The sequence below is a fragment of the Leucopleurus acutus genome (assembly GCF_964270905.1).
Source record: "Leucopleurus acutus genome assembly, chromosome: 2".
Classification (NCBI taxonomy): domain Eukaryota; kingdom Metazoa; phylum Chordata; class Mammalia; order Artiodactyla; family Delphinidae; genus Leucopleurus; species Leucopleurus acutus.
The window spans coordinates 134,445,248-134,517,336 of NC_139143.1; the positions used below are offsets into that span (position 1 = coordinate 134,445,248).

A 72,089-nucleotide genomic window follows, 5' to 3' on the forward strand; every position below is an offset into this window, starting at 1 on the left:
GATCAGAAACAAGACAAGGATGCCCACTCTCACCACTTTTATTCAATATATATTGGAAGTCCTAGCCACAGCCATCAGAGAAGAAAAAGAAATAAAAGGAACACAAATGGGAAAGGAAGAAGTAAACTATCACTGTTTGAAGATGACATGATACAATTCCTAGAAAATCCTAAAGACACCACCAGAAATCTACTACAGCTCCTCAATGAACTCAGTAAAGTTTCAGGATATAAAATTAATACACAGAAATCTGTTGCATATCTATATACTAACAATGAAGAAAGAGAAATTAAGGAAACAATCCCATTTACCATTGCATCAAAAAGAATAAAATACCTAGGAATAAACCTACCTAAGGAGGCAAAAGACCTGTACTCCAAAAACTATAAGATGCTGATGAAAGAAACTGAGGATGACATAAACAGATGGAAAGACCTACTGTGTTGTTGGATTGGAAGAATCAATACTGTTAAAATATCTACACTACCTAAGGCAATCTACAGATTCAATGCAATCCCTATCAAAATAACAATGGCATTTTTTGCAGAACTAGAACAAATAATTTAAAATTTTACATGGAAACACAAAAGACCCCAATAGTCAAAACAATCTTGAGAAAGAAGAACAGAGCTGGAGGAGTCATGTGCCCTGACTTCGAACTATACTACAGAGCTACAGTAATCAAAACAGCATGGTACTGGCACAAAAACAGACACATAGATCACTGGAACAGAATAGAGAGACCAGAAGTGAACCCACACATTATAGGTAATTAATCTACGACAAAGGAGGCAAGAATATACAATGGGGAAAAGACAGTCTCTTCAACAGGTGGTGTTGGGAAAATCGAACAGCTACATGTAAAAGAATGAAATCAGAACATTCTCTAACACAATATACAAAAATAAACTCAAAATAGGTTAAAGACCTAAATGTAAGACTGGATACTATAAAACTCCTAGAGTAAAACATAGGCAGAATACTCTTTCATGTAAATTGTACCAATATTTTTTTGGATCTTTCTCCTAAAGCAAAGGAAATAAAAGGAAAAATAAATAAATGGGACCTAATTAAACTTAAAAGCTTTTGCACAGCAAAATGAAAAGACAACCTACTGAATGGGAGAAAATATTTGCAAATAATATGACTAATAGGGGATTAATATCCAACATATATAAATAACTCACACAACTCAACATCAAAAAAACAAACAACCCAATTAAAAAATGTACAGCAGAACTAGACATTTATCCAAAGAAGAAATGTAGATGGCCAACGGACACATGAAAAGATGCTCAGTATCACTGATCATCAGGGAAATGCAAATCAAAACCACAATGAGATATCATCTCACACCTGTCACAATGGCTATCATCAAAAAGAACACAAATAACAAATGTTGTCAAGGATGTGGACAGTTGGGAACCCTAGCACACTGTCGGTGGGATTATAAATTGGTGTGACCACTGTGGAAAATAGTATGGAGGTTACTCAAAAAACTAAAAATAGAACTACCATATGACCCAGCAATTCCACTCCTGAGTATATATCCAAAAAAAAACAAAAACACTAATTTGAAAAGATACATGCACCCCAGTGTTCATAGCAGCATTATTTACAATTGCCAAGATACGGAAACAACCTAAGTGTCCATCAACAGATACATAGATTAAGAAGCTGTGGTATTTATACACAATGAAATACTACTCAGCCATAAAAAGAAAAAAAATTCTCCATTTGCAGCAACATGGCTGTACTTGGAGGGCAATATGCTAAGTGAGATAAGTCAGACAGACAAAGACAAATATTGTGTGATATCACTTATATGTAGAATAGAAAAATACAACAAATTAATGAATATAACAAAAAAGAAGCAGACTCACAGATATAGGGAACAAACTTGTGGTCACCAGTGGAGGGGGGGAGGTGCTTCATATGGTGGAGGAGTGGGAGGGACAAACTACTGGGTGTAAGACAGGCTCAAGGATGTACTGTACAAAATGGGGAATAGAGCCAATATTTTGTAATAACTGTAAATGGAAAGTAACCTTTAAAATTGTATAATTTTTTTAAAAAAATAAAATAAATTGCTTCCATTTCAAACAGAAATAAAATAAATAAAGTACAGGGTCTTTCTCCCAGCCTTGAAGAGAAACTCCACCCACAACTACTTAAGGTGAGAACTTCAGAATATCAAGTCACCTTGGCATCAAAACCAATTCCTGAAGATGCTTTACTCATTCAACAAATATCTGCTGAGCACACGTACTTCAGCGGAGGATATAGGCTTTATGAGGCCTTAATCTTTCACAGTTTAGGAGAAAAGGGCCTCTTTTAAAAAAGTAATATAAAATTATAAATACAAAAGCATCTAGGAAGGTATTTATTTGAAATGTTAAAATAAATCAAAAAATTACAAATTTTATTAAGTTGTAATACCAAAAACATAAAATGAGAAAAATGGCATATTTCTATCAATTAACTTCCTTTACTAAATTAACTTTCAGGTTCACAAATTGTCATTGGTAACAAGATGTAAAATTTTAGGATTGTTGTCATATTTGGGAAAACCTCTATCAAGAAGAAGACTATTTTGACTAAGTTTAATGAGTACCCATTTCTCTGCTTATACTTTACTCATCCAATGTATGGAAGAATTTTCCACAAATTAGCTTCCGGTTCTGAACATTTCTAACTTTGTCTCTCCCCACATACTTTAGGTGCTGAAGCTGTAGGACACATTCATATGATAAACAACTGCCTATGATGCAGTTTTATGTCTCAACCCTAACTGAGTGAACACAACAGGCTATAGTAATATTCCTAAAAATCATCTCTGCATCAACATGGCTAGCAGTGATTTAACTATATGAGGGAGCAACTGCAAACCACATAAATAAATCTCATTATTCAAGTGTATTACCAAATCAATTTCCTCTAAGCCAGATCCCAAAATTGCCCACGGCTACTTGAATGCCAACTCAGTACAAGTGAAAGTAAGATAAAGGTGAAGATGAAGTGGACAGACTGACTATAGATATTTTAAAATATTACTTTAAAAAAGTATTGCAAAATCTTACACAAATATATGAACATTGTTAGGGCCTCTCCCTAGACTTTGGAATGAGCCCAGGCAAAGTAAGGGATCCTGAAACTATGCTTCCTTTAATTCATGCTAAACCTGCCTCTGCATCCTCTCACAAGCAAGACTAGGACTTTATCTTAGAAAAATGGGTGATGTGAAGGGTAAATGCTCTGGAATCAAGAAGGCTGGGTACAACTTGCAGGCCCCTATTTAACTGCTGTTGGCAATGGGCCGTGTACTTGACTTTAGTTTCCTCACCTCTAATATGAGGCTGATGACAATAATGTCTCCCAAAAGATATAATTTAAGTATATGCAGTTCTTAAACTATAGAGTGCTCTATAACTGTTCATAATTATTCTTATTATCAGTACTAGTATTAGTAGTACTGTTAGTATGAATAATCAACTTAAGGTTATAAAAATTGCTTTTGCCCTTCTGAATTCTTAGCATCTAGACTTTAATGTTTGCTCTTCAGTTGCTAACCTAGATGAAATGGAAGCACAGCAAGATTACAGCCTTGTTATACATGGACTCCTAGTACACAACTATCCTTTACCAGTGGGGAAAAAATTTCCTTCATAAGTTGTCTTACAAAGCCCATTCCTCATAGATACCTGAAATAGCCAAGCAATAGGTTGAGTATGCAAGTTATTTCTTTAGCAATCTCTATAAATTCCTAGCAATTTTTTGAACAGGACTTCTTAAAAAGATTATATCTTCTTCCCTTTTCTAAACATTGTTGAAATGCATTGGAATGGCACCTTATGATTATTTTTGTGTTTTTAACAAAGATATGTGTTGATCTGCTCATATCAAGTGATCAAGCAAATGTTACTCATGACGGTTCATGGTTGATCTCCCAGGTAAATCTACTTGGAAACGCAGTAATACTCCCAAAATTTGTAAGAAATTATAAAACATGTCATTTAATACTTTATATCAAATTTCATTCATATTTCTCTAACGGACTAAATTTAGATTTAAATTTTCTCTTGAATACTTTGCTTGGAAATCAAGTTTTCAAAAAAGAAATTTTAAAAGCTAGGAAAATAATCTGGCATTTTAAAGTGAGTATAAAAGTCTTACAAAATCACTTAAGTGCCAAGGGGACTATTTTAATGTGATTTGGAAAAGAATGAACAAAAATAAGAATATTTCTTGGACAGTGCCTTTTAATAATCCTAAGTAAATCTGAGATCATTTCATAGTCATTATATTACAGCAGAACTCTCTGTAGAAATACAGTAAAGTTTTAAATTTATTCCCATTCTCATAAAGTAATTATTTAACTAATAAAGTGAAACCAAAGCATAAAAGTATAGAAATCTATACAATAAATACAACGGTATCAAAGGGACCAATTTAAGAACTTAGGTGTTTTAATCTATAAAGATGACATTAGCAATTTCTCTGGGTGCCTATTTCCAGGACTGTGTCTTCTCTAGCTGTTGTGTGTTACAGAGTTTAGGATCAGGTTTTCTGGGTATTATGTTTGTCTTTTAATTTATTCAACAAATATTTATTAAACCCTATTATTTTGCATATAGACCCTGGAGATACAAAATCAGAACAGGAGAATAATGATCCCAGATCTCTGGTATTAATTTTTAGTCGAGTGTAACCAAGGACCATATGAGATTTTGTCCTGTTTTCTAGGAATTGCTGCAAAGACTCAAAATTAAATGCAAAACGTGCAAAATTCTTGCATTCTAAGCTCAGAGATCACTAGGAGTTGGGGCCAGACACATCTTCAAGGTCTAATGAGAGGCAGAATCCAAGCATCTTCTCTTCCATATCTAATGCCCATAACTCTGACAGTCAAAACACATAGAAGACTGGTGGTAAGAAAATGAACTGCCTTTTCAGAAGCAGTGTCCAAGAGGAAAGACTATTTTCTTCCTTTTTCAGCATGAGCCTATAGGAATGCTTATCCTTCCAAAATCCACTGGAAATGGGGAGCTTCATGAGAATCACTTATTCAATAGTAGGATTTCTGCCAGAAAAGGAGAAAAGTATTTTGTCCCCCAGTTGTACACTGTGTAACCAGCAGACTCACTAATCTGCCCCTGGGTCACCATGAGCTGGGAAAAGAAGAAGAAGACAGGGCAAAAATAGAGGGAAAAGTGAAACTTCACATACTGTTAAGGCTGAGGCGAGTGAACATTTCAGAAGACAGCTGGGTTTGAGCTATCTTGAAAGAACTTCTCCCAAGACGAACCTAAGCAGGAAGGTGTTGTGGGAGAAGCCAGGAGCTACGAGTACAGGAGGTGGAAAATACCAAGTCAGAGCTAGATCTCCCATATCAGGGACTCAGCAGGAAATCTGAACGGGGCCCTTCTGGGTCCCATGACAGAAATGACCAATGTGAGCCAGACACCTCTCATCAACGAACAAGTAACTGCTTTCACCTACAGTCCAATAAGGAGAGGTCTGCCTTTTCCCTCTCCTTCCTCTCTACCAGAACCTAACAGAGAAGCTAGCACCTAGAAGGAGGAGGCAGATGGAGAAACTGCTCCAAGCTGCTAAAGACACAGATAGTCCTACCTATGCTTTGAAGAGAAGAGAAAGCTTTGAACTGAGTTTCAGACAGAAGTTTTAAAATATACAAGACTGGATGTTAAATGCTGAAATAGGACAGTCCTAATAACTGAAAAGTGCCTGGAATGTGAAAGAGTCTATTCACAATTACATTAGGCAAAGTGAATGGCTTTGCTCTCCCCAGAGTTTGGCCCAAGTCTTAAGTAAAGCTATCAGCAATAAAAACTCAGTTAAGCAGATGTTTTGTTGAAAGCTAGATGTAGGGCACAGGCAGGCCTGAATCCCAGAAAAGGTATCTGAACTGAAGGCACAGAGTTGGAAGCTCTTAGCACTTAAAAATAATATCACCAATAAATAATATTAACCAAAATATATTAACAAAAATAATAGTATTAACAATAATAATTAACATTTATTGATCTCTTACCACCGGCCAGGCACTATACTGAGAGTTCTATATGAGTTACATAATTTAACCCTTAGGACATCCTAATGTACCTAAGGTACCACTATTGTGCTTATTTTACATGGAAGTAAAATGAAAATTTAGAAAATTTGAGGAACTTGCCCCAGTTTCCCAGCTAGTAAACAACAGAACAAGCATCTAAATAAAAGTAGTTCTGACTCCAATGTCCACTTGCTTAACTGAATTCATTAAACTGCCTTCTGAACATTTTTAACTGTATGAAAGTAGATGTTATCATTTAGAGAGACATAAAGTAAGAAGGAAGGGGAACTCTGAAAAACAAAGTAGAAAAGACAGAAAATGAATAAAAATAAGTAAGGTTAATTTAGATACTTTGTAAGATGAGGGCAGTGAGATGATTACAGAAATATAAAAGTTTTTTTCTTCCCAATCAGTGTTGAGGGCCAATTTAGGATGGAGAACATGAATTTATAATAGCACCAACTTTGCTGGTGGTTGCTGTATCTTCACAGGTAAAATGCTTGTTTTCTTTAAGAAATAACACTTCATCTACCAATTCCATTCTGTATTCCTTGATAGCAGCATAGGATAAGTACATGATTAATAACTTCTATATATGTATACCTATATGGAAAAGCTACAACTAGTGGATGAGTATATATACATTTTTAAAAGTAGAAGTGTAATTTGTGGATCACATTCTTTTAACATAATTCATTTTATGGGTTACAGAACTTATTTCCAGTAAGGTGCAGGAAACTAAACTAAGACTGTTAAGGTCCATTTCATAGCTAAATATCCAAAGCTACTGCATTCACTATCCCTCTTGTTTTATATAGTCATACCTCATTTAATTGACACTGCTCAGGAATATGGTATGCAACATAGATCAATTTTCCAGATAGCTAAAGCTTGCCCACTATAGTATCAAACTGACTCAATTTTAATGAATCTGATAGAAATCTTCTAAAATATATACTTCCTGTCCTTCTTACAGTAGGTGTATTATATAAAATGTATCCTTTTCTTGATGGTCTAGAATCATGCTTATACACATCAGTGTTTGTGCTGCACTATAATATAGTAATGCCCTGAGGAGCTATACAGGTAGTTTTTCCTTTAGACAAAGACTACTTCAGAGTTGGCATAATTATATTGAATAAAACAAAGCACAACGAATAACACCATGAGCCTTGAATCCAGCCATATATGAATTAAAATCGTGGGTCTCCCATTTAAGAGTTGGGTTACTCTTTAGGTAAGTTATTAACCACTTATGAGTCTTTGATTTCCCATTAGCAAAATGGAGGTAAAATAAGAGCTAATATTGAGTGTGTGCTAAGTGCTGGCCACTGTGCTACAGTCTTAACTCCACACTGAGAAGCATACAGTGCAGGAATCAAAAACACAGACTGTGGAGCTGGACCATTTCCTAGCTTTGTGACCTTAGGCAAATTACTTAACCTCTCCATGACTTAGCTTCCTCATCGGTAAAAATGAGACCATAAAAATACCTTCTTTATGGAGTTACTGTGAAAGTCAGTATACTCAAAACACTAAAAGGAGTGCCTGAATCCTAGTAAGCGTTGAGTAAGTGATGATGATGGTGATGATCTCATTTAATCCTCAGAGTGATCTTGAGAGTAACTTAATAACTCCTTATTTTGGAGATGAGGAAGCTAAGATTTAGAGACCTTAATTAACTTGACAAAGTAACAGCACTAGTAAGGAAGTGCTGACTTCAGACACAAAGATGTGACTACTAAACATGGCCACTAGATGCACACTCCAACACATGCTGCTCACATTGTTGGTAATGACCTGGGACTTATGCAGGACACAACCCAAACAGCAGCTCTACCCCCTAGGCTAACTCTCTATTTCATGCAACATTTTTTTGAAGATTAAATGAAAGTATGAAGGCACGCAACACAATTTTTCGCACATAGCCTTTCAATAAATGATAAATCCTTGTTACCTCAACATGCTTCAGTTTTTTTAGCCGTTTAAGCCGCATCCAATCTAGTACACTGTGAATCTAAAGAGAAGTGAGATAACTTGTCAATTCAATAATTAATTCGAAGCCACTTTCTGGCCTGAAAAATATACTCTTATCTCCTACAAGGAAAAGTTCGTGGACTTTTTGACAGATATTTTATTCTGGGTGTTGTAGGTAGTTTCTAAAATGGTCCCCAGTGATCCCCACCTCCTGCCTTTGGGTAATCTCTTTCCCTTGAGTATGGGGTCAACCTAGTGACTTGCTTCTAACAAACAGAACAGGGCAAAAGTGATGAATGTCACTTCCAAGATTAAATTATGAAAACTATGACTCCTATCTTGCTTGCACTCCCTCTCTTGTCCTCTCACTTGCTTACTCTGATGAAGTTAGCTGGTGTACTATGGGCTGCCTTACAGAGAGGCACTCCTGGTGAGAAAGTAAAGGTGGCCTCCTGGTAACAGCAGCAAAGAACTGAGGCCCTCAGTCCAACAACTCACCAGAAACTGAATCCTACCAACAACCACGAGTGTGCCTGGAAACAGACCCACTCCTGACAAACCTTATGATGACTACAGCCCAACTTTATTCCAGCCTTGTTAGGGATCCTGAGTCAGAGGACCCATTAAGCCAGCTCCTGACCCACATAAATTTCCAGATAGTTGCTTTAAGCCATTAAGTTATGGGATAATTTGCTACATAGCAATAGAAAAGTAATATAAATCTCTGACAAAACTTGCCACATGGTATTGTCATTATCTGACTCCTTTTCTGCCTATCCTACTAGACTGTGAGCTCCTTGAGAGCTAAAATTGTATCTTTTGCCTTTATTTTCCAAAATCAGGAGCCCTGTTATCTAACAATTAAAATATCTAGAGCAAGGTTGAAAGACATAGATGAAGTACAAGCCCAGGAGAAGCAACCATACCGGAAGGTAGGGGAAGGGGGAAGAGGAGGCTGTGATCAAGGAGAGATTTCAGAGTTTGAAATCCTACAAACAAAACAATCAGAATGATGATAATGTGTGAAATGTGACAGTACTCTGCTGGGCGGCTGGGCACACAAGCCATTCTTAATTAGCTCTTGAGTAGTAGCTTGTTAAAGGCAATGACCACACGAGGAAGAATTAGTGGTGAGCCAAGCTCCCTCCATTTTGAGAAAGCAGTCTAGAGCTAATGCTGACAGCCCAATGCCTCTCTAACATTTCCTGGCCTCAGTAATGAGATCCAGGATGAGAACATCACACCCAGTTCCATTTCCAGGCCCAGCAACACAAAAGGAGTAGGGGCCCAAACCTTGACACATCACTTAGACTGCTAATCAAAGGAAAAAAGTGTCTGTATGAAGTTTCATGAGCAGAGCTTTGAAAGGTTACTATTAACATTAGTGTATTTTATCTGCCCAAGTTGACCTGATCTTTGATGATAACTTTTTAAGACTAATTCAGAAATGTCATAATCAGTTTTTGTTTAATAACCACTCTACTTTTAACAGCTTAACAAATAGGAAAGAGACTATATCCTGTGGAAACAACACAGATCAGAACACAGGAAGTTTGAGTGCAAGTCTCAGATATTCAGTAAACAAAATGTGTCCTTAGGTAATACTTGACTCCTTTATGGCTTAGTTTCTTTATTAGTCCAATTGGTATGATAACTGCTACAGAATTTTTGTCTAGATAATATAGAATGATGTGAAAACCCTTTGATAAGGTTAAATGAGCTGTTCAGTGCAAATTAAAACACAAACACCAATCTGCTTCTATGACCTCCTTCAAGAAAGAACTCACTTTCATTAAGAAACGTTCTCTAACTCATCAGCAATCTCCCTCACTGTAGAATTATTCTGTCCTTCTTGTGTGGTTTATTTTATCATGTGCTTATTTATAGTTAAAAAATTTTTCACTCAAGTTAAAGGTACAAAAGTAGAAAAGGTTTTAAGTTATATATCAAAGTGAAGTTTCACCTTCCTGTTAGCACCAAACCAAACTAAATGTGTGCCCCCATGTAATTTGTTAACCTCTCCAATAACCTGATTGAATGTTTTACATCGAGGATATTCCACAATGCCATCTCTCACCACCAGCAACAACTGGCCAATACTTTCAGAATCACATTTTTCAGGATGCACAATAGCATTTCCAGGAAGTTGGTTTTGTTTATAGGGAATCAAAACCTGCTGGTTTCAGGAAAAATCCCTGCAAGAGATAAAGCCTCATGAAAGAAAGAAATGGAAACAAATGTCTCCACTCTTGCCCTAAGAAGCCCACTTCCCTCTATCCAACTTTACCTAACACCTGATTAGAGCTGGGCCATGGTGCAACCTTCCAAACACACAAGTCCACCCTGCCTAGAATTCCAGGCCAACTGTGAGCACACCATGCTGGACACTTTTCAATGCCATCTCCAGACACCCAGTGAGGTAAACTTTGCAGGTTAGAGGATCCAACATCAACAGGTCTTTTTCCTTTGGTGCTGTGGCAGGAGCTCCTCATTTTCTCCAAAACTCTTTTCCCTGTATCTAGGGAGTTCCTCTACATCAGGTACAGGTAAAATGAATTACAAGCGTTTCGCAGCTTAAGCAAAACTTAGTTGATTCATATATCATCTCTAGTCTTTTTTAGGGTTCTACTCCCAGTTCATTGTCCCAGATTTGCTTTCCCCTGTCTTTTGGTGACTGGTGTGGTGGGAGGAAAGGTGAAGAGGAGACAGTGACACATAGTCCACTAACTCCACAAGAGATCCCACCTCAACAGGAACATTACAGAGATGCTAAATCACTAGGTTGTTAGCACTGCAGTCCTTCAATTGTAATCACAGTGCCCCATCTTTGAGTTACTTCTCTGGCATGAAGGCATTTGCCAGTGCTCTCCAAATCACCCAGCCTTCCAGTATAGTCACTCTTATCCCAGAGTACACTAGTCATCTCTTACTATTATTGCAGCTTCTACAGAGTATATAGTCAAGACTCCCCAAAACTGTGCTCTCTTTCAAAAGGCAGGAAGCTATTCCTAGAGAAGACAGCATATTCCAGATAAGTTTAAGTCTCTCTTACGTGCACCTACAGCACACTGTGCATGCCCTTATTAAAGCACCTATCACAGCATTGTATTGAAATTATCCATTTTCACAGTTAAAGTGCAAACTCTTTGAAGACACATACCAGATCTTAGCATTCTTTTTTTAGAGCTATGCATCTGTCTTTTAAACTGAACTAAGTGAGAGCAATGTACTGGGAAGTTGTAAATCTCTGGGTTATCCTTGCTATATTTCATATGATCAAGATAGAAAATGTTCCTAAAACCCTTGTAATGAAAATTTTCAAATATAAAATATGCTCTAGGATATTGAATTTATAAATGTTAAAATCATTTTTTATTCTTTAATTTTTCTGTCATTAAGATTTTCAAAAATGTGTATATTTCTTAATATTGATATATATTAAGATTCTAATTCTTTGGCTTTAACTCAATGTTGCATTATTCAACTACCATAATAAGATACTCTCACCAAAACAGAAAATCTAATACTTCCCATTTATAGAATATGATAGTAGTACAAAATTGGATTATAAAAGATTGTGAGTGCTTGGATAATCAGTGATTAGGAAGTAGAAATGTATCAAATTTTCTATATTAATTATGATTTAAGGAGATAATAAAGTCTTGAAACTAAGCAACTGAGTAATTGCATAACAGATTAGAAATTGCTTTAAGTGAAAAGCTAGTCATCTCATTTTTTGTTTTAGACTATTAATCATAGGGTATTCTTACTTTTTGCTTTATATTAATAGATGGTATCATAGTAATAAAAACAACATAAATTCAGCTCTGTGATTCCTGTAGGCCCCTTGATTTCAGAGTAGACAAATCTCAGTCTCTGTAAAACTGGCCATGCTCATAGGGACCAAGTGCTATCCAAGTGTATTTCTCTCTCCAACACTGCCCCCAAACCACCCACCTAACCACAAATACACATAAAGAACCTCCACAGGTACAACGTTTATTTTATTTCACATAAGAGTAAACGTAGCTCTCTCTTAAGAGACAAAGCTTGGTATTGCAGCATGCCATGTTCCTTGACTCAGTCCACAACATTTACTGAAGAGCCACAATATGTCAGCCAACTCCTTCGTTGAATGTGCAATCCAATAAGCATAATCCAACACTCAAGCTCATCACATCCTTAAGACTGTGGCCATTCAAGCACAACCTAAGCAACTTCAATTATTCTTCTCTACGCACTTCACTTAGTAGAAGCCCATCTACTTGTACATTTTGTAATACCCAGGTTCTCCATCAGAGTATCTAGGTCCCCATGTGCTGTCACTCTCCCAGAGGTCTGGAGTTCACTTGAAAATAACCTGGAAATAAATTATCTTGACCTCTCAAAGCCCTCTTGTCCATAAAGATAGAAATACTCATTGTCACCATTACCTTTAAGTCATACTCTTTCTCTCCTGAAGGCTTTGGATTCTACAGTCTATTCTCCTTTAATTTTATTCAATCATCCATCTTGTCCAGCCAAACAAGATTATTTGTTTTTATCTCACTATGCTGTAGGAAAATATTAAAACACTAACTTGAAGGAATAAACTCAGAAATGAAACTTCCAGTGATAAGAGGAGAAAAAAAAGCAAAAGATATCTGAGAACAAGGTAGCAGAGACATTAAACTAACATATACTATACTTGAAAGCCATGCTGATTTTTCTGGAAAACTGAGGATAAACTAGGTAATGAATCTAACAAAAATGGGATTAACATTTCACAAGGACATTTCTTATCCCTTATCATTAAGGGATAAGAAAGAACGGAAGCCCTCTGGAAACAAAACTGCAAGACAAGCAAATAGATACATGAATCCACTGTCAGGTGAGAAAACAGTAAAGGAAAGCTGCTGACAGATTTCATCAAGCATCATTATAGAATGCTTGGTTTATGATGCTTTACCCATATAGAATTATTTATTAGTAACTGGTAATTATGCATGATAACATTTCTTTATGATCAAACATTGTTTCATTCATTTGTATCTGATCAGGATTATATATTAATTAGGTTCATGGCATCATCTAGAGTACAGAAAAAGTATATAAACTTTTCTACGTACTGATTCTTTAGGAGATACAAAATAATATTGAACTGGAATAATAAAGCATCACTATTTACAGACAGGTGTCAGGAGATCTCCTTGTGCAAAGTTACTCAAAAATCAAAGACAGCTTCAATCATCTCTTCACTTGGCTGATTTGCTCTTGGCCTTGAGTGTTATTCTAGGCCTTCTTTGAGTTAGATGTTCCTCTTATGTACTCCTATAATATCTTATGCTTCTATCACAACACCAGTTAAACTTTATATTATTGGCTTGTATTTCATGCTAGATTTCAAATAAGAGTGACTGAAACTATGTTTCACTGACTAATATAGCATTATCTAGCAAAGTCCCAGAACACAGTAGGCAGTCAATAAATATTTACTGAAGCAATGTATGAAAGCTTACATAGGAATGATTACTTACCAAAGAGTCAAGAATATGTAGTCTAAAAAAAAGTTTATCATTTCCTGATAGGTACTCCTGGAGAATCTTAGAGAGAATTAATGTTAACATTAAGGCTATGATTGAAAGCATCATGGTCCCTAGGAAATGAATGCCTATTAGAAGCGTGGGATTTGAGGAAGTAGGCATCCAACCTAATTATAGTCTCATGATGATGACAAGAGAAGGCAGATAAACTAGACTCATTCCTGCCCTAGCCTGATTCTCAGAGTCCTGTAGTTCATTTTACAGTGTTCATGACACCATGTTTCCTATATTTAGAATTCCTTGTAATGACTAAATTTCAATGAGACTAAAGTCTCTGATATGCAGTTGAGATAGAACAATATTAAATGTTCACGAGCTTTAAAGTACCAACTAATACAATCCCCTTGCAATTGCTTGTAATTCCAACTTACATATGTTTTATAAAGGGACAACCCAGAAATAAATTAGAGTTTTGGTAATTTTGATACAAGTAAACACTTTTTCCTCCTCTTTACGCAGTAGTTAACATGTGTCCTGAGAAGTGGTTTTGTAATTATAAATCCTTTCATTTAATAAAAGATTAAAGAATGATATTTACTCCTATGACCACTTACACAAGAATTTCATTTTAATTTTTTTTTTAAGTTATAATAATGAACCTAATATTTTAATGAAAAGGGAAGCAAGTATAGTAACACAAAATTTCATTTATTGCATCTTAAGTTTTCAAAGAACAAATGCTATTGAAATGGTTGAGACTATTTGATTGATAGGATATTTTGTACTATGGTGGCTGGTTTTATATAGTTTAACATTTTGACTGTTTCTTCAGAAACACTTAGGCCTTTGTTTCATTTTGAATTATTAGAACACATTAAGATCTACAAACACTGTGCACTTTAAAATAGTAATCAGATGAAGAGACACATAAAACATAATTTTTTGAAAATCAGTAACATACTAAACCTGTAGCAAATACTTTGTGGAGTAAACAAGGATGTGAAGAACATTATTTCTTTCAGGATAACAAAAGACATTTAGTTTAACATCTAAAAGAAGACTTTTACAAGAGAGGAATTAAACTTCCCCTAATAAAAGAAAACAGATTACTTCTAAAAAGTATTTCATTGAAAAATTCCTAAATTGAGAAGCTATGATAACCTCTCATCCATAATGAACCAAACAATTATTTATTAATAATTCACTACTGTACCAAATACAGCTATAAAACCTGAACAGAATGCATAGGGCAGTTACTTGAGGATTCTAAGAATTAAATTGTAGCAAGCAGACTGGGAAAGAAAAAACAGAAATCAGACTGCCACTAAACCGACATTGAGTTTTAACTTTTATTTTACTCTGGCATCCCGTGTCTGGACTCAATTCAGCCTGAAATTCAGAAATGGAATTTGGTCAAGAACAGCAAATGCCAAGAGAATTCCTGCAGTTCTGGCTCAAGAACTGAGAAAGGCGTCCCCTAACACTCAGAGAGAGAGCAAGAGCTCTATTTTTCTTCCTTTTTCTACATTCTCTCATGCCCCAGATCCAAGCAAGCCAATGGTGGCTGAGTGACCACGGCAAAGGTGGCAATGAGAGGTATGGGAGCCTAAAACTCTAAGTGAGGAGAACTTTCATCTCCTGTAGATGAGTTGTGGTCCAAAGAGGGTAAGGCAACGCCTCCCCACCCACCCACCTTTGTCTTCTTGCTACTTTGCATCAAATGTCATATTTAGAATTCCTCCCTATGATAGAGTCATAGGAAGTATGAGAGTAGAGTAAATAAAGACATATTTCTGGCCAGAGGACCAAAAAGGGGAGTCCCAGGAAACAAGTAAGTACAGTAAATACTGCAGACTAAGGACTGTGGGAAAGTGACATCACAAATTGTTTATGAACTACAGTGCTCAACCCTAGCTACATATGTGTGTACTTGACCTTAAACAGCACACTAACAACTCTGAGAAGTGAATCAGTATTTAGACCACTGCCCAGATCCCATACTGGCCATTGTGAGTGGTACACATACAAAAAGGATCCTTTGCACTATAAAAACTTTGAAAACAGAACTGACCTTGAAACCACATTCTGCAGAAAGCTGGTTATAATTCGTGGTCTGAACCCAACTTGGCCAATTGCCAGCTTAAACAAAAATATCAATATTTTTCATAGGATTTAAACAAGACCCAGCACCTCATAACATAATATTCAAAATGTCCTAGATATAACCCCAAATTACTTGGGGTTACCAAGAAATCTCTCATAGGGAAAGAAAATCAATAAATGCCAATGCTGTAATGGCAGATTCTGTAATTATCTGACAAAGATTTAAAACCATTATTATAAAAACATTCCAACAAGGTCAAATACCTTGAAATAAATGGAATGGTAGAAAATCTTGAAATAAAACAGCAATTATAAAGAACCACCAAATGGTAATTTTAGAACTACAAATACAATAACTTAAAAATTTACTGAATGGGATCCATGGAGATGACAAAGGAAAAAGATTAGTGAATTTGAAGATAGAGCAATAGAAACTATGTAATCTAAAAAACAGAAAAATGATTAAAAAAATTAAATGGAACCTCAGGAACCTGTGGTACAATAATAAAAGGTCTGATATTTGTGTCATCTGAGTCCCAGACAGAGTGGAGAAAGAGTACATTAATAAAACATATATATATTTGAAGAAATAATGGTTGAAAACTACCCAAATGTGCAGGGAAATGCACAAACCTGAAAGTTCAAGAAACTCAGTAAACCCAAACAGAATAAACACAAAAAAAATCCATGCCCAGACTCCTCATAATTGAACTGCTAAAAACTATAGACAAAGAAAATATCATGATAGCAGCCAGAGAGAAATAATGCATTACGGATAGAGAAATATTTATTCAAATTAACAACTGTCTCATGGAAGCCAGAAGGAAAAGGAACATTTAAAAATTGCTGAAGGGCTTCCCTGGTGGAGCAGTGGTTGAGAATCTGCCTGCCAATGCAGGGGACACGGGTTCGAGCCCTGGTCTGGGAAGATCCCACATGCTGTGGAACAACTGGGCCTGTGAGCCACAACTACTGAGCCTGCATGTCTGGAGCCTGTGCTCCACAACAAGAGAGACCACGACAGTGAGAGGCCCGCGCACAGCAATGAAGAGTGGCCCCCGCTCACCACAACTAGAGAAAGCCCTCGCACAGAAACGAAGACCCAACACAGCCAAAATTTTTTTTAAATAATTAATTAATTTTAAAAAATGCTGAAAGAAAATAATTTTTAACCCAGAATTCCATATCCATAGAAAATATCTTTTAGGAATGAAAGTAAAATAGTCTCAGATCAAGGTAAATAAACTAAGAGAATTTTCTTGCCAGCAGATCTGTTCCAAAAGAATTGTTAAAGGAACTTGTTCAGACAGAAGAGAAATAATACCCAAAAGATGCCTGCAGCATTGAAAATGAAGAAAGAGCAACAGAAATGGTAAATATATGGGTAAACATAATAGACCATTCTTATCCCCTGTAGTTCTTTAAAATATGTTTGATATTTGAAAGCAAGAATTATAACACTGAGTTTTAAAATGTGTGTAGATATAATACATAAGATAGTTACAATACAAGGCAAGATAATAAAAACTATATGGTGGAAAAGTAAGTGGGTGCTTTATAAATGATAACCTATAGGAAGACAAAACTAAATATAAAGATTCCAAATGCAGTGTGACTGTCTACAGGAAAATGACTTCAAAAGTCAGAAGCAAGGTTAATCAGAAATAGATTGGGGAGTGGTATAATATGAAATCCTCACACAGCATATAATTATGCTCATGATCTTGACCCATCATGAGGACTGCTTACCTCTCCAGCTTCATCTCACTCTTCATTTCCTTGTACTATATACCCTAGTCATATAAAAATTATTTGCAATGCCCCAAATATTCCATACTAACAAACCTCCATGACTCTGTATAAGCTACTCCTTCTCACGAGACTTCCTTCATTCCTTTCTTCACCTGGCTAATTCCAATTTATTTGTCAAGATTAGCTCAGGTGTTTCCTTCTCACACAGGACCCAAAATTAGGTTTCATGACTTTCCTATGCAGTCCACATACATATTATTATATGCATATGTATATTATTATATACACATTATATACATATATATACATATTATATACACATATACATATAATACATATTATTATATACATATTAATTATATAATACATATATAATATGCTAATATATACATAAATATTAATTATTTGGTTTAAAATTTCTAACAAATGCTATCAAATTAGTACATAATAAAATTATAAAGCAATAAAACTATTTGGGGAAATAACAAAAGTACTCTTAAATCAATACATCAGTAGAATAATTAAAAATGAACTAATTTAAAATCATTTAGAATCAGTAAAAAATGCATTTAAAATTATCTCTAATACACTCTTATTTAGTTATCATCTTGCTACCATTATTAGAATGATCTTAACTAATGTATTAAACTAAATGCCCTAAGGTAAAATTACGTTTATTAATAATATTTAATGATCCAGAAGAACAATAGTAAACCCACAAAAGTGTTTTTCAAAACCCATTTTTAAAACTCCGTATTAAAATCACTGTTAAATAAACGTGTGTTCTGGCATTTGATAAATTTATTACAAGTTTGCTGGAACTGAATGAATCTAAGAAATCTACGTCAACTTCTCTATTTTACAGACAAGAAAATAAAGAACCAGGGAGGTGACTTGGGGAAGTTACATAGCTAATTAATGGTAGGGCCACATTAGAATCAATATTCTTTGACTCCTTCCTAGAGCAGAGTTCTTTTTTTTTTTTTAATTTGGGGGTATAGTTGCTTTACAATACTGTGTTAGTTTCTGCTGTACAGCAAAGTGAATCAGCTATATATACACATATATCCCATCTTTTTTGGATTTCCTTCCCATTTAGGTCACCACAGAGCACCAAGTAGAGTTCCCTGTGCTATTCAGTAGATTCTCATTAGTTATCTATTTTATACATGTAGTGTATATATGTCAATCCCAATCTCCCAATTCTTTCTAATACGCTATCAAACCTCTCATAGATACAATAAATTCTAAACTTATGAATGGATTGTATTTTAAAAATTCATTTATGATTCACTGTCAGTTAGAACTGGGAATTAACTTTTCCCCTAGAATAATTTTTTATTTGAGTTGAATTCCTAAATTAGTCCCCAAATATAGGTACTCTGAGGAATTAACAGTCCTTTAATTCAACGATCTGAACAGAGAAAAATTAAGTTTAAAGGAAGGGCTATTTTTATGTGTAGATCTTTGACGCTCATAAATTAAACTCCTTGAACATGCCACTAATGATTATTGCTATAGTTGAAAATGCAAGATGACTTTCTAAACAGGTATTACTAGGATTCTAGCACAACTTCCTGACTTTCATGATCCAACTTTGTAAAATTATATTTGGGGATTTTCCCCCCTTCCTTATGGTATCTGCCAGATGTTGTGTAGTTGCTAGCCATCTTCAGCTGTGTACCTACCTGACTTCACAACCCTCCTATAGGAGCTGGAAGGATTTTTGTAGAACATGGCAAATTCAACATACTCATTGGCTTAAATCCAACCAACACTAACTGCATCCAGGAGAACTGAATGTTCTTATTGGTTTAAGGCAATTCAGGGCTACCCCCTGAGCTGGCAGTAGTATATCTCCCTGAACTTATGGGCCATGTACCAAAGGGGTGGATGGCCTAAGAAAAATCTGGGTATTATAAGGAAGGTGGGTAAGGGAAAGAGATGTTATGTAATCAATCAACAAATGTCCACTACACTAGGAGATAATGTTCCTTGTTCTATGAAGTTCCTTCAAGGCAGAGTCATTTATAGTCTTCATGCAGTCTTTAATGACCAAAAAATACACAAACTGCCCCTCCTCTATAAATTCCCTTCTACTAATGTTTTTGTCATACCCTGAGTTTACCAGATTTCCCATGTACATAATATAGTTATGGAGCAGTCCACCAAAGGATTTTTTCTGATTTGGGAATTCATACATACATACATACATTCATATCTTAAACATGTATAGTTGCACAGCTAAAGACCAATTGATTATTAATGAATCACTTTTAATTGAAAAACACAAAAATTCCATTAAACAAAGGGGAACCCAGATATTTGATGGTTGTATATTACATTAGCATTTTCCACATACACTGACTAAAATTCATTATTAATTTTTACTCCCTGCAGGATATTAAAAGCCCCGACTAAGCAGAGTTAAAAGAGAATAAAGAATTAGCACTAAAGTTCAAAGAAAAGTAGAAGTCTATAAAATGACATATGATATGAAGACTAGAGTTCCCTGTAGCCTCCTTCCTTACTGCTACCTCGCCATCAGATGAGACAAAGGATGAAGGGGAAAAAAGTAGATAGAATAAAAGAAGACATAAGGGAAAACTACTTCATGTGAATGGCTGTAAGGAAAAAACTAAACTTCTGCATTAATGGCAGAATATAATTTATAAAACTGTATTGCCTATTGTCATGCACTAAACAAACACATAAACACACACACACACACACACACACACACACACACAAATTAGAATTATTCAAAGAGAAAAAACCCAGGGAGGGGGACTAAACACTGTAACATTCAAGTATAGTAAAACCCTAACCGAAACAAAATTGAAAATTACTTAAAAATTTTTCCATATAATTTTAATATGCTTTTTTTTTTTTTTTCTTTTTGCGGTACAGAGGCCTCTCACTGTTGTGGCCTCTCCCGCTGCGGAGCACAGGCTCTGGACACGCAGGCTCAGTGACAATGGCTCATGGGCCTAGCCTCTCTGCGGCATGTGGGATCTTCCCGGACAGCGACACGAAACCGTGTCCCCTGCAGCGGCAGGTGGACTCTCAACCACTGCGCCACCAGGGAAGCCCTTAATATGCATTTTTAAGCATTAACACGGCATCAAAGGAAAGTGATTTATTTTGGAAAGATGTTCAACAATAATATTGAAACCAACAGTATTCTGATTAAAGAGAAAATTCTGATTAGCTAGTATACCCCACATACATTCAAGATTTTTTATCTGAATTTCAATTTTATATACACACATGCACATTCAACACACGATACTTAAGATACAATTTTCACAGAGATTAGCTTAAATTCTAAAATGCAGAATTTCCCCTTGAAAGCTATTAGATATTGATATTAGTTTTTAAGGAAATGTTCAATTCCTTATCTCTGAAGACGTCTAAAATCTGTTGTGGTTTAGGAGTCATCAAGCCTAAATCAGTACACTTACATGCTGCTAAACAGACAACTCCAAGGACAGTCCACTAAACAGCTAATATGCAAATATGTGAAAATATTCACATAAACCACAGGAAGAAATGTAGAAAAGGATTCACCGTCACCTTTTTACTGTGTTCTCCCATACATGAATGAGGTGTCTCAGAATCATCACTGCTATTTTTATTATTATGGCTATTGTTAACCAGCTCAATTGCAAATTCCTGCTTTTCCTTATAGTTTCCATTAAGTCTTGGCTAAGAAGCCTTCCCTGTCTCCCCTCAACAGGCTTGGGCCCTTCTTCCTTCTATGATCCAAAGCACTTTGAACACATCTCGATTATCAACATTAAATTATTGCATTTTAATTACTTAATTGCATGACCATTTCCGAAGTAGGTTTCTCCTAGAGAAAGATATTCTATCACTTTGCCTAAGTAACTTCTACTTTGTTGGAGTTCAATATATGCCTGTCGAATGAATGGTCAATCAAAATCTGTATCAGAGATTAATTCCTTCAGCTAATTATATAGAGTAGGAGTTGAGATGGCAAGACAGTTTTTCTGACATGTTTTCCCTTCCCACACTCTGTATTACTAAAGAAAAAGCCTAAATTGCCTTCTTAATAGAAGGGAGGAAGTATTTCCTGCTCCCATCAAAGGCCAGCATATCCACTTCTATTCCATTCCCTCTCAGTCTCTCATGGGGTTTGCTCTCACAATTATCCCTTTCCTGCATCATCAATTATTTTCTTGAGCTTAATTATTCCCATCAGCTTACAAACATAGCCTTGTATCCTGTATCTTAAATTTTTTAATTATAAATACATCAAATAGAAACCCCCCGTTGCCTTCATATCCTCTCCCAGCTACCTTCACATTTCTCACCTCTTCTTCACTGCAAAACTTCGTGAACCTGTTAGTGATGTCTGTCTTAACTTCCTCATTCCCATTCTCTTGTCAAGTCACTCCAATTGTCCTTCATTTTTCCCCCACTACACTAAGACTGCTCTCATGAAGGTGCTGCTGATCTCTGTGTCTCCAACTCCCACAGACAACTTCTCTGCTATCATCCTGCTCAGCCTCTCAGGTCATTGGACAGCGTGGATCACTCCCTTCTGGAGAGTTTATTCTCTTGGCTTCCTTAACACACAGGCTTGTTTCTTTTCCTATCTCAGTGACTGTGCCTTTTCTGACTTCTCTGCTAGCTCTTCTTCCTCTCCTCAATGTCAGGAGTGACTCAGTGATGAGCTCTATTCTCTTCTCTATCTACATCTCTTCCTATAATTTTAAATAGAATCTATACACAGATGTCTCTCAAATTTCATTCTGTAACTCTGACCTCTCTCTAAGACTCAAAAATCTCATGTCCAACTGCATATTTGACATCTGCACTTGAATTTCTACTTGGCATCTCATAATTAACAAGTCCAATGCAGAAATGTTGGTTTGTATTTGTTCTTCCCCTAATCTTTTCCATCAGGATAAACTCTATACCATTTATTCAGTTGATTTCTTAAGAACAATGAAGATCTTTATATTAATCATGTATTGATTGCTGTGTAACAATTCTCCCAAAACTTAACTGCTTAAAACAATGAACATTTATTGTTTTGAACAGTTTCTGTAGGTCAGGAATCCAGATATGGCTTAGTAGCTCTGGCTCAGAGACTCTCATAAGACTGCAGTCAAGATGTTGCCTGAGGCTGGTTGTCCAAGCCTCGGCTGGGGCTGAAGGATCCACTCTAGTGGCTCAACAGTGCTGATTGTTAAACAGAGGGTTTCAGCTCCTCTCCACAGGGACCTCTCCAAATGCCTGCCTAAATGGCCTCAGAATATGGCAACTGACTTCCTCCAAAGCCAAAGATCCAAGAGATAGCAAGACTGGAGCAGGAATTTCTTTCTGATCTAGTGTCAAGAGTCACAATGTCATTTCTGCAATATCCTATTGGTTACACAGGTTAGCCATACTTGGTTTGTGATGGGATGACACAAGGACATAAATACCAGGAAGCATGAATCATTAGGGACTCTCTTGGAAGCTGGTTAATACAATTTTGCATAGGGGAAAAAAAAATCACATAATTGAATCCTTCACAGTCTTTTCAACCCCAAATGTTTCTTTCCTGTAAATTACTCCATCACACACAAACACAACACAGAAAAATATGGAATACGGCAGCCTAACTATAGGTCCACATCCTCCTCCTTCTCCTCTCAAACCTCAGTAGACTTGGATAGTGCATTTGAAACCACAAGCTTTACTAGAGGCTTTGGAAAAATAAGTTAGGGACTTCCATCTACTCTGTACTAGGTAGGAGATTGAGGTCTCATGAAGTAAAACTCCCCCCAAAAGACAAAACACTCTAGGTCACAGAAATAGCTTAGTTGTCAAACACCTGAGAAGCTCCTCAGGAAGACCAGCACCTGATTGTAAGCAATCCGGATAATCTCCCCAATGTAGTCATATGGCTTCTGTTACTATATAGAGTTCTGTAACATAGTGGAATGATATAAAACCTTACCAAGGAGTTAAGTGGCATCCTCCCTAAGAAATATCAACATCATTAGTGTTCTTGAAAAATTCTCTTTTACTGGAGATCTTTATGTAAGCAAGCAGGACCCTGTGGGTACTTCCTGGGACAGGAACTCCCCTCCAACCCCATGTCCTCTGCCTGCCTCCTGTTTGTAGAAAAGCCATAGTCTCCCAGGACTCCCCCTGAGTCACAAAAGCGTGGCTCAAGAATTAATGATTGAAAGAATGTGAACATGTAGTGACAAAAATATTAGTTGGGCCAGGAGAACTGGTAACAATTTAAACAGTCAATCTGCCATATATCAGTCACAGAATTTTTAGTTCCTCCCTGAAGAACATAGGTAACAGTGTCTGATGCACATTCCTGAGTCATTTTACAGATACTAAAACTCCCACCAAATGGAAGTTAACTACTTGATGATCATGAGCACAGAGCCCCCAGATCAGCTGGAGCCTGAGGATTGATGATGTTAACCCCTGTGACACCACACTGTTACCTCACCATCAACCAATTAGAGAATTGTGCATGAGCTGGTCACTCACCCTGCGACTCCCCACCCTCACCTGGCCTTTAAAACTGCTTCCCTGAAACCCATCACTGGAGAGTTAGGGGGTTTTGAGTATTAGCTGTCCATACTCCTTCTCTGGCACCTGCAATAAACACTGCACTTTCCTTCACCACAACCCAGTGTCAGTAGACTGGCTTTACTGCACACAGGCGAGTGGACTCAAGTTTGGTTTGGCAACATTTAGATGGTGACAAATATCTAAACAAACTGAAAGAAAAAATTATGAATCATGTAATCAAATCATAGGGATATAACTAGCCTCAGAAAGACTAAAACTAGCTCTCTCTAGCTCTCCTTTCTGTTTCTTCTTTGGCATCAGTGCATTTTACCAGACCAGAAGTCCCCATTCAGTTGTAATTATAGCCACCACTGCCTCCTGGCTCATATCTTCTCAGTTCAGTCACAAGAAAGAGAAGGCCCTTCTGACCTCTTGACCCAGTTTGAAAAAAATCTCATAGGACTCTGCTTGACTCAGCTTGGTCACATGACTACCTCATTGAGTCAGGGGAGCAGAATGCTATGACTCAGTTGGACATATTGTTCTTCCTGAGAGCAAGGAATATGGAAGAGTTCATTCAGGATACATGCTACAGTGGGAGAAGTAGTGTTCCAAATGAGGAAGTATGCTATTCTCAAAAGAAATAAGAGTCAGTTGCCAGACAAAACAATGAATGTCAACCATACTTCCAACCCTAAACTATAGCATCTGTCTGCATACCTGAGGATACAGGAATTGAGAAATTAATGGTTGAAAGTAAAAAGTAGTTATTTTTAAATACTTGCATGGACTTATCCAGTCTTCACAGGGACTCATCTCAGTTACCGATGGTAATTTTTTTTTAAAGTCTCTTATAAGAACACATAAATCAAAGAAAATTAATGTATGCAATGAAAAAAACAGCAGTTCAAAGAAGAGGGTCCTTTTTGAGCATATAGTGAGTTACTATAAAACATAAGAGAGTAAAAGAAATTGGACCAGTGAATTTAAAGTTCAGTTGGAAGAATTCTCTCAGAACTTAAGGGAAAAAAATAATAAAATGAAAATTATGGAAGGAAGGACTTTAGAAAAATAAGATAGGGCTTCCCTGGTGGCCCAGTGGTTGAGAGTCCGCCTGCCGACGCAGGGGACGCGGGTTCGTGCCCCGGTCCAGGAAGATCCCACATGCCGCGGAGCGTCTGGGCCCGCGAGCCATGGCCTCTGAGCCTGCGGGTCCGGAGCCTGTGCTCCGCAACGGGAGAGGCCACAACAGTGAGAGGCCCGCGTACTGCAAAAAAAAAAAAAAAAAAGTTTCCTAGACATCACCTATAGATAAGCTTTCTTTTTAGTGATAAGAAACTCATCCATTCGCCAGATATTTACTAAATTCCTACTACGTACTGTTTAGCAGCTGGAGATAGAGCAGTGAACAAACTACACAGTCTCTGCCATAGAATCTTCATTCTAGTGGGAAAAAAATTAAACTGCAAGGCAAAGTGGAGAAAGCTTACCAAGATAGATAATCTCTGTCAAGGTGGAAAAATTTTGTTTCATCATATTTTATGTCTCACCATATTTAAGAAGTGATGCATACATTTCATTTTACTTTGAGATATTCATTCTGTCAATTAGGATTAGGTTCAGCCACAAGAGTAAATTAACAGAGGCCCTTATTTCTTTCACATATAAGTCCACAGTTAGGCAGTCTGTGGGCATTTTAGCAGATCAGCTCCATGAAATATACAGAGACTCAAGACTCCTCTATTCCTAAGAATGTACCCTGTACCATCCTACCATGCCCACCCACATACATACACTCCCCCAAAACTGTTTGGGGAATCCAAGGAATCTGCATTTTAACAGGTATCCCAGGTAATCGAAATGCAAGTGGTTTATAACCCACCTGAGACATCCTGATATAGAAGACTGAGGAAAAAGATGATAAAATGACTCCTAAAACCTTGGTAATGAGAGGAATAAAATTACTTCTAAGAATCAAACTGTGAAATCAATAAATAGTTCCTAAGAGCAGAGATAAGTAAAGTCACCTTAAAGAAAGCCAAACCACCCACATTTGACAAAACCTCAACTTTTAGGTATTTTCTTACCTAAAGAAATTGTCGGAGTGAAGGTGGATGATGCAGAGTGAGCCCATAAACAATATGGAAGCAACTAAAAGATAGTCTCAGAGGTCTTCTCCAGACATGATGCCTACATCTTATTGCACACATTTTCAGAACTCCTCCAACCATTCTCTTATGAAAAGTTTGGATTTACTTTTATTGTTACCTTTTAAAATGTTTCACATGAAACTTTATAATTTTAAATTAATTTTGTGCCATTAATAGTATCCCCTGTCAGGTTATGTCTTGGAAACATAGGTAATATTAGGCTGTGGCTACTCATACCAAAGGCTGTATATCAGATAATGTTCAACTACGGAGCTGGGCAAAAATGCAAGATAAATTTTGGCTTCCACGTTCTCATCTTCATTTCATTCTAAAGGGAAATAAGAAATAAAAGAAAAGAGAGAAGAAAACCCTAGAACAATGTGTCATAAAGCCAGATTTAAAAAAAAGGGTTAACACTATTTTGTAACATCTATCACTGTACTTCTTTTCCATAACACAAATGCAAAACTGAGTTGATTATTCCTGTCTACCAAGAACTTTTTAAAAATTCCTGAAAGAATTTTAGGTCCTGTTCAGAAAATATATGTATCTCCAACGAAATAATCCTAAATTCAATAGGTAAGGTAAACTGCATGCCATTATACTACTCCACCCTAAAAAATTTTCTCTTACCTTTCCTTTTTACTAAAGCCTATCCTTTCAAATTGCTGTTTAATTTCCAAATTAATTCTTCCACAGCTTCACATCACTCAGGTAACCTCTCAGTCTCTGAATTAAGGGACTCCCACCACCAGTTTCCGGCTGGAGATAGAACTTTTATTAAAAGTACGAAGTATGAGGTCAGCCAACAGGACCTGAGATTTGGGGCAAGTTCTTCAACGCTGGGAAACTTAGCTTTTTCACTTGAAAAATGACGTTTGATGCAGATTTCTAAAATTCCCTCAAATGTATAACGGTGATTTAAACATAACCAGAACTCTTGTTTGATATGGCAGTAGATTTTCTTAAGGGAAGCAATTTGGCAAGTTTTGCATCACCTGTCCCAAGCCCCTTATTGTGTGCACTTACGGAAAACTACTTAAGCTCCATTTCACTACCGAATTAACCGGTGGGGAGGTGGAGCGGGGGGCGGGGATGTTAACCTACATTTTAGCACTGGGGAGAATGGAACTGTTGCCCCTGCAAAGATCTACGAAAGGGACAGCACTGCAACATACACCCAGGAAGCTTTCCAGAAGCAAAACCAAGGGATCTGTCAGGTGAAAAGTACGCCCCAGGTTGGTTTCACATGCTAACCACTGCCTGAGATCCCCTAAGGCCAGGCAGAAAACGCTTGTCTGTTCTTTTTTTCTTTGCAAATTTCAAATTCCTTCAACCCAAAGGCTTGGCTCCAAACCATGCTGTGGGGAGCTAAACCGCCTCACCCGTTCTGAATGTGGAAACATGACTCCGCCTCGCCAACGACCGCAAGAGGGAGAAGCAGCTACAGGGAAGCCAGGTTAGGCCGGGCGCCTGTCTCGTCGGCCCCGCCCGGGAGTAGACCAGCCGGCGCAAGCCCCACGGCCCCGCGCGAAAGCCTTAAGAGTCCACAGCCCACGCCGACGGCGGCGGGGTCAGGGCGGCGCGTCACGTGGCCCAACGGCGCAGCCAATCAGCGCAGCCCTCTGAGGTATTCAAATCGATGGCGGGGCCGACGGTTGTGGGAGGCTGCGCTGCCGCCGGCTTCTCGGGGGCTGAGTGTCGCCTTGCGCCGCCATGCCGGGCACCGGGCGCTGACAGACCTTCGGGCCCAGTGGGCGGAATGGAAAATCAAGGTGTGCCTCCCGGGCCTTATCGGGCCACCAGGCTGGTAAGACCAAGCGTGAACGAGACCGGCCAGCGGGGGTGATGGCTGCTTTTACGTGAGAACGTTTGTAGCTTTCCCTCGGGCGGAGGGATAGGTCCCAGAACCTCTTGGGTGGCTGAAGAGGAGAATGAGGGGAGTTCACGGATATCGCGGACCCTTGCAGGACACGCCTGTCCCCCTCCTTTGCTCCGGGCACCCCGGGTGGGCGCATCGGAGTCAGCTTCTGAAGCTACCCCTGTTCTTGGTGCTGTCGGCGTCCTCTGAAATGTCTTGGAATATTCTGAGTTTAGCCGCTCCGCACGCCTGATTTTCTACCCGCATAAGGATTCGAGAAGAGTTTTGAGTTCCCGTGCTTTGTAGGGTCAGACTGGGGGCAAGCCCGATTGTTTGTGACAGCTTCGTTTAGCCGGTCCTGTAGAATTTAATGCAGGATGTACCGACTGAATGCCACTCAGTAACAGCTATTTCATAACTAAGAATGTTTTAAATACCCATCAGGAACCACTGTTGGTAGTCACTGGATTTGTACTTGCATAGAGTGGCTTGTGTATTTGGATCATCAATCCAAGAGGATACTGTGCCACTGGTTATGTGACATTAGGAGAGTCACTTCTGTGAGCGTCAGTTTCCACCTTGGTAAACTAGAGCTAATGATACATGCCCAGGCTAAAAGATGTCCTAGAGTAGACATACTGTATGTGAAAGTGTGCTGTGATCTGTAGAATAACAAACAACTTATTCTCTGGATAAATTGCAGCTCAATATAAGTTTCTCGAATAATATATGAAATGTGGAAGTGTGGAAAGAAAAGAATACAGTTATTGTGTTTTCAGCCCTTAAATTCTGTGTTGTGATGTTGGGACCACATAGGTTAGATAAGTGGTAGCATAGCGAGTAGTAGCATAGTTCGGGTTACAAATCAGATTTCTTAACCTCTAATGTAAGATTTTTTAATTAAAAAGTTATATGTTTATTCTATACCACTCCTCGTAGACCTGCCACGAACCCAAAAGTTTGGGTAATTTGAAAACAGTTTTGGAAAGTGTGAGTATCTTTTGAAAATGTAGATATATCACAGCGTCATTAAACAAACAGTAGACTTAAAACTTAACTTACCGCATATGTTCTATGTAAATTATTGGGATCTTCACTAGTAAATATACTAAAGGTATATTAATACTTTAATACTAAAGGTATTTTACCAATAAAACTATTGCCTGCCAAGAGTTTTGTTTGGCCTGCATAGTTAGTTATGAGTACAGGTTCTAGAGTCAATCCAATGCCTGGGTTTTAGCTGTGTGACCTTTGTCAAATTATTAAATATCTCTGTGCTTCATATTCCTTATCTGAAAATGGGATAGTAATAGTACCTATTCATAGAATTGTGAGAATTAAAGTGAAATAATGAGTGTAATGCATAGTGTCTGACACAAATGCTACTATCATATTAATATTAGTTGAGGTTAAAGAAACAGGAAGAAACAGGAATAAATGCTTTCTCTGTTGAGGACTAAAGGCAGGTTCATTGTAGTTCTCCTTTATTCCTAGGTTTCCTAAGTAAGCCAACCAGCCAGTGAAGTGCTTGTAGTCCAAAACTATTACATAAAAATATTATTACAACACTAGAATTAATAAAAAGAAATCAGTATGGGATGTAAAATTTTCTTTAGCACAAATAAGACAAGTGATTTCTTCATGAATTTTAATGATTTAACAAGATGCGAATGAGAGAATTTTCTTTGTCTAATTAAAAAAAGTTTTTTTCCTTTCTATTTGCAGTGGAATGAAGTTACCACATCTTTTCGAGCGGGAATGCCTCTAAGGAAACACAGGCAACACTTTAAAAAATATGGCAATTGTTTTACAGCAGGAGAAGCAGTAGACTGGCTTTATGACCTATTAAGAAATAATAGCAATTTTGGTCCTGAGGTTACAAGGCAACAGACTATCCAGCTATTGAGAAAATTTCTTAAGAACCATGTCATTGAAGATATCAAAGGCAAATGGGGATCAGAAAATCTTGATGACAACAGTCAGCTATTCAGGTACTAAACAAAGAAATAACTGCAAAACTGAATTACTTAACAATGAAGTTTCACTCCACTTCTAATACTTTTACTAAAACAGCAGCCTCTTCAGGGGAAGTAATATTTTCTGCAGAGAACTTACTGCTCTTAGTCCAATTAAAACCATTTAAAAGTTAAAGTTAGTTAAAGGTTATTGCTGCACAATTCAAACTTATAATAAAATAAGGAGTTGGGAGGAAAGAATGAGATAGTGTCACTTTTACATATTCTGAAAGCTCTGTAACATGTCAAGGACAGAACATTATCAACCTTTAGTTTCATAGATTTAAGAATTACAAGACAAGTTCTCACAGGTCCTTACCTTCAAGTGATATGTAATCTATATAATCTAAGAACACATGTGATGAAATAAATAATAGCAAACTTTATATAATAACTAACAAAAGAAATATACCACAGGTTGAAGAGATTATTTATTAAGAATTTATCATGTACCAGAAGCCCTACTTTATGAGTTACATGTTTTCTTTATTTAATCCCTAGAATAGCTCAACAAGGAAAATATTAACTCCTTCTTACAGGTGAAGAGCCTGAGACTATGCTTCAACAAATTTTATTCCCTTGGTCTGAAATATGTTCATGTACACATTCATCAGACTAGTAAACACGTTTCTTCTCATGTCAGCTGTATTGTAGCATCTGTGGGGCCTTTCTGACTCCCTCAGGCCAGCATAATTGATTTTTCTCTCTCGTACCCGGAGTTCTTGATTATATATCCCTTAAATTAGGTCTTTGGATTCTAATACCCATGTGTTTTTTTGTGGGGTTTTTTTGTTTTGTTTTGTTTTGTTTTTTGCGGTACGCGGGCTTCTCACTGTTGTGGCCTCTCCCGTTGCGGAGCACAGGCTGCGGACGCGCAGGCTCAGCGGCCATGGCTCACGGGCCCAGCCGCGGATCGGGGCACAAACCCGTGTTCCCTGCATTGGCAGGCGGACTCTCAACCACTGCGCCACCAGAAAAGCCCCCCATGTTTTTTTACTCTGCAAAATTAGTACTTTTCAAATGAAATGTAGAAATTGACTCTTGCCTATGTGTCAAAGATATGTCATACAAGTAAACTGCAATAACAAGCATATGAATATCTTGTATAACACCCTACAAATCTTTCCTCTCTCTACTACTCATCAGTCACCTTTTGAGTTCCTTTGCTGCTGCTCATCCTTTAGCTTTTACTGTCCTCAAGGTCCTAGGCTTGTCTACCCTTCACCTCTCTCCCTGGGCAATCTCATACCATGTCTCCACTTACTTTTCTTATGACTTTCAAACCTCCAACCCAAATACCTCTCCTGAGCTTTAGGCCCACTTTTGCCTATTAAACAGGCACTTCAAATATAGTATATGGAAAATCACTAACATCTCTTAACCTAAATTCTGACCTCTTATATCCATATCTGAATGAATGGCACAGTCTTCCCTGTAGTTACCTTCATTCTTTCCCTTCTCCCCTTTAAATATGATGTAATTATCAAACCATGTCTATCATGCTGCCTCAGTATTCTCTGATCTGTCTACTTCTCTTAATGAATGTTCTTTTTGTGAGACTACTATTCTCTCTTACCTGGAATTCTGCATAACTCTTCAACTAGTCTCTCTACCTCTAGTGCTTTTATAGTGGTAACAAAACTATGACGTAGTTAAAAATAAAGTATAACAAAAATGTGTAAGACGTTACTGGAGAAAATTATCAAATTGTACTTAAAGTAATAAGTGGAGAAGGATATTCTGTTCATGAATGAAAAGACTTAGTGTCATAAAAATAAGTCACTTCTTCCCAAATTGATGTATAAATTCAGTGCATCTTCATTCAAAACCCCTACATAATTTTTTGTAGGATTTAACAAGCAGATTTTAGAGTGCATTTGATAATGTAAAGGTCCAAGTCAATTTTGAGGAAGAGAATTGCCTTACCTGATTATCTGGGCTTAATTAAATTTAAATTAAGACCATTAAGTGCTGAGAATATAAACCCTTACATATAAAGAAACTTGGTGTGAGTTATACATGAATTAAATACCTAAATATGAAAATAAAACTCTTCTGAAAGAATATAAGAAACTATTTTTAGGACAGAGGAATAAGAAAAAAACTTCTGAGGTGACTAAAAACTTATGCATAAACTTGATGTATGTTAAAAGATACCATTGAGATATTGTTTATGTATATTTATTTAAAGTATGAAAACATGAACAAGAAGGAAATACGCTAACTATAGGTTAATGATTTCCCTTAGGAAGAGAGAAATAGAATTAGCAAAGAATTTCTTTCATTAATAAAAAAGATAATGGGGCTTCCCTGGTGGTGCAGTGGTTAAGAATCCACCTGCCAGTGCAGGGGACACAGGTTCAAGCCCTGGTCCAGGAAGATCCCACATGCCGTGGAGCAACTAAGCCTGTGTGCCACAACTACTGAGCCTGCGCTCTAGAGCCCGCAAGCCACAACCACTGAGCCCACACGCTGCAACTACTAAAGCTCACGTGCCTAGAGCCCGTACTCTACAACAAGAGAAGCCACTGCAATGAGAAGTCTGCGCACCCCAATGAAGAGTAGCCCCCACTCGCCACAACTAGAGAAAGCCCACACGCAGCAATGAAGACCCAACGTAGCCATTAATTAATTAATTAAATTTTAAAAATAATAATAAATTAAAAAATTTTTTTAATTTAAAAAAATTTAAAAAGGTAATGAAGTCTTGGTAAAATGTTAATAGTTGCATTGGTTGATGGTTACCTATGTGGATGTTGTTTTATATTATTTTCTGTACTTTTTTGTATCTTTGAAATACATACAGTTTACTAAAGAAAGCAGGAAACTATTAAAATTTTTTAAAAGGTTTAATGGGAAAATTAATTTATGTAGAAAATTCATTCCTTGATAATGTAAATAAATCCAGTTTTTTAAGTTATTTTTAAGATAAATGGCACTAAAAGTTTGTTTATGATCTCACATTATTTAATTGCATATTATTGTTAAACCAGATTTCCTGCAAATTCTCCACTTAAAACTCTTCCACGAAGGCATCCAGAATTGAGAAAAAACAGAATAGAGAACTTTTCCAAAGATAAAGATAGTATTTTTAAATTACGAAACTTATCTCGGAGAACTCCTAAAAAGCAGGGATTACATTTCTCTCAGGTAAAACATCCTTTACTAGTTTAAATATAATTACTGCGTGCTTAATAATAGAATCATTAAAAGTGAATGATTAATATTTGAAGCCAATACTTGGAATCTCTTAACTATATTATATTCTAAAAATGTATGTGTAAATTTGTTTGGAACTCACAGAAACGAAAATAAAAATGGTAGTGAGACATACTTGTAATAGTATTTGTATAATTTAAGCATGTTTTGTTTTAAATTAATTTGAGGGTAGTGGAGGCAGCTGCAAAACCAAAAGCTCTATTACAATATATTGCGTTATTTCTTCAAGTGACACCTTACAGCTCCACAATGGGCTGATACTAATAGAATTACTAAATATTAGAAGTGGTGTCAGTTCATTATCTCCAAAATGTGAGCATACCATATTAAACCAAAGTAATTCTTTTTTCAGGAAAATGCAGAGAAAATGAACTGTGAAATAATCAATGAACATCAAGAAAACTCCATTGATAATAGAGAAATAAGCCAGAAAGATGTTGAAGAAGCTTGGAGATATGTTATTCTGATCTAGTAAGCTATAACTAAGCTATAAGCAAGTTCCTGAGGTGTTTAGAATGTTAATTTGATATTTTCATCAAGATATGCAGTTGAGGAAGAACAAATTAATTCGCAAAGCTTAGAATTTAACCTGTATATGTGTTTCTTAATAAATATTCTTGCGATAGTTCTGGTACAATAGAAGTAGAATGTTTTCAATATAATTTGCTTTTTCTTTGACTCAAAGTTGTAGCTCTAGTTTGGGGTCTATATTGGAATCCTGCAACGGTTATTAAGATATTTTAAAGTAAATACTAATATAAGTCTTAGAGGTTGATTTAAGAAAAATATTCCAAAAGCTTTGTTTGTTTTCCATTCAAACTCTTTCATATTTGTATTCTATTCCACTTATTTTATGGAGGAAAAACAGTTTGTATTCTTTCTCCTATTTAGCCTGCAAACAATTTTAGGTGTGTCATCCCTAGAAGAAGTCATAAATCCCAAGCAAGTAATTCCTCAATGTATAATGTACAACATGACCAATATAAGTAAGCATGGAGTAGTTATACTGCAAGACAAATCAGGTTGGTATCAATAAAAGAAGTTGGAATCATTTTAAACATGCTAACAAAGGTTGCAGCTATTGTGGGGATAAAGAGAGACCAAAATGTAGAAAGTAGAATACTTCACTTGAGAGAACGTCAGGGAGACTACTGATTTATCAGAGGCGCTTTAGTAATCATAGTGGGCTAATTTTTAAATGAATATTATTCACACTTATTTTAGCTCTTAAGGTGGATTCCTGAATGATTATTTTTTTAATGACAGGGTTAAGCATCCAAAAGATATGCAAATATAATTAAAACGATTGATTAATCACATTTTATTGAGGACCTACAATGTGCCAGGCACTATCCTAAAGATTAGTGATGAGCAAGAGAGAAATGGTCCATGCCTTCTTGGAGCTTACATGAGAAGTTATATACAAATTTAAAGGGGTCAAGACATACATACAAAACCAAAGTAACACCCTATAAAATAAGTCAAAACTCTCATGAACAGTATTCTAAAGAAATCTGACTTTGTATTATATATGTGTTTATATAATATATTGATTTCAGATATAAGATAGGAAAATCGGGGAAATAATTTAAGCCAGATGTATTGGAAAGCTTATAGGAAATGTATTAATAAATTTACTGAAAATGTTGGCTCATTTTTTTATAATCAATTGCTGTCTGTAGAATTAATTGACATGCATTACTTTGAGTTTCTTTTTGTGGGCAAGAACTTTGAGGGTTTAATTGTAGGAGCAAAAAAGTAAATGTTAAAACTTAAGAACTATGTTGTGTATGCTTGTAGCTTTGGACCAGTTGTATCTTTCATTACCTAAAATAACTTGATTATATGCTCTCCATCTAAGCTTTCTATTCTTTATAACTATTAACTTTTCAAGTCAAATGTATGTGTGGTTTTTGTGTTTGTGTCAAAAAAATGCTACGCTTATGTGTCATGTTTCACATAGTGGCAATTGAAAGATTTTAAGCAAGCCTCACTGTGAAAGTACCTTAATATTCAAATATAGCTTTTTTCAATCATAGGTCTCACTCAAATCAGTAATATTCAAATAGCATAGCTAACTTTTCAAACTTGTATTGTAAAATACTGTCTTGGCCCTATGTCTTATTAAATATGTAATCATTTTTAATCCTGCTGGTACACATACATGTGTGTGTGTGTGTATGTGTGTGTATATATATATACACACACACATGTATGTATAATTATATAATATAATAAGTGTTAAGTTTTAAATATACTATCATCATAATTGTATGATTGAACACTATTAATTTTTTGTGTAGATGACCTTCCTCACTGGGTATTATCTGCCATGAAGTGCCTAGCAAATTGTAAGTTAAACAAACTGTGTGTGTGTGTGTGTGTGTGTGTGTGTGTGTGCGTGTGTATGTGTGTATTATATTGATAAAATATTTAATAAGAAGCAAGGAATTATTTTTAATAACTTATAAAGTCCTGATAAAATTAAATTTTATTCTTTCTGTTGATGTTTAAATGAATATCTAGTAGAACTGATTACACTTCTTTGCATGTGGAGTGTGTTATAGAGCCCTTAACTTTTTCTATGCAGATAGTGATTTTATAATCCAAGCCCGTCATTTATGACTCAGTTCTCATAAATCATAAAATCATAGGCTAGAGGATCTCAGAGGATTTTTAGGTATAATCTACATCAGTTGCCTTAGTGAATCCAGAGAGTTCAAATAGCAACTTCTAAGTAATGCAGCTGGTAAGTTGAAAGTTTCCATCAGAAATGAAGTCTTATAAAACCCACTTCAGTCCCCTTGCCATTGTACACGGCTTCAACATTTGGTGTTTCATGACATGCTTCTTCTCCATAGGATATATTAATGGGACTTTTATGTTTATGAAAAAAAACGGTCTGTCATTAATCAGATCATTTTTTAGCATTTCATTCTTCAAGTTTTTTCCATAGTGATCAGTGATAAGTGAGTTTTATAATTTAAGACCCTAGATCTAGTACAAAACCCTAATTGCTCTCGAAAATCAGTTTTTAAAATATGCAGAGGTGTATGCTTCTAAATCATCAAAAGTTAAATTATATTTTAATAATTTTGTTACAAAAGTATTTTTCTAGTTTTTATAAAATTAGTATTTTATTAATGTTCAGGATAAGTATATATTCCCTTGTTGTCCACTGGGTGTCAATATGACAAAATAACAGGATAACTAGCAATAAGTAAATAATATTAGTTATAGAAAAAAGTTATCAATTCAAGATAAAGATCTTGATCAGAAGCTAAAGATTTCTGAGATTCTCTTTCTACCTTCTCGCTACGTAACTGTCCTTCTCTCTCATACCTTGGCTCATGATTAGCAACTCAGATAGAATACTTCCAGGGATTTCTCTGATGCCCCATCTTTAGGGATTTGTTTCTTTTTCTTCTCAGTCCACATTATACATAAATGATACCAAGATATAGCTTACTAAATTCCAGTTTAACAACAATATGTCTAGCCAGAGGCAATATTAAGACTTTTACTTAACTTGTTTGTTATTTAATCCCCCACTGTAATCCTGTGACATACAGGAATCAAAGATCAGTATACTATTCATAATTTTTTTTCTAGAAGAGAAAACTAAGGCTTAGAAAGTCTTTTTTTCTGATACATAAGGAGCTATGTGTTCAAACCTAGATTCTCTAACTGTAAATTCTGTGTTTTTAATTCCAGTAAAGTATTTTCTATCTTAGAAAACTTTTAATGATTATCAATTTTTTTATTCTACATATTAAGAATATTTCTTATATCCTCCTCAGAAAAATTGTCTATTTGTTCCACATAAAATCCTTATTAGCCTTTAAGCTATTAAGTGTGTGTATGTGTGTTAACTTGAAAGATAACATAGTAACTCTCAAATCTGAGTGCATATCACAGTCGCTAGAGAAACTCAGCAAATATTCAGATTCAGTCGATTCAGTATGTCAGGATTTTTTTTTTTTTTTTTTTTAAATCATGTCTCAGAAGATTCTTATAGCAAGATGCCCAGCTCCGTGTTAGGAAACTACTTAATTAGTGAACCAGAAGCAAACATTTCTAGATCAGTAATTCCTAGCTCCATAGGAATTCTGATAGATTCTGGACTGTTTAGAGGAGATTATATATACTTTTAATATGTACACTGGATGATTCTGATTATGTAGTCCATGGACCACACTTTAAATGCTATTAAACCTCAAGATCCTGTGACTTGCTCTCGCTTTATACTGCTCTAAATTCTAATTTTAGCTTTGCCACCAAACCTCTTTTACCTTGAGCAAGTTGCTCTGAGCTTCAGTTTCCTCACCTGTAACATAAGATCAGAATTTATTTCTGAGGAAAATACTAATGAGTAGACATGATTATTTCAATAATGTTAAGCTAATGGAACAGCGATGTAAAGACATTATTTAAACTCATTCAGGGTATGCTTCACATCAGGCAAAATTTAATCACAAAAATGTAAATTTACAAAAGACAATTTGAAAGAATTATTTGCATAATCCAAATAATCTTTGCTTTATAAAATGACTTGTGATAAAATCCCATTAAAATAAGCTGTCCTGATGCTTTTAAAATATATTTCAAATTTTGCTTTATATACAATTTTTCAGTCATATAAATATTAAAATTAAACAAAATGCTAATAGTTGCAGTTATTTCTGATGAAAAGATGGTGAGAAGGAATGAGATATGCACAACCCTTTAAATTTTTAAATTGTGACAATTTGTTAAACATAACTCCTTCATGAAATAAGTATATGTTTTATGCTTTTTATAAGTATCTTTAAAAACTATATTTAAAATAAATTATATTTCATCTTTTTTTTTCTTTTGCCTCTACTTAGGGCCAAGAAGTAATGATATGAATAATCCAACTTATGTTGGATTTGAACGAGATGTATTCAGAACAATTGCAGATTATTTTCTAGATCTCCCTGAACCTCTACTTACCTTTGAATATTATGAATTATTTGTGAACATTTTGGGTATGTATAGATTTTTATTTATTATTTAAATGTATTTTATTAGTTTCCAAGTCCCCCATAATTTAAAAGATCTAAAAGTATAGGTAAACATGAAGGTGGCAGGCTATAAATTATTTTAAACTTCAGGAATACTCTGGTTGTTGTTATGTTGTTTTCCAGTAATTCAAATATACCATTCCAACACCAATTCTCTACACCAATAGGGTGTCTTACAATTCAGTTCATTTCTGACACTAACTACCCAGACCCCAAAAAGTTGAGGACAAAGTCTTTCAGCTCTGATACTAACTACCCAGTGCTAGCTCAGACCCCAGAGATCAAGGGCTCAGTTCCACAACGCTGCCCTCACTTCATTCACCAGCTGCAAATGAGGTCCTCAGGTTTACTGACATTTCTGCCTGGCTAACTACCAAGTTAGGGGTTCCCACAACCCCCTGAAGTTTAATAATTCACTGTAACGGCTCACAGAACTCTGGAAAGTGCTTTACTTAATGATTACCAGTTTATTATAAAGGATACAAGTCAGGAACAGCCAAATGGAACAGATATATAGGGCAAGGAATGGGGGTAGGGGTTGTGCAGAGCTTCTATGTTCTCTCCAGGAATGTCATCCCCCCCAGCGTGTCCATGTATTCACCAACTGGTAAGCTCCCATAGCTGTGTTGTTTCAGAGTTTTAATTGAGGTTTCATTACATAGGCATGGTTGATTAAATCATTGCTCATTGTTGACTAAGTCTGACCTCCACCAACCACCACTACCCCACCACCCCCTCCAGGGAGGTCTGAGGTAAGGCTAAAAGTTCCAACCTTCCAAGAAGGGCTAAGCCTAAGTCACCTCATTAGCATAAACTGAGGCTAGCTCTAATAGGCTCATTGTGAATAACAAAAGACTCCTGTCACTCTGGAAATTCCATGGGTTTTAGGAGTTCTGTACCAGGTACCAGAAACAAAAACGATATATATGTTTTATTAAACTACAGTTGTCTTATAATTAAGAATTTTCTAATACTTGTAGACTGAAAGTAGATATTTTTTTCATGTATTTGACTGAATCCATTTAATTAGATTGTTGAAATAAATTTTAAAGTTATTTTCATCACAAGTTGGAAAACCTCGAGTCTTGCACTTTGTAACTGAATGTTGCATGTGTCCTATTTAAGTGGCTTCTGAATTAAGCAACTGCTATTTGTACTATACTAACAATATGTACTATAGTGATGCTTTGTTTTTTTAACGTTACTCTTGTTTTTTTATTTTTGTCCACTGTCATACAGTTGCATCTTAATTTTTGTTTCATTTCCTGGTAGTTGTTTGTGGCTACGTCACAGTTTCAGATAGACCCAGTGGGATACATAAAATCCAAGATGATCCACAGTCTTCAAAAATCCTTCACTTAAACAGTCTGAATTCCTTCAAATCAACTGAGTGTCTTCTTCTCAGTCTGCTTCATAAAGACAAAAACAAAGAAGAATCAGATACTACTGAGAGACTGCAGATAAGTGATCAAGGATTTCAAGAAAACTATGCTAAGAAAATGCAGCTAGTTAATTTAAAAAACAGAAGAGCCAGTGTTAATGACATAATGGGAGGAAGTTGTCATAATTTAATAGGCTTAAGTAGTATGCATGTTCTATCCTCTAGCATCAAACCAAGGTGCTATTCATTAGAAGGAATTGTAGATTTACCAGGGAGTTCAAGTAAAGAGGTCTCCAGTGTCTTCCATCAATCTGTTCTGAACATAAAAGGACAAAATAATAAACAATTTTTAGAGTCTGAGACCAAACAGGAATCCCTAATGCATCTTCATTCAGAGGAAAGTATTCAAAAACCACTCTGTGTTGGTTTTAAAAGAACCTCTACTTTGACCGTTCAAGACCAAGAGGAGTTATGTAATGGAAAGTGCAAGTCAAAACAGCTTTGTAGATCTCAGAGTTTACTTTTAAGAAGTAGTACAAGAAGGAATAGTTATATTAATATGCCAGTGGCTGAAATTATCATGAAACCAAATCTTGGACAAGGCAGCACAAGTGTGCAAACAGCTATGGAAGGTGAACTCGGAGAGTCTAGTACCACAGTCAATAAAAGACTCTGCAAAAGTACAATAGAACTTTCAGAAAACTCTTTACCTCCAGCTTCCTCTATGTTGACTGGCACACAAAGTAAGGTTGATGCTTTCAATGCATGTAATGTTAACTTTTAGTGTTTACTAACCCTGTTTCACTTACCTGGCTTTTCTTCTCTGAAATTGCTTTACTTTTTCCCTCCAGAAGGAAAGTTTCATATTGTAAAAGACTTGTCATGGCATAACCAAGATTTATTCTACTTACCTAAAGCACTCCTTTTCTTTCCCTTAAATTGCACTTATTCTGAGTCACTTTATTTGTAATAAGTGAAGGATTTTCAATCCTTCATAATCCAATGGGTTATGAAGAAAATAATGAGTATCTTACCATGCTTTTGAAGAATGTGGAAATTTCTGGGAATAGTCAAACGAAATATTAAAATATTATTTTGCCTTCTTTATATAACTATATGCTGGTAGTATGAAAGCAGCTAGTGTCATTGATGATTTTTTCCTGGGGGGTAATTTGCCTTCTAGGTTTGCTACAACCTCATTTAGAGAGGGTTGCCATCGATGCACTACAGTTGTGTTGTTTGTTACTTCCCCCACCAAATCGTAGACGGCTTCAACTTTTAATGCGCATGATTTCGCGAATGAGTCAAAATGTTGATATGCCCCAACTTCATGATGCAATGGGTACAAGATCACTGGTAAGTTGATTTCTTAAGGAAAGAATAAGTCCAGTTCATAAACTGCACCGCAACCCCCCCCGAAAAAAAAAAGAAAGAAAGAAGACCAAACCATTTAAGCATACTACTCAAGTGATGTCATGGTCTTAAAATCCTAGATTCTTGAGTTAAAAAAAGGCTCTTGAAAGTTTAACCTTTCCTAGCAGCAGAATACTGGTGCATTAATCCTTTGTGCCCAGTCTTTTATACTTTCACATCTTGATCTTTACCTAAGGACTTTGCCTATTCACTCACGCTATATCACTTCATAGTGGTTAACTGTCAGACCATATTATATTGCCTTGTGCCAATTCTGTTTGGTGGGGAAGGAAGAGGAGATGTAGGCACTGTTGAAAGCCGAAGGGCACTATAACCCTGTGAAATAAAGAATTAATGGGAAATTCATGTGTAGTAAGTCAAAGTGTTTCAGATATTGTAGTAGTGGGAAAATTGTATTTGATGTGTTATGTGAATTAGGATAGCTTGTCATTGTGGGCAGGAAGTTGGGAGAGGTACTGTGAAGCAGTCTTAGGCTCCATATGAAGATGAGGGAATTTATATGCATTTATATGCAGATGTTGACTGGAAATGAACTCTTGAAATAGTATCTCTAATATCTCTTTCCCTCCCTCTCTTTATCTCTCTCTTCCTCTCTCTCTCTCTCTCTCTCTATCTCTATCTTTCTATAAAGAGCTGCCACTTCCTCAGAGCGCAGCTTCAATTTACAGATTGTTCTTGTAGCAAGGAATCTGTAGCTAAGCTCCGTTCTTCCACTTATTAAGGACAGTTTTTTAATAAAATGACATACCTAATATAAAGAGGAAGAATTATTCTTAAGTAATTGTGGCATCATTAAAAAGCATAGGGAAGTTTGTAGGAAAAGATATTTAGAGAGATATGAGTAAGAAGGAGGTAATTTTGATTTTACACTTTTTGAGATTCAGGTTATAGAACATCTAAGTGAAATTTATCCTACAGACAGAAGGTTGGAAATGAACCTAGTGAAGAAATATTAGGGCAGAAAGTATATTTTTTGTAAAAGTGGTAGTTGAGGCTATAGGAGTAAATGAGTTCTACAAAGCTGAGCAAACAAAGAATAAAAGCTGAGGACTGAGCATTGGAAGAAGATAGGAAAACCTGCCAGGCATGTAGGAATAAGACCAAAAATATTTCAATTCAATAAATATGCTCACCATCTATTATGTGCAAAATACTTAAAATACAATTCTGATATTCAAATTATTTTAGAATGAGGTGTGTGAGTGTTTATGTGTGCGTGTGTACGTGTGTGTGTCTTATATTTGGTGGGTTATATGGACATGAATGAGAGTAAATTAGTTTTGAAACACAAAATTTACCCCAGGATTTGAAGATTGTCATGATGGAATTGAAAAATTCAATGTACTAATTGTTTTTAAAGACTAATAGAATAGCATTAAAAACTGTTTTCCAGTTTCAAAAGATAAATGATGCCAACCTTGTAACCACTTGTGTTTATATATTCTCCTAATCTGTGCTTTTATGGGGTTAATTTAATAAGTCACTGTTCTCTAACAGTCTTTAAGCACCATATTTGTATGGTATTAATGGAACCTAGGTGTTTAGTGATAGAATTGAGACAAAACTGAAGAAAAAGCTAAGCCTTCTGTAATCATTTGGAATTTATATTAAGGAAATACTTAACAAGCACTATAAAAAATTGGCATTTTATTCTTTCTAATGTAATAAGTTATTGTCCTCATTTTGTAAGCTGAAGTCTGCTTATCACTTTATCTCAATCCTTTAGCATAACACTACCTAGAAATTACTGGTATTCTAATTTATATAAAACCTTAAGTTTTTAAATTCACATCTTTTAACGTTTCTAGATGATACATACTTTCTCTCGGTGTGTGTTACGCTGTGCTGAAGAAGTAGATCTTGATGAGCTTCTTGCTGCACGATTAGTTTCTTTCTTGATGGATCATCAACAGGAAATTCTCCAAGTACCCTCTTACCTACAGACTGCAGTGGAGAAACATCTTGACTACTTAAGAAAGGGCCATGTATGTATTCTAAGTCTTAAAATTCTCTGCATTAGTCAGTTGTAAGTGGCAAACTCATCTCAAACTAGCCTAATCAGAAAGGGAGACTTTATCAGCTCACATAAATAACCTCCAAAAGTCAAGAATGTAGACAGAATATGGATATTCAAATAGCAATAGGACTGTTTCCATCCCTTCATCACTTATTTCCATTTCGGTCCTATATTTGAAAAATGGCTCCTTCACATGATTGGATATGGCTGATTAAAGCTCTTGAGTCATAGACTTATATTTGCCATCCAAAGGGAAAAAAAAACCATTCCTCACCTCCAATTTGAAAAGTTAATGGTATATACACAGAGTGGCCAAATCTAGATTAAATGCACATTCTTTAGGTGGTTGAGGGTGAGTGGGTTGAAGAGAGGGCCCATTCTCTGAGTGGCTCTACATAGGTTAGAGAAGAATCTGTTCTTCACGAAAGGTAAGGATAGTTGGAGTAGAATGGGAAGAACTTTTATAAGGAGAGAAGGAATCTAAGCAACCAAAAACAACGGATGTCTGCTATATTCAGTCCTTAGCTGCCCAACACACACATTCATATTTCTTCCTATACATACTATTCTAATATTGCCATGACTTACTGTAATTATAACTATCCCCTACAATTCTTTCTCTTGTCTACATATTTTTTTTTTCCTACAGCAGGTCCTAATTGGTCATCAATTTTATACACATCAGTGTATACATATCAATCCCAATTGCCCAATTCATCACACCACCACTCCACCCCCCCACCGCTTTCCCCCCTTAGTGTCCATACATTTGTTCTCTACATCCATGTCTCAATTTCTTCCCTGAAAACCGGTTCATCTGTACCATTTTTCTAGGTTCCACATATATGTGCTAACATACGATATTTGTTTTTCTCTTTCTGACTTACTTCACTCTGTATGACAGTCTCTAGATCCATCCACATCTCTACAAATGGCCCAATTCCATTCCTTTTTATGGCTGAGTAATGTTCCATTGTATATATGTACCACATATTCTTTATCCATTCATCTGTCGATGGGCATTTACATTGCTTCCATGACCTGGCTATTGTAAATAGTGCTGCAATGAACATTGGGGTGCATGTGTCTTTTTGAATTATGCTTTTCTCTGGATATATGCCCAGTATTGGCATTGCTGGATCATATGGTAATTCAATTTTTAACTTTTTAAGGAACCTCCATACTGTTCTTCATAGTGGCTGTATCAATTTACATTCCCACAAACAGTGCAAGAGGGTTCCCTTTTCTCCACACTTTTGCCAGCACTTGTTCTTTGTAGATTTTCTGATGATGCCCATTCTAACTGTTGTGAGGTGATACCTCATTGTAGTTTTGATTTGCATTTCTCTAATAACTAGTGATGTTGAGCAGCTTTACATGTGCTTCTTGGCCATCTGTATCTCTTCTTTGGAGAAATGTCTATTTAGGTCTTCTGCCCATTTTTGGATTCGGTTGTTTGTTCTTTTTAATACAGAGCTGCATGAGCTGTTTATATACTTTGGAGATTAATCCTTTCTCCGTTGATTCGTTTGCAAATATTTTCACCCATTCTAAGGGTTGTCTTTTCGTCCTGTTTATGGTTTCCTTTGCTGTGCAAAAGCATTGAAGTTTCATTAGGTCCCATTTGTTTATTTTTGTTTTTATTTTCATTACTGTAGGAGGTAGATCAAAAAAGATCTTGCTGTGATTTATGTCAAAGAGTGTTCTTCCTATGTTTTCCTCTAAGAGTTTTATAGTATCCAGTCTTACATTTAGGTCTCTAATCCATTTTGACTTTATTTTTGTGTATGGTGTTAGGGAGTATTCTAATTTCATTCTTTTATATGTAGCTGTCCAGTTTTCCCAGCACCATTTATTGAAGAGATTGTCTTTTCTCCATTGCATGTCCTTGCCTCCTTTGTCATAGATTAGTTGACCATAGGTGCGTGGGTTTATCTCTGGGCTTTCTATCTTGTTCCACTGATCTATGTTTCTGTTTTTGTGCCAGTACCATATTGTCTTGATTACTGTAGCTTTGTAGTATAGTCTGAAGTCAGGGAGTCTGATTCCTCCAGCTCTGTTTTTTTCCCTCAAGACTGCTCTGGCTATTTGGGGTCTTTTGTGTCTCCAAACAAATTTTAAGATTTTTTGTTCTAGTTCTGTAAAAAATGCCATTGGTAATTTAATAGGTATTGCACTGAATCTGTAGATTGCTTTGGGTGGTATAGTCATTTTCACAATATTGATTCTTCCAATCCAAGAACATGGTATATCTCTCCATCTGTTGGTATCATCTTTAATTTCTTTCATCAGTGTCTTATACTTTTCTGCATATAGGTCTTTTGTCTCCCTAGGTAGGTTTATTCCTAGGTATTTTATTCTTTTTGTTGCAATGGTAAATGGGAGTGTTTGCTTAATTTCTCTTTTAGATTTTTCATCATTAGTGTATAGGAATGCAAGAGATTTCTGTGCATTAATTTTGTATCCTGCAACTTTACCTAATTCATTGATTAGCTCTAATAGTTTTCTGGTGGCATCTTTAGGATTCTCTATGTATAGTATCATGTCATCTGCAAACAGTGACAGTTTTACTTCTTCTTTTCCAGTCTGTATTCCTTTTATTTCTTTTTCTTCTCTGATTGCCATGGCTAGAACTTCCAAAACTATGTTGAATAATAGTGGCGAGAGTGGACATCCTTGTCTTTTTCCTGATCTTAGAGGAAATGCTTTCAGTTTTTCACCATTGAGAATGATGTTTGCTGTGGGTTTGTCATACATGGCCTTTATTATGTTGAGGTAGGTTCCCTCTAGGCCCACTTTCTGGAGAGTTTTTATCATAAATGGGTTTTGAATTTTGTCAAAAGCTTTTTCTGCATCTATTGAGATTATCATATGGTTTTTATTCTTCAGTTTGTTAATATGGTATATCACATTGATTGATTTGTGTATATTGAAGAATCCTTGCATCCCTGGGATAAATCCCACTTGACCATGGTGTATGATCCTTTTAATGTGTTGCTGGATTCTATTTGCTAGTATTTTGTTGAGGATTTTTGCATCTATATTCATCAGTGATATTGGTCTGTAATTTTCTTTTTTTGTAGTATCTTTGTCTCGTTTGGGTATCCGGGTGATGGTGGCCTCATAGAATGAGTTTGGGAGTGTTCCTTCCTCTGCAATTTTTTGTAAGTGTTTGAGAAGGATGGGTATTAGCTCTTCTCTAAATGTTTGATAGAATTCACCTGTGAAGCCATCTGGTCCTGGACTTTCGTTTGTTGGAAGATTTTTAATCACAATTTCAATTTCATTACTTGTGATTGGTCTGTTCATATTTTCTGTTTCTTCCTGTTTCAGTCTTGGAAGATTATACCTATCTAGAATTTGTCCATTTCTTCCAGGTTGTCCATTTTATTGGCATAGAGTTGCTTGTAGTAGTTTCTTAACGATGCTTTGTATTTCTGTAGTGTCTGTTGTAACTTCTCCTTTTTCATTTCTAATTTTATTGATTTGAGTCCTCTCTCTCTTTTTCTTGATGAGTCTGGCTAATGGTTTATCAATTTTGTTTAGCTTCTCAAAGAACCAGCTTTTAGTTTTATTGATCCTTGCTATTGTTTTCTTTCTTTCTATTTCATTTATTTCTGCTCTGATCTTTATGATTTCTTTCCTTCTGCTAACTTTGGCTTTTGTTTGTTATTCTTTCTCTAGTTCCTTTAGGTGTAAGCTTAGGTTGTTTATTTGAGATTTTTCTTGTTTCTTGAGGTAGGCTTGTATAGCTATAAACTTCCCTCTTAGAACTACTTTTGCTGCATCCCATAGGTTTTGGATCGTCATGTTTTCATTGTCATTTGTCTCTAGGTATTTTTTGACCTCCTCTTTGATTTCTTCAGTGATCTCTTGGTTATTTAGTAATGTAGTGTTTAGCCTCCATGTGTTTGTGTTTTTTACATTTTTTTCCCTGTAATTTATTTGTAATCGCATAGTGTTGTGATCAGAAAAGATGCTTGATATGATTTCAATTTTCTTAAATTTACTGTGCCCTGATTTGTGACCCAAGATGTGATCTATCCCGGAGAATGTTCCGTTTGCACTTGAGAAGAAAGTGTAATCTGCTGTTTCTGGATGGAATGCTTATAAATATCAATTAAATCTATCTGGTCTATTGTGTCATTTAAAGCTTCTGTTTCCTTATTTGTTTTACTTTTGGATGATCTGTCCATTGGTGTAAATGGGGTGTTTAAGTCCCCCACTATTATTGTGTTACTGTCGATTTCCTGTTTTATAGTTGTTAGCAGTTGCCTTATGTATTGAGGTGCTCCTATGTTGGGTGCATATATATTTCTAATTGTTATATCTTCTTCTTGGATTGGTCCCTTGATCATTATGTAATGTCCTTCCTTGTCTCTTGCAACAATCTTTATTTTAAAGTCTCTTTTATCTGATATGAGTATTGCTACTCCAGCTTTCTTTTGATTTCCATTTGCATGGAATATCTTTTCCATCCCCTCACTTTCAGTCTGAATGTGTCCCTGGGTCTGAAGTGGGTCTATTGTATACAGCATATAGATGGGTCTTGTTTTTGTACCCATTCTGCAAGCCTGTGTCATTTGGTTGGAGCATTTAATCCATTCACGTTTAAGGTAGTTATCGACATGTATGTTCCTATGACCATTTTCTTAATTTTGGGAGGTTTGTTTTTGTAGGTCCTTTTCTCTTGTGTTTCCCACTTAGAGAAGTTCCTTTAGCATTTGTTGTAGAGCTGGTTTGGTGGTGCTGAATTCTCTTAGCTTTTGCATGTCTGTAAAGCTTTTGATTTCTCCATCGAATCTGAATGAGATCATTACCAGGTAGAGTAATTTGGTTGTAGGTTCTTCCCTTTCATCACTTTAAGTATATCATGCTACTCCCTTCTGGCTTGTAGAGTTTCTCTTGAGAAATCAGCTGTTAACCTTATGGGAGTTCCCTTGTATGTTATTTGTCAGTTTTCCCTTGCTGCTTTCAATAATTTTTCTTTGTCTTTAATTTTTGCCAGTTTGATTACTATGTGTCTTGACGTGTTTCTCCTTGGGTTTATCCTGTATGGGACTCTCTGTGCTTCCTGGACTTGGGTGGCTATTTCCTTTCCCATGTTAGGGAAGTTTTCAACTATGATCTCTTCAAGTATTTTCTCGGGTCCTTTCTCTCTCTCTTCTCCTTCTGGGACCCCTATAATGCGAATGTTGTTGCATTTAATGTTGTCCCCGAGGTCTCTTAGGCTGTCTTCATTTTTTTTTCATTCTTTTTTCTTTATTCTGTTCTGCATCAGTGAATTCCACCATTTTGTCTTCTGGGTCACTTATCCATTCGTCTGCCTCAGTTATTCTGCTATTGATTCCTTCTAGTGTAGTTTTCATTTCAGTTATTGTATTGTTCATCTCTGTTTGTTTGTCCTTTAATTCTTCTAGGTCTTTGTTAAACATTTCTTGCATCTTCTCCATTTTTTCCTCCATTCTTTTTCCGAGATCTTGGATCATCTTCACAACCATTATTCTGAATTCTTTTCTGGAAGTTTGCCTATCTCCACCTCATTTAGTTGTTTTTCTGGGGTTTATCTTGTTCCTTCATCTGGTACATAGCCCTCTGCCTTTTCATCTTGTCTGTTTTTGTGAATGTGGTTTTTGTTCCACAGGCTGCCGGATTGTAGTTCTTCTTGCTTCAGCTGTCTACCCTCTGGTGGATGAGGCTATCTAAGAGGCTTGTGCAAGCTTCCTAATGGGAAGGACTGGTGGTGGGTAGAGCTGGCTGTTGCTCTGGTGGGCAGAGCTCAGTAAAACTTTAATCCACTTGACTGTTGATGGGTGGGGCTGGGTTCCCTCCCTGTTGGTTGTTTGACCTGAGGAGACCCAACACTGGAGCCTACCTGGGCTCTTTGGTGGGGCTAATTGTGGACTCTGGGAGGGCTCACACCAAGGAGTACTTCCCAGAACTTCTGCTGCCAGTGTCCTTGTCCCCAGGGTGAGCCACAGCCACCGCCCACCTCTGCAGGAGACCCTCCAACACTAGCAGGTAGGTCTGGTTCAGTCTCCCCTGGGGTCACTGCTCCTTCCCCTGGGTCCCAATGTGCACACTACTTTGTGTGTGCCCTCCAAGAGTGGAGTCTCTCTTTCCCCCAGTCCTGTCGAAGTCCTGCAATCAAATCCCACTAGCCTTCAAAGTCTGATTCTCTAGGAATTCCTCCTCCCATTGCCAGACCCCAAGGTTGGGAACCTGACGTGGGGCTCAGAACCTTCACTCCAGTGGGTGGACTTCTGTGGTATAAGTGTTCTCCAGTCTGTGAGTCACCCACCCAGCAGTTATGGGATTTGTTTTTACTGTGATTCCGCCCCTCCTACCATCTCATTGTGGCTTCTCCTTTTTTCTTTGGATGTGGGGTATCTTTTTTGGTGAGTTCCAGTGTCTTCCTGTCAATGATTGTCCAGCAGCTAGTTGTGATTCTCGTGTTCTCTCAAGAGGGAGTTAGAGCACGTCCTTCTACTCTGCCATCTTGGTTCCTAATCACCTTGTCTACAGATGTTATGGGCCCTGCCCATGCTCTTACATCTCAAAAATAGTAGATGAACCCTTTATTACCATTTCAAAACGTTAATGTTTTAAGATGAATTAAAATATCACTTTGTTAGTGTTTTGTAGTTAAAAGAATAAAATCCATGGTTATTGGTTCTAATGGTGTTAGCTACCTTTATTTAATACTTGTGTGCTAAGCATTTTATATACATTATCTCACGTACATTCACATTTTACAGGTGAGGAGACAGACCAAGACCAGTTTAAATAACTTGCTATGGTTATAAAGCTAGTAGGTTGTAGGGCTGGGATTGAGACCCTACTGACTTATTGCTACTCTGCTGCATAATACAGTTTTCTTAAAGTGTTGAATGTTTGGTGGCAAAATAATAGGTATTAAAACCCATCAGAAGAACCCTTTACCAAATAGGAACATGACCAGAATTAATAGATTTGACTGTATGTATCATTTTGTTCATTACAGATTAAAAATCCTGGAGATGGAGTGATTGCTCCTTTGCCAACATATTCATACTGTAAACAAATTAGTGCTCAGGAGTTTGATGAACAAAAAGTTTCTACCTCTCAAGCTGCAGTTGCAGAACTTTTAGAGAATATTATTAAAAATAAGAGTTTGCCTGTGAAGGAGAAAAGGAAAAAACTAAAACAGGTAAGGGAATGAACAAGTTTCAATCGTAAATATTTTCTAATATGCTATTGCTGATTGTTATTTAATGACATTTAGAATCGAATTTCTCATTTTAATATTTTGAATTTTAAATATCATATATGTAGGCTATGTATGACTACCTGCCTGGTTTTACTCTGTCCTGAAATTTTCATAATAACCATAATAACAGATACTCTCCTTTACTTCCAGTGTTTTATATTTCAAGCATGCATTACCCTGGGAAAATAATTATAAACTTACAACTATAATATGTAACTTTTAGTGACTCTTCATTACCATTTAGAATTTTTAGCTCTACATCAAAACCCTGTAGCCACATGATTCTGGCAAGTCCAGTTCCTGGTCTGAGACACTCAAAGAAGTATGAAATATACTAACTAGATCCTTGCGACCTTCATAGGCTTTACCAATGAGAAGGAAGAACATCTGGAATTTAGGAGAATTAACAGCAGAAGAGAATCCTAGATGTTAATGCTAACTGGAATCTAAGAAATATTACAGGGTACCTTTCATGTGTGAGAAAGTGGAGGGAGAAGCAAGAATAAAGTGAAAGGATACTGATCTCTGTAATACATCTTTGAGAAAGGCACTGAATCCTTATAAAATGTTGACCAGTGGCTTCAGCTCAGATAATAATGTTAAATACCCTCTAATTCCTCACCTCATTTTTAAGTTTCAGAAGGAATATCCCTTGATATATCAGAAAAGATTTCCAACTTCTGAAAGTGAAGCAGCACTTTTTGGTGACAAACCTACAATCAAGCAACCAATGCTAATTTTAAGAAAACCAAAGTTTCGTAGTTTAAGATACTAATTGAATTGAAAATTATGTAATACTTGTGGAACTTTGGTAAGTGAAGCCATATCTAAGAATGCAGCTACTAAAAAGGAAGTCTATTTATCAATAAGGTTTTTCTAAATAGAACATTATGTAACGAAGTGCCAAAATAGTTTTTATCAATGTGAAACTGCTGAGAAACTAGTGAATCTCAATGGAGAGCAAGTGACAATAGGTGATACCAAATATTTTAATCAGAAATAATCTTTTTTTTTTATACAACTATCTGGAAAGGCTATCATGATGTGTGCTAAAGTTTCATTTACTTGAATTTTGAAAAATGACGTTTGCTCTTCAAGATTAAGCTGTAATTCTTTAAAAAAAAAAACTTATCTGCATGTGCTTATGGATGTTAGCTTAAAGAACTAGTTGTTTAGGATTACTTTTGTTTCTAAGTGTAAGAATGTGAAGAATATTTGAAAATTCAATGAATTAATTTTCAACTGCTAAATATTGCACTCATATGTTCTTTTGCTACTTTTTATCTATTTATATATGTATGTGTTTTTAAAATATGAATATATATTATAAGACTTTGGTTTGCCTTAAACATTTACCCTAACTGCTTCAGTCATTCATTTTTTCAATAAATATCTTTTGCATTCTTATCTTCATGAATCTACTAGAATAAAAAGATATGAAAGAAGTATAAGGCAATCACATATTCATTTAAAAGATATTTATTTAGCAACTACTATGTGCCTTTCATTCTTCAAGATGTGGAGAGAAAATGATGAATAAACCAGAAAACCTCTTCCCTAAAGTATTTACTTCCTAATCAAGGGAGATATACCTACCAGATACTTAAAAAAACAATACACCCCCTGAAATCAAGTCATGAGGATTCATTCAACTGAAGACTAGCCTTTTTAATTATGCAACAATTTCCTAAGCTAGTGTTTTCAAATTGTTGCATATTAGAATCACCTGGAGAGTTTTAAAATAATACATGCTCAGGCCCTACTTTATACTGATTAAATCAAAATTTTAAGGGATGGCATATAGGCCTCAGTATTTTTTAAACTCTCTAGGTGATTCCAATATTCAGCCACCTTTGAGAATCAGTGCCCTAAATACTTTTTATAAATAAAATGTCAAGCTGGTTTCACACTGGCTTTATTATTTCATTGGAAGAAAATGCCAAGTGTAAATCCCTCTCATCTTAATAGAAGGTTCTACAAATTTCTGCTTGACTAACTGCGTACAAACTTGAAGCAGCTATTCTTCCACATTTTTCTGAAGATTATTAAATATCTATTTGGTAAGTGTAAAGATATACATAATGCCTGGGATGTAATAGACACTTATTGTTCAATGACTGTTTTGATTTTTCAGTGTAATGTTGTACTGTAAAATGACAATGTTCCATTTGAAATTAATATTTTTATTAAAAATATGGACAGAAAATAACTATATCTTTTGCCCAGAAACCTTAGCTATAAAAATATTGAAGCGAATTACAATTCGTCCCAAGGTGTTTGTATACTAAAAGTTTTCCTGTTTAAAGGTATGTAATAATGTGAATTATGTTGCATATTGAGATAAAAACTATTGTGGGTTTTATAACAATTTAATTTTGTATTTATTGATTGATATTAAATATATAAATATTATAAAGACATATAAATTTTGATCTCCCATAATGTGCATGCAATTGAGGTTACAAACTACATGATGTAACAGTTTAATAATGTGAACTCTGAAGTCAGATTTGAATCCTACTGTGCTGTTTACTGTGTAACCTGAGACAGGTTATTTAACTTCTCTAAATCCCAGTTTTCTTATCTGTACAATAAAGATTATAATAGTACCTGTTCCTTAGGATTGTTGTATTAAATAGAATAATTTGTGAGAAGTTTTTAGCACAATGTCTAGTATAGAATAGGCACTCTATTAAATGTTAGAAATTAATACTAGAAACACCTAGAACTATAACACTAGAAGAGATCTTAGCAAAAATACAGTCCTCTCAATTGCTTTGAGCAGAAAGGAACCAAAACAAAATTGTGAACAACTGGTAAGTCTTATTAAACTATTTTTTAGTCATGAAACACAGCTTCTGATTGTACATACTGGTTGAAAATACCTGGTCTAATATAATGAGAAAATTTGATGAGGAAGGAAAGCATTAATATCTTCAGAAGCAATATCCTTGAATATGTGAAAGCATACAGGACACATTACACAAATAGAAGGCTTATTAACCTTTGGCTAGAGCATGGACAGATACCGTTGTATCAGAAAAAAAGGGCAGAGTCTTTAATTTCAAATATTGATGGGTTGATTTGATGTTGAGTGCTTATAAAAAGTATCTTCTAGTTGCTTTTGCCTTCTCAGGAAATAAGAATCAGAGTCAACACTTGAGAGTAAAGCATGGAGGGGAAGATATTGCAAGTTTGAAGGGAGAGGGTGTGAAATAGTAAAGCTGTGGCAATGCACAGGGAACTGTAGTTCTGGTCCCAGAAGTTATTGCCACCAACCATTCCCAACAGCTTCTGCTAATTGTTGTCATTTAGTGATCCACTCTTCTCATATACTGTCTAGTTATCTAGCACTCAGTAGTGGAAAGTATCAATACAAGGAATTTCCTACTGACTAGCTTCTGTCCTTGGAAAATGTAAATTCTGAGTTTTCTCATCCATAAAATATGAATAATAACATCTACCTAACTGGGTTGTTAAGACAATTTAAAGCAGCAATATATTTAAATCTTGACCTTAGCAAGCCCAAGCTCAATTTCTAAGTCCTTTCCTTTGATAATGAGTTTAATAAGATTTCTGCTGATTAAAACTCCTTCCCTTCCAAATCTCTGTCCTCATCTCTCACAATATATTTTCTTTTCTATTCTATCAGTGGTGATATTTTTTACCCCATCTTTGGAAGAATTAAAAATAGATCCAGAATTTTATATCCTGACAGCCTGTGTATCTCTCCCAAAGATAAATCTCCTTTTGATTTTGAAGGTGAAGCACATATGTGTATATGTTTATGCATGTGGTGTTATTGTTGAAATGAAACTTCTAGGAGAGAAAGGATTGCTGGTTTTAATATTAAACTCTAAATTTAAAGAAATAAAGTCAGTTCACTGGAATAAACTTAATAGTTCTAAATACAATAAAGTATAGCAACTAAGAATCTTTTGTTATCTCAGAATTAGCTTTTGTATTAACTAAGAATCTTATTTTCTAAGAACTGGGGGAAAAAATGTACAGAGTAGCTGTTTTTAATTCTCCTGAAAACCTCTCAGAATGTGTACTGAGGGAACACAGAATGTATAAGACATTTGAAAGTAGTTTTGACTTTTTGCTCATTGTAAAAACAATTTTTGTATCATTAGTTGGTCTCTAACTTATCCTTCCATAAGCAAGTAGAAAACCAAAGTATATGCAACAACTGTTTCTAGGCATCGAACTACAGGTAATAAAAGACTGATTCCTGAGAAAAGGAAAACAAAGGAGGCAAGTCCTATGATTGTCCCCAGATTACTGCCTATAGGCAGTTGCCAGGCCACAGTGCAGGGAGGGGCAGCCAAAATAAAGCCCAGTGTCTCACTGCATTAAGGAGCTAGAGATCAGAGTTCAGGATGACTGAGAGAGATATTAAAAAAAAGAAAAGAAGAAGAAGAAAAGAAAAAAACCCTTCAGAGATCTGCAGTGGTCTAAAGGTTTTGTTGAGTACTAATTGGCATGGAGCACAGTGAAGTAAGTCAGTTGAGTACTAAAAAAAAAAAAAAAAAACTAGCCAAGGAAAGAATGAGAACAGACTGGAAAGCAGTAAACCAAACAATCTCTGTACCTCATGGATCTGGGAATAATTCATATTCCCACCAGCCAAAATATAGAGAACTTCTAATACTTGGGACATTGGATAGCATCTTCAGAAGAGTTGTGCTTCAGTAGTGAGGCCAAATTAGCCCTATAATAAAAACTGCTATAAATTAACCCTAATAAATCTTAAAAACAGCCTGAAAATGTTCAAATTGCTCCTCAAGTAACTTCCTGTATGCCAGAACAAAGTTCAATACTTTAAAGAAATACAACAAAATCCAGCACTTAACAGTGTAAAACTCACAATGTCCAGCATCCAATCAAAAATTACCAGTCATACAAAGAAACAGAAAAAAATATATAATCCATAACCAGGGGGAAAAGCGATCAATAGAAACATACCCAGAAGTGACAGATAATGAAATTAGAGACACTTTAACAGTTATTATAAACATTATAAATATATTCTAGGATATAAAGAAAATCAGGAATATAGTGATAGAAATGAAAGATATAAAAAAGATTCAAAGAGAAATTCTGGAGGTTAAAAATACAATACCCAAAATGAAAAATACATGGAATGAAATTAAGAGCCAATTAGACACAGCAGAAGAAAAGATTCATGAACTTGAAAACAGCAATAGGAACTACCCAAAATAAAGTACAAAGGAAACAAAACTGAAAAAGACAAAGAACAGAGTCTCAGTGATCTATGTGAAAATAACCGAGTAACATGTGGATTGGAGTCTATGAGAGAAGAAAATGAGAAATGAGAGAAGAAAGAAAAAGGGAGGGCATAAAAGTTATTGACCAAAAATAATGGCTGAAGTTTTTCTAAATGTGACAAAGACCATAAACCCACAGAAGCTCAAGTAACCACCCCAAAAAAAACAAATTTGCAACAAGGCACACATAATCAAGTTGCTGAAAACTAGTGATAAAGAGGAAAATCTTAAAAGCAGAGAAAAAGCAGTTTATACAGAGGAACAAAAATAAGAATTATAGACTTCTTTTAAAAAACTGCAAACCAGAAGACAATTAAGTGATATTGTTTTAGATTTGTTTTCTTGGCTGAGAATTGGTGCCAATTCACCACTAATAAAAATTTCGGCAGGGACTGTCAGTACTCTACCAACCACCAGTGATAGTCTGTCTCCTCATTACAAGCCAGCCATTGATTGATCCAGATCCAAAATTCTATTTTAGTCAGTGTCCTAAGACTAGTCTTAGTTCTGCCTAAGGTCATGTTACCCATAATATTGAGACAAATGTTTGTGTACTGGATGGTACACATAGGAGCAATACTTAAAGTGCTGCAGGGGATGGGGCAAAAGAAAAAGTTGAACTACCACAGAATTGTAACAGAGGCCTCAACTGATCCAGTGAACAGGCTGTGGAGCTGGGATGGGCCTTCAGAATTGTCCACAATAGAGAAAAGGAGCTGGGCCTTTGTACCTTCATGTAAACCAGTCACTGAATATGGGTTGATTCGGGAGGAAGTGTAACCTTGGGTAAAGCAGTTCCCTTCAGCCAAGCACAGTTCCTAAAGAGGAGTGCAGCCAATATTCCTGACAGCTGGGAAATGAATGAGTGTGCACTGAGGGGTTCTATGGAGAACACCTCATATTCACTGCAAAGGATCCCTAGCATTAAAACGAACAAACTAGAAAAGGGATTGTGTTACTATGAGAGAGGTTATGAGAATTGATGTTTGGGGATTATTTTTTACTTTATTATTTGTTGATTTATTAAAAAGTAATGTCTGTTCATTATAGGTGATTTGGAAATGAAAAAGTTTAAATCACCTATAATCTTATCAACCACATAAAACCCTGTGAAATCTTGGAGTATTCTGTGTCTCAAAAACTCAAAAGAAAGTGGCTCTCTTTTTTTCTAAAGCTTATATGATTGACTAAGGTTAGAGATTAGCAATAATTTTTCTTAAAAGTTTATGGTGAAGCTAAAAATACAGTGAAAAGACCTACATTCTTATTTCTTATGTACAGTGTCTTAGACTTTTGTATTTTGGGGTTTTGAGCAGCTTTCTGATTTATATCTTGGAAGTTCTAAAGACTGCATCCATCTTTAGATTTAGCAGTTTCAACCTGTCTCCTCACAATTAAGTGACCTGATTTGTCAGGCAGTACTTTATGCTAAAGCAAAGAGTCCAAATGTCTTTCTCTTCCCCAGCTTAATATTCATGTATCCCCTCCACTCAGATTTATGTTCCACCTATTGCTAGGCTGTAGGGCTATTAAACATTGCTATTAAGTTCATTAAACAGAAAATTAAATTTCAACATCAAATCATAAATTGGAAGGAATTTCACAATTTATAAATCACAGATGTTGGTGGAAGTTTAACTTTTGGAATCAGTGTTATATAATTCCTAAAATGACTGTGTATTATTTTTTAAAAAAACTATTAGTAATTAGATTTGGATGACTTATGGGCAGCAGTGCCATCTGCAGGCCTCCTCTGTTGTAGTTCTTTTTAGTCTGATGTTCTCTTTAAAAGGGATTTGACTCTACTGAATATTTATGGCTTTATAATGTCAAGTACAAAATGGTATTAATCACAGACTGCAGAAGGGTGAACTTACAGGTACAGATCCTCATTAGGGATTTTTAAACCACTGAGCTAATATCAACTGTCATATCCATATTTATAATTCAAATATTAAACATAATGTGTAAGATCTAGCATATATATAGAATGAGTGTGGGTATTGGAATCAGGCAGAACTGAGTTCTAATTGTGTTTATATTAGTTGTCAGCTGTGTGATATTAAAAAATTTACTTCTCTGAGTTGCAGGTTTTTTATTAGTAAAATGGGGATAATACTTCCTTCATGACATCCTTGAGAGCTCAAAATAGATAAAATGTATAAAGTACCTAGCACGAATGTACATACAATATGCCTCCAATTGATAATAGTTCCCTTTCCCTTGAAATTAAAACAAAACAAAAATCTCAAGACCATTTATTGCCTTTGTACACAGTGCATTTGAGAGTTATAAAATATATCATTACCTTTTTGGATAAAGTGGAGTTTGAAGGAACAGTTTTACTGGGATACTTATTATCCATCCTGTCCTGTATGTCTTTTCATTCTTATGTCTTTTAAAATTTAAATGTAGATATATGTTAGAAGCTGCATAGAGTATTTCTGCAAGGTATTTACAAGAAATGATAAACAGTGATTGCTGAATTTTGGGGATATGAAGGAGTCTTATTTTTTTAATGTGTATACCCTTGGAACTGTTTTAATTTCTATCATGTACAACATTGCTTTTTCCAAACTAAAACAGTAATAAATATCAACATTTGGAAAAGGAAAATGTCTGAGATTATCCTTGTATTAAAAATGAATCATAGTGACTTCCCTGGCATTCCAGTGGTTAAGACTCCACCCTCCCAATACAGTGGGCACGAGTTTGATCCCTGGTTGGGGAGCTAAGATCCCACATGCTGCAAGGCACAGCTAAAAAAAAAAGAAGAATGATAATTTGGTCTCCTCACCCCCACCTCCAAAAATCTTTGCTTCTAAATGAAACAAGACAGAAAGGAGAAGGCTAACCTGAGCAATTCAGATTTTGAATAAACTTTCTCTGAAATTGTAATATTGATATATACTTTCAAGGGAACCTGTATACAATTTTCTTCAAAATTGATAAGAATAGAATGAACTGCCTAAGATCTCTCCTCTCAGGAAGCAGAGGCTGACATATTATCCAACTGCTAGCTCTGTGATTATGTAGTAGACTATGATTTGAATCACCTGACATGCATGCTTCCAGCTGAGGTTGAGCAAGATGAGGCTCTACCTTCTTGTTTTAGCTCTCATGCTATGAACAAGTGTCCTCTTTGCAGTCTATGTAGTGCCGTGTTTTTCTTTTTTGTGGTTTTTATAGGTGATTTCACTGTTTAAATTGAACCCCAAGCATAGTGCTGAAGTGCTGCCTTTTATTCCTAAGCATAAGCATAACAAGGTGGTGATGTTCCTGACAAGCAAATGTATGTGTTAGATATGCTTCACTCAGGCATGAGTTACAGTGCTGTTGGCTGTGAGTTAAATGTTAATGAATCAACAATACATATTAAATAATGTGGTTTTGAACAGAAACATACATAAAACAAGGTTATAGATTAGTCAGTTCCTGAAAATATTATGACCAAAGGCTCGAAAGAACCTAACCCTGTAATTCCCCTAGGAGCAACGGTTCAGGATTTGCTATTTCAGTGTTTGTGGCGACTTTATAGAAACATCACTGCAAATAATGAGAATCAATTGTATTGCCATATGTGTACAAAAGAGTGGAGGTATCATGGCTGACTTTTTATTTCTCCTATACATTTCTGTATTTTCCAAATTTATTCTCATGAACATACACTAATTTTATTACAAGGAATAAAATTTTTCAAAATATATATTCTTAGAGACAGTTTGATATAAGTAAAACACATTGATTAGCAGTCAGATGTGGATTTGAGTTACTGCTCTGCCATTTAATAGCTATGTAACTTGGGAAAGTTGTTTAATTTTTCACAGCCTATATCCCCATCTATAAAACAGATAATATTATGTAACTTGGGAAGTTATTCTGAGGATTAGGAACAATGTATCTAAGTTGTCTAGCTCAATATCTGGTATAGGATGGAACTCAAAAAAATGTAACTACTAATATTAACTCCAAAAAATGTAACTATTAATATTAACTCTCTCCTAGGACTAAACTACAGAAGCCCAAGCCTCAGAGACTTACAGGTCTTTGGAAAATCATGATTTTTTATGCCAGTTGTTATCCCCATTCACAAGCACAACTTTTATAGATTCAGTGCTTCAGTTTCTCTATATTTATTCTTGTTCCATCAACTGTTTGTTGAGTATCCACAGTGTGCTGGAACTCTTCTAGTGGGGAATAAAACAGACAAGGTCTCTGCTGTCTGGTGTGTTAAATCATGTAATTTAGGCCTTTGTAGAAGAACTTTAATGACTTTGACCTCCACTGATGTATCTCATCGAATACCCGGATTTGGGGGCTCTGACAATTAACTCTAAAATACACATATTCTGGAAATTGCTTCCTTTTTTAATCAAATCCATCAGATATTTGCTTAGGTATTTTTAATCCCTAAACTGTTTAATATGTGTGGCATTATAAGGCTTGATTTTCCTTCTAACAATACTTAGATCAAACTTTATTGCACCTGCTCCTTTTTTTTTTCTTTTTTTTTTTTTGAGAGTTCATAATATCTCCTTTCTCTCTCTACCAATCTGGGGAGATTAAAGTTGCCGAACATTTACACTATGTTAGTTTGAGATGGTGAATAGAATCTGACTATTATACAAATTTAGAGAGTTTCTAAAATGGAAGCTCTATTTCAAAAATCAGTTTTTGAGAATAACTGAATCCACATCTCAGACAAATTTAATAAGGATGATTTAACTTGGGCATAATTCATAACAGAAGTTATGCTTCTAAAAATAAACTACACAAATGGAAGTTCTATTTGGCCTCCCATACACAAAGAGGTAGCAGTGTATGTCTGTGTCTCTTTGCCCTCAGTCATGATCTGCTAGCTGTGTTGTCCTTTTCCTTAGTATAAGGTGCTGGAATGTCATTACCTGTGTTCCCATGCATGTGTTTTCCAAGAGGCTGGCAAAATCTGTCCATGTGTGGTCCAGTGTCCCATTGTGTCCATTACTAGTACAGCTTAGCTGACCTCACCCATGTGCTGCTGCCCTTTTGCATTTTTCTATTTTATCTTGTCTCTGCTTTTATGTTGCATTCAGCTTTTCTCTTCTGCACACTGCAATGTCCTCTCTGTGCATCCTCTTTTCATCTGCTTCAGCTCTCAACCATGTGGGAGAGACCGTTTCCCTTTGGGAAATGATTTTATTTTGTCACCGGAAAAACCAACCCCTTCCCCAAGTGCTTATTTTCTAACACACTCTGGATCTTGGAAACAGGAAACAGTAAGTAGTTTTTCTTCATTCCAGAACATCCTGGACCATAGCTGCACAGCAGAGATCAAAGCAGGCACACATCAAAAGCACCCCAACCGAGAGGAGCAGCCCTGAAGCTTCAGTGCCTCCGGCTCTTATTATCATCACTGCCTGTGAGTCATGTATATCTCATCTTTCCCCTGTCTGCTATTCCTTTTCTAGGCTCAGCAAAGAAAGCTGCTCTTTACCAAACTTTCTTAACAACTCAAGATAAAAACTCCTTCAATTTTTCCCTCCCTCCTTCCTCTCATAATTATTATAGTTAAACAATTTCAGTGATACTCATTTATTTGACATTTCTTAAGCTCTTATTGTGTGCCAAGTACTATGCTGAGTGATGAGGCTAGAAAAAATGAATGCTACACTCCCTACTCTCAAGGAGCTTTCAACTAATGGAACAAGGCAAACAACACATAAACAGATAGTTCTAATATAGTGTGATCAAATCCACAGTAGAGGCAGGCAAAGGTCTTTTGCTAGTAAATGGAAGGGGCACCATTTCACTGGTAAGGTGATGTATTGGATGAGGGTTTTGCCAGGCAGAGGGTTAATGGATGTAGGGACAGGGTATGGGAGGGCTAGGGTAGTGTAGACAGAGGCAAATCACAGGGGGTAAGATATAGCAGATGTGTTCTTGAGGGAAGGGTAATAGAAGCAGATCAGGATTGCTGAGCTATGTATTTGAGGCGGGGAGATACTGCTGGGAAGAACATCGTAAAACTTTCATTTTTTTTTCCCCTTTGTTCTGCAGCAGTGATTTCCACCAGTCTGTCTTCCAGCTCACTTATTTGTTCTGACTCGTTTATTCTGCTATTGATTCCTTCTAGTGTATTTTTCATTTCAGTTACTGTATTGTTCATCTCTGTTTGTTTGTTCTTTAAGTCTTCTAGCTCTTCGGTAAACATCTTTTTGTATCTTCTAGGTCTGTGCCTCCATTCTTTTTCCGAGATCTTGGATCATCTTTACTATCATTACTCTGAATTCTTTTTCAAGTGAATTGCCTACCTCCACTTCACTTAGTTGTTCTTCTGGGGTTTTATCTTGTTCCTACATCTGGAACATATTTCTGTGCCGTCTCATTTTGTCTAACTTTCTGTCTTTGTGGTCTCTGTTCCATAGGCTGTAGGATTGCTTTTGCTGTCTGCCCTCTGGTGGGTGAGGTTGGTCCAGGGGCTTGTGCAGGCTTCCTGGTGGGAGGGACTGGTGCCTGCCCACTGGTGGGTAGAGCTGGGTCTTGTCTCTCTGGTGGGCAGGGCTGTGTCAGGGGGTGTGTTTAGAGGCTGCTGTAGGCTCAGGACACATTAGGCAGCCTGTCTGCTGATGGGTGGGGCTGTGTTCCCACCCTATTGGTTGTTTGGCCTGAGGCGTCCCAGCACTGGAACCTGCAGGCAGTTGGGTAGGGCCAGGTCTCAGTGCCAAAATGGCAACCTCCAGGAGAGCTCATGCTGATGAATATTCCCGGGGGACTCCACCACCAGTGTCCTTGCCCCAACAGTGAGTCAGAGCTGACCCTCACCTCCCCAGGAGACTCTCCAAGACCCAGAGGTAAGTCTGGCCCAGGCTCCTATGGAGTCACTACTTTGCCATAGGTCCCAGTGCACATGAAACCTTGTGTGCACCCTCCAAGTGTGAGGTCTCTGTTTCTCCCAGTCCTGTGGAGTTTCTGCACTCAAGCCCTGCTGGCCTTCAAAGCCAAATGCTCTGGGGGCTCCTCCTCCCAATATCAGGCCCCCAGCTGGGGAGCCTGACGTGGGGCTCAGAACTCTCACTCCTGTGTGAGAAACTCCACAATATAATTCTTTTCCACTTTGTGGGTCGCCCACCCAGCAGGTATGGGATTTGATTACATCACAGAAGCGCCCCTCCTACCATCTCATTGTGACTTCTTCTTTGTCTTTGGATGTAGATTATCTTTTTTCGTAGGTTCCAGTCTTTTTTGTTGATGGTTGTTCAGCTGTTATTTGTTATTTAAGTATTTTCATGAGAGGAGGTAAGCTCAAGTCCTTCTACTTTGCCATCTTGTATCCTTCCTGAACATCATAAAAATTTATCTGACACACATTCAAGAACGTGGACTTTATTCTATAAAGGTGAACTTTACTAAAATGTGACTTCTTGTGTTAGGTTGAATAACAGGCCCCCAGATAAGTTCATGTCCTAATGCCAAAGCCTGAGATTATAATGCCTTATATGATAAATATATATATATATATATATATATATACTTTGCAAATGTGATTGAAATAAGGATCTTGGGATAGAGGGATTACCCTGGATTATCTGGATCATCTGTGTACACCCAATATAATCACAAAGGTCCTTATAAAAGAAGATAGGAAAATCAGAGACAGAGAGAGATGTGAACATGGAAGCAGAAGACAGAGAAAATGCTGTGCTGCTGGCTTCAAGATAAGGAAGAAGCCACAAGCCAATGAATATAGGTGGCCTCTAAAAGCTGGAAAGGTCAAGGAAACATTCTCTGCTAGAGGCTTCAGAAGAAAAGCAACTCTGTGAAACTAGTTTAGACTTCTGACCTCCAGAAACATAAGACAATAAGTTTGTGTTCTTTAGTCACTAAGTATGTGATAATTAACAGCAGGAAATTAATATGCTCCTTGAGAGCAGAAGTTTTTGGTTTATTGCTGCTCTATCATCTTGAACAGTCCCAGAATAACTTTCAGAGAAGAAAAAGAAATGAAAGGAATCCAAATTGGAAAAGAAGTAAAACTGTCACTGTTTGCAGATGACATGACACTATACATAGAAAATCCTAAAGATGCTATCAGAAAACTACTAGAGCTCATCAATGTATTTGGTAAAGTTGCAGGATACAAAATTAACACACAGAAATCTCTTACATTCTTGTACACTAAGAATGAAAGATCAGAAAGAGAAATTAAGGAAACAATCCCATTTACCATCACATCAAAAAGAGTAAAATGCCTAGGAATAAACCTACTGAAGGAGGTGAAAGACCTGTACTCAGAAAACTATAAGATACTGATGAAAGAAATAAAAGGTGACACAAACAGTTGGGGAGATATACCATGTTCTTGGATTGGAAGAATCAATATTGTGAAAATGACTACCCAAAGCAATCTACAGATTCAATGCAATCCCTATCAAATTAGCAATGGCATTTTTCACAGAATTAGAACAAAAACTTTTACAATTTGTATGGAAACACAAAAGACCCCTAATAGCCAAAGCAATCTAGAGAAAGAAAAAGGGAGATGAAGGAATCAGGCTCCCTGACTTCAGACTATACTACAAAGCTACAGTCATCAAAAAAGTATGATACTGGCACAAAAACAGAAATATTGACCAATGGAACAGGATAGAAAGTCCAGAGATAAACACACACACCTGTGGTCACCTAATCTATGACAAAGGGGGCAAGACTATACAATGGAGAAAAGAAAGTCTCTTCAATAAGTGGTGCTGGGAAAACTGGATAGCTAAATATAAACAAATCAAATTAGAACACTCTGTAACACCATACACAAAAATAAACTCAAAATGGACTAAAGACCTAAATGTAAAACTCTTAGAGGAAAACATATTCAGAACACCCTTTGACATAAATCGCAGCAAGATCTTTTTTGATCCACCTCCTAGAGTAATGAAAATAAAAACAAAAATAAACAAATGGGACCTAATTAAACTTAAAAGCTTTTGCACAGCAAAGGAAACCATAAAAAAAATGAAAAGACAACCCTCAGAATGGGAGAAAATATTTGCAAGTGAAGCAACCAACAAGGGATTAATCTCCAAAATATACAAACAGCTCATGCAGCTCAATATCAGAAAAAAGCAGACAACGCAACTAAAAAATGGGCAGAAGTTCTAGATAGACATTTCTCCGAAGAAGACATACAGATCGTCAAAGAACACATGAAAAGATGCTCAACATCACTAATTATTAGAGAAATGCAAAACAAAACTACAATGAGGTATCAACTCACACCGGCCAGAATGGCCATTATCAGAAAAATCTACAAACATAAATGCTGGAAAGGGTGTGGAGAAAAGGGAATGTTGGTGGGAATGTAAATTTGTACAGCCTTTCTGGAGAACAGTATGGAGGTTCCTTATAAAACTAAAAATAGAGCTACCATATGATCCAGCAATCCCACTCCTGAGCATATATCTGGAGAAAACCATAATTCAAAAAGATTCATGCACCCCAGTGTTCATTGCAGCACTATTGACAATAGCCAGGACATGAAAGTAACCTAAATATCCATCAGCAGATAAATGGATAAAGAAGATGTGGTACATATATACAATGTAATATTACTCGACCATAAAAAAGAACAAAGTAATGCCATTTGCAGCAACATAGATGGACCTAGAGATTGTCATACCGAGTGAAGTAAGTCAGACAGAGAAAGACAAATATCACATGATATCACTTCTATATGGAATCTTAAAAAAGGGTACAAATGAACTTATTTACAAAACAGAAATAGAGTTACAGATGTAGAATAGAAACTTATGGTTACCGGGGGTAAGGGCGGAGAGCAATAAATTGGGAGATTGGGATTGACATATACGCACTACTATATATAAAATAGATAACTAATAAGGATCTACTTTATAGCACAGGGAACTCTACTCAATACTCTGTAATGGCCTATATGAGAAAAGAATCTAAAAAAGAGTGGTTATATGTATAAAGGATTCACTTTGCTCTACACCTGAAACTAACACAACACTGTAAATCAACTATACTCCAATAAAAATTTTTTTAAAAAGAAATATTGAAGTAGAATCTACAACTTGGTTAGAGTCAATAAATAAATAAATAAAAATGAAAGCTGGAAAAGTCAAGGAAACATTCTCTCCTAGAGGCTTCAGAAGGAAAGCGACTCTGTAAAACCAATTTAGACTTCTGACCTCCAGAAAGATAATAAGTTTGCGTTGTTTTAGTCACTAAGTGTGTGGTAATTAACAGCAGGAAATTAATATACCCCTTGAGAGCAGGAGGTTTTGGTTTATTGCTACTTTATCTTGAATGATGCCAGAATAATCACCCCAAAATATGCTTCTTTGAGCTAAAGGCCAGTAGAACCTGAACACCCAGGAAAAGCTCTAAAACCAGGGCACAAGATTCCCTTTTGTAAAGGAAATTTACATTTATGAAGGAAACTTACATTTGTAAATAAGATGTCTTATTTTCCTATACCAGAAAGAGGAGGACTCTTTTAACTCTTGTGAATGGAGAAGGCACCAAAAAAAACTGGTTAACAAACTTTATTAAACAACTCTTGTCTACCATATTTTTCTGGCCGCCTTCCCATAACTAACCTCTCTCAGAAGCCCTTTATCCCTTTATCTTACCTAAGATGGTATAAAAACCCAGATTCTAACCACATTTTGGGTTGCTCATCTTTGGGTACTCATGTGTACATGCACAGTGCATATTGATAAACTTCTCTTTGTTTTTCACTTGTTTATCTGTCTTTGGCCCGATTATCAGGGCCCCAGCCAAGGAACTTAAAGTGGATAGAGGAAAAGACCTTTTTCCTCCCCTAGACTTCTGGCAATGAGAATGGGCTAGCTGGGACACCCCACTTACTCTAGAGACTGTAGCTGAAATCCAGGACCCCTGACAAAGCTGGCCAAATGTAAAAATTCTTACCAAAGTCAGCCTCCCAGGTTTCTATCTGCAGGGTCCAATCAAATGAGGGTGGTAAATGTCTCTTTGTCTTATCTTTTCCAAATTTCGATTAACAAGTGAAAAACATTTGTAGAAATCAGTTATTTGGATTTTTACTCATGTGAATTTGGTTCTGAGGGACTGATTATTGATCCTTTCCCTCCCAGGGACAGCTATTGCTTTCTTCTTTGTCTAGTTCTGTGCCCTGAGAGTTTGGCTTTCCTCCTGCCAGGGCATGCAGGTTGTCATACCTGCAACTGCAGGCAGCCACCTGTCAGGGAGGTGGGGTGGAGGCCAAGAGCAAGTGGATGGGTTGCACTGCATTCACAGCTGGTGTCTTACCATTGCCAGTTCTCAGGGTTGGTTTATCTAAGTCTTTCTTGCTTTTGGCTACCTTTGGATAGATTGTGAGATCTATCACGAGAGCTTCTTCTTTTGCACCTTCTATGGTGATGCCTCTTGTGTCCCTGGTTATGCTATAAGAAAGCTAATGTTTTTGACTTGAGTCACAATTGGAATAGTATATCTTTGTTTTAAAAAATCTCCAAGACCTAAAACAGTATCTGGAACATAGAAGGTGCTCAATAAATATTTATAGAGGGGTGAAATAGGACTTAACAATGAGGTACCCCAAAGAGAGAACCAGAGGCCTTGTGAATTTTTATCCTTTACTGTATCAACAGTATATAGAATTTTTTTTTGCTTGACCACCTTAAAATAATGTGCTTTTCCAATAGGAGAGGTCATATTCCAGGGCATAACCAAAGACAAATAGGACTCATCTTTCTGCAGAGTCAGTTTGTCATGAAATTTTGGAGGAGAAAAATATAAATAAATAATCTACACTATGTGATAGGGTATATGAATATTTTACAAACTTAAAGGAAATTTGATCCTCCAAGCCAGTAGCCTCTGGTTATGCCCACAGATGCTTAGAGGGTGAGTTAATTCTCATCCAACATTGAGACTATTTGGGTGGAGAGACTTGATAGGCACATATCTACTGGTAATTATGCAAAATACCTCAGTCATGCAGAACTGCTCTCCTAAGCTTTCCATGGTCACATTCTCTTCTCTTTCATATGAAGTTCCTGAGCACTTTACTTTGCTTCCAAAATCAATATGCATTTGTCCTCATTCCTTTTTATTCTCCTAGCATTTTGCAAATCTAGCTTTACAATTACTTATATGAATGACATTTTACAAATCACTTTACCTCTTTGAGTTCCAGTTTCTTCATTTGTAAACTAAGGAGTTTATACCAAGATATCTTTAAAGTCTATACCAAGTTTAAAATTCTATGATAATATGTTTTATAGTATTAACCAGCTGCTAGTAGTTGGCTTAGAGTAGCAAATAAGCCAACATTTATCACTTGACATCTGTCCCTCATCTTTAATTACAAGATATCAAGTAGTTATTTTTGCATTAAACAACCACCCTAAAAATCTAAAAGCTTAAAACGATAACCGTTTATTTAGCTCACAATTCTGCAGTTCAATAATTTCAACTGGGCTCAAAAGGACAGTTTTTCTGATCTTACCTGATCTAGAATGGCCTCAGCTGAGATGACTTGTCTTCATTTCATGCAGCCTCTCACCTTCCAGCAGGCTAGCCTGGGCTTTTTCTCATGGCAGAGCAAAGGCCAAGACACAGAGTGGAATTGCACAATGCTTCTAGAGGGCTAGGCCTGGAACTGGCATACCTTCCCTTCTACTGCCTTCTGTTGGTCTAAGGAAGTCACAGATCAGCCCAGACCCAAGGAGTGGGGAAATAGATTCCATCTCTTGATAGGAGGAGTTGCAAAGACACGTTGCAGAGGGCATGGAAAAGGGAGAAAAATTGGGGTCATCATTGTCCTCAATCTTCCACATAGTTCAATGATTCTTTTCTTTCTACCCCCAGCATCATAACTACTCTCCTTCTGAAGTGACAATAATAATAATAACTCACATTTATTAAGCACTTGTTGCCAGGCACTCTTCTGAGCACATTACATTAACAATTCATTTTCTTCTCACAAGAACTTGTTGAGGTAGTTATTATTGGTATATTAGAATGAGAAAACACAGGCACAAAGAGGAAAAATAATTTACAAGATCCTTTCCACCAGGAAAGAAAAGTTCTTAGAGGATAAGCCATGTGGTGTTGATGAGAATTAAGCCAGAATTGAACAGCTCTCCAGGTCATCTGAGGGCATAAACACCTTTCCATTGCTTTTCCAGAAGATTCAAAGGCTAGAGCACTCAGGAGAATGAAGTTGTCCCACCATTGTTAAAGAGATATTTGTACATTTACAATCTCAGCCAATGATTTTAAAAAGGCAGATTTTAAAATCATCTTTAATGGAAAGAATTCCTCTGTATAAATTTTCTTCATATCCCTATGGAATCTATTTTGTTTTAATTCCAACAATCTTTATCAAGTGACAGTGATGCCAGACACTGGGGATATCAAGAACCATGGAGTCTTTTAATTTAACATAACAAAATCAACTTCAACTAATTATGCAGTTCTAGAGGAAGCATCAGCTAGGTAATTCTAGAGCATTCAGCCTTTCCTCAGAGCCACTAATGTCACTCAATGACCTCAACTTTTAAGCACACTCTAACTAATATGACCAAAGACATCTGCCTCTATGTCTGAACTATCTCTGATCTTCCTCTTAAGTTTTTTCTCCCCTGGTACAGCCATCTAAGCTCTATTGTACCTGCCTTGCCTGTGCTAGCCCACAGACCCTATTTTAGTGTTTTCCAACGTTGCCTAATCTATCACATCAGACCTAATGAGTCTGAATCTGCGGAGAGGGAATGTGTATTTCTAACAAGTACTCCAGGTGATTCTTATGACTATGTAGGTTTGGTAAATGCTGCCTTATCTTTTATCTAGCATGATTTTAATTAGAATGATTAGTTTAATCTAGCATGATTATAGTCTAATTCTAATTGGCTTGACTGAATCCTAAAATCTGGGTTCATGAAAATTGTTTTTCATGGCAAGAAGTAAACTTTGCCTGGGAACTTAATCTCATCATTCATACTGGGTATAGCCTAATAGGGAGACAAGATCTGGACCCTCCACCCATGATCATTAAAAGTGATGTAGAGAAGTACTATCTGGTATCCATTTGGGCCATACATGGGCTGTTGGAAGTAAACATTCTCTGGTGGGGAGAAAAGACTAAGACTGATAGATATGTAAAAAAAAATGTGCTTTAAATATCTCAAATCTAGTTGCTATATCCTATACCAAGGCCATTTCAATTCTGACCTAATTGAGAATAAAAACAATGAATTCTTGGGCTTTTACTAATAGGTTAGGTAATTGATCTTTTTGAGTTTTAATTTCCTAACATGTAAAATGGGAAGCTTGTACTAGATATTCTCTAAGCTTTTTAAAGACTAGTGTCTTGGATTCTAAGAGTTAGTTTAGTCAAATAAAATATGACAAGTCATTAGATGACTGAAATGTTTATTGAATTTATTATAGCTTTACTATATTGATCTTATTGGTTAATTCAATAATAACTAATAAAGCTATTTGTTTCTGTAAATACAGCTAATGTTTTTCACTTATTCCAAGTTTGGATATGGTGGAGAAAGGAAGAAGGAACACTTAGTCCCTCCCTTTTCTCTTCACCTCTTCTCTTCCAAGAACCTCTGAAAGGGTCCAGTGGTCCAATGATTGGTTGGAGTAGTTGCCACCCATTCCAAAATAGGGAAAATCACTTAATGCCCTTCAGAGAAGAAATGGTGCCCCATTTCTTCTTTTACTCTCTTTCAAATGTTAATTTTACTGATTCTTTCAAACCTAGAATCTTCTAGTTAGGAGCATCACAACCATAATAATCTAAGATAGACCTTTTGAATGTAACAGTTAAAATTTAATTTCAGTGTGGTTGGAACCTTTCTAAATCCAGTTGTTAAAAGAAATTCCTAATTAAATATAACATCTCTAATTAGTGAATGCAAAAATAATACATTAGGCACTCAAAAATGTGTCCTCATGCAAAATAATAAAACAGAAATTTGACTCAACAGTAGATAATTCAGGCAAAAATTGAAAGTGTTAATTCAGAAATATGAACATTACAGGTCAAAGTAATTTTTTAAGACCAAGATTCTTTGAATAATCGCCTCAACTGCACACAACCTGGACAGACATGATTAACTTAACTAAAGAATGATTATGAGGAATTTATGTGGGAAAAAATTACTTGCAAATCTGATTGAATGTGAATTTCTGCATTTACGATTAATGGCAGGAAAAGACATTGTAGCAGTCTCGTGGAATATCTCACAGCTCTAGTGCACATTTTTGTGCCGTTATCAGCAGTTGCAAACTAATCGACAGAGCTTGCATGGTAAGCAATTAGAATCTACTAATCTCCTTTTTTTCCCACTCAGCTTTTTTTTTTTTTTTTTTTTTTTTGGTATGCGAGATAAGCAGAGTCTGGAAATAAATAACTCAACAAGTCTGATTTGGGCATCTTCAGTGGATTCTTTTCTGATATTTCACCTTTTCATAATTATATTTGATGTCTTATCAAATGTTTGGCCAAATTTTTAATTATAAAATATCATTAAAGCCCTATAACTTATGCACAACTTTACCACATTATCTTTGTGCATGGCTTTTTTCCTTCTCTTCCCCTGTGTGCCCTTTTACTGTCCTGCTGATTACGTAGAAATATCTTCTGAGATGCAAGTTAAAACCTGACAGAGGTTTTCAATCTGACATCTCATTTTACAAACTTGATTGGAATTCAGCGTATTGAATCATGGCTTGAATAACTTGAATATAAAGCTAAAGCCTTATATTCCACAAATATTCTGAAAAGCAATCTGCTCGCCCATTTTCTGCAGTGGGCCAAGGCTATTTGATTAGAAAATATCTGCTTTTTTGAAGAGGCAGCTTTAGAAGAAACCCTTTGAGAAATGGAAATTCTCTTCATAAACCATAATAATGCCATCCTCATCAGATATAGAAATTTGAAAATGAAGTCACCTATTTCTTTTTTTCAGCTATGCTCCCAGAGTCATTTTGCTGATAGTGAATTAGCCTTGAGAAGGATGAGATGTTGTTCATTCATCTCTTCATTCATTTCTAGGCATTGTTCTAGATCCTAGAGACACATACAAAGATCCTGCTGCTGTGGACATGAGCCACAATTGTCTGCTGCCTCTTTTTTTTTTTTTCTCTTTACGTTGACGATCACAGAACTGCATTTGTCATATTGTGAAGTAAGTACTGAGTAATACTCAAGTGGATACATGACTAGCTTCTCACTTCTTTGAATTTAGGGAGTACTGCTGCTCATTTGTTTAAATTTGAAGGCAAAACAACTTGAAGTTGTCATAGAAGATTAGTATTAAAACTTTAGAAAAAATGTACTGAGCACTTAACCTATTGTTATTATTACATACCAACCTCAGTTGTGCTTGAGAATAAATGTGTTGGCCATTTTGACTGATGGGTATTAGGGCAGCGGTCAGAAGGCC

General features: G+C 36.2%; 1 protein-coding gene across 3 annotated transcripts; it reads left to right on the forward strand.

The window, feature by feature from the left end:
• Positions 1-27,771: 27,771 nt before the first annotated feature.
• Positions 27,772-51,125, forward strand: DEPDC1 (DEP domain containing 1; the record flags this gene model as incomplete). 3 transcript variants are annotated; one of them, XM_082865753.1, is made up of 12 exons in its annotated part: positions 27,772-27,939; positions 29,716-29,981; positions 32,999-33,155; positions 33,577-33,695; positions 34,116-34,246; positions 35,528-35,575; positions 38,093-38,233; positions 39,542-40,393; positions 40,834-41,006; positions 42,893-43,069; positions 50,105-50,290; positions 50,985-51,125. In XM_082865753.1, 12 exons carry the CDS (start codon positions 27,772-27,774, stop codon positions 51,123-51,125), a joined length of 2,559 nt encoding a protein of 852 aa, XP_082721879.1. The 3 variants fall into 3 exon arrangements, with proteins under 3 accessions (XP_082721879.1, XP_082721880.1, XP_082721881.1); XM_082865754.1 differs by having other exon boundaries at positions 27,892-27,939; positions 50,991-51,125; XM_082865755.1 differs by lacking the exon at positions 39,542-40,393 and having other exon boundaries at positions 27,892-27,939.
• Between the last annotated feature and the right edge of the window lie 20,964 nt (positions 51,126-72,089).